General features: G+C 34.8%; 6 protein-coding genes across 6 annotated transcripts; 3 read left to right on the top strand and 3 right to left on the bottom strand.

The window, feature by feature from the left end:
• Positions 1-1,693: 1,693 nt before the first annotated feature.
• On the top strand, positions 1,694-14,353 carry LOC125808730 (uncharacterized). Its single transcript, XM_049488386.1, has 18 exons — positions 1,694-2,368; positions 2,949-3,059; positions 3,171-3,227; positions 3,344-3,420; positions 3,871-3,970; positions 5,007-5,080; positions 5,702-5,802; positions 5,892-5,995; positions 6,657-6,710; positions 6,810-6,865; positions 6,956-6,994; positions 7,991-8,129; positions 8,331-8,515; positions 8,905-8,972; positions 9,063-9,135; positions 10,137-10,198; positions 11,027-12,206; positions 13,645-14,353. Exons 1-18 carry the CDS (start codon positions 2,288-2,290, stop codon positions 13,895-13,897), a joined length of 2,814 nt encoding a protein of 937 aa, XP_049344343.1. The 5' UTR covers positions 1,694-2,287; the 3' UTR covers positions 13,898-14,353.
• A 2,196-nt stretch (positions 14,354-16,549) lies between these two features.
• On the top strand, positions 16,550-26,950 carry LOC125808740 (glutathione reductase, chloroplastic). The gene is made up of 17 exons (XM_049488400.1): positions 16,550-16,680; positions 17,630-17,780; positions 18,587-18,651; positions 18,902-18,971; positions 19,116-19,187; positions 19,668-19,871; positions 20,253-20,326; positions 20,409-20,492; positions 20,807-20,894; positions 21,333-21,414; positions 21,731-21,804; positions 23,207-23,314; positions 23,455-23,519; positions 24,788-24,901; positions 25,308-25,407; positions 26,309-26,362; positions 26,717-26,950. The coding sequence occupies exons 2-17, from the start codon at positions 17,640-17,642 to the stop codon at positions 26,807-26,809; spliced, it is 1,488 nt and encodes a 495-aa protein (XP_049344357.1). The 5' UTR covers positions 16,550-16,680; positions 17,630-17,639; the 3' UTR covers positions 26,810-26,950.
• Positions 26,951-27,431: 481 nt separating this feature from the next.
• Positions 27,432-31,526, bottom strand: LOC125808749 (protein disulfide isomerase pTAC5, chloroplastic). Its single transcript, XM_049488410.1, has 7 exons — positions 31,120-31,526; positions 30,092-30,328; positions 29,041-29,136; positions 28,817-28,939; positions 27,783-28,026; positions 27,639-27,676; positions 27,432-27,534 (listed from the first exon to the last, which is right to left on the bottom strand). Exons 1-7 carry the CDS (start codon positions 31,483-31,485, stop codon positions 27,433-27,435), a joined length of 1,206 nt encoding a protein of 401 aa, XP_049344367.1. The 5' UTR covers positions 31,486-31,526; the 3' UTR covers position 27,432.
• Positions 31,527-32,297: 771 nt separating this feature from the next.
• LOC125808760 (uncharacterized) lies at positions 32,298-43,578 on the bottom strand. The gene is made up of 11 exons (XM_049488418.1): positions 43,452-43,578; positions 43,279-43,365; positions 40,860-40,955; positions 40,704-40,779; positions 40,428-40,493; positions 40,230-40,309; positions 40,046-40,132; positions 39,809-39,946; positions 34,168-34,270; positions 33,701-33,909; positions 32,298-32,769 (listed from the first exon to the last, which is right to left on the bottom strand). The coding sequence occupies exons 1-11, from the start codon at positions 43,515-43,517 to the stop codon at positions 32,701-32,703; spliced, it is 1,077 nt and encodes a 358-aa protein (XP_049344375.1). The 5' UTR covers positions 43,518-43,578; the 3' UTR covers positions 32,298-32,700.
• Positions 43,579-54,281: 10,703 nt separating this feature from the next.
• On the top strand, positions 54,282-55,789 carry LOC125808697 (uncharacterized). Its single transcript, XM_049488353.1, has 3 exons — positions 54,282-55,002; positions 55,078-55,404; positions 55,755-55,789. Exons 1-3 carry the CDS (start codon positions 54,282-54,284, stop codon positions 55,787-55,789), a joined length of 1,083 nt encoding a protein of 360 aa, XP_049344310.1.
• Positions 55,790-65,779: 9,990 nt separating this feature from the next.
• LOC125808698 (glycine-rich cell wall structural protein-like) lies at positions 65,780-67,012 on the bottom strand. Its single transcript, XM_049488355.1, has one exon. The coding sequence runs from the start codon at positions 67,010-67,012 to the stop codon at positions 65,780-65,782; it is 1,233 nt and encodes a 410-aa protein (XP_049344312.1).
• Positions 67,013-71,273: the final 4,261 nt, after the last annotated feature.

Below are 71,273 nucleotides of genomic sequence, written 5' to 3' on the forward strand. Positions count from 1 at the left end.
TTAAAGTTTGCTAAGAGTAAGAGGTATGCTAGATTGTAGTCAAATAATATGAAATTGAAGGGTAATAAAAAGACAGAGATTAAAATTAGTATCGATAGTGATAAAATAAAATTGATCTACGGATGATTTTATATTCATAAAATTTGAGAAAAGATTATATTTTAAAAATTATGATGTAAGCAATACCAACATTAATTCAAAAATTAAAATTAATTTTAGTAATTATTGAAATTACAAAAAATGAGGGGGGGGGGGGGGGGGGGGGAAGATTATTATTTTTTCCATATGATTCATCTAAATAAAGGAAACAATTTAGATTTTTTAAGAAAAATATATAATTCTTTTCTAATTGATAAGTGTATTTTTTAAAAATTAATTATCTCTTCATTGTTCTCAATTATTAAAAAATAAGTATTCTAGAAAACAAATGAAGTTGTTTTATTAAAAAACATCGATTTGAATTCTAGAATCTTCTAGGCGACTTAATTATTCCTTATGTCAAATTACAATATGATTATTTCTTTAGTGAATAAAATAAGTTGTATTTTAGGTAGCTTGAAGACAACCTAAATTAATCACAATTTTTAACAATGAGTTCCACAGGTAAGAAATAATTTATCTATCTTAATTTAACTATTGATATTCAATTAGTTTGGTCGATTGATTAATTTTCTTACGAACTAAATTCAAAATTTATAAAATTTTTAATTTTTCTCTAATTATCACAACTGTTATTCTAGAAGATACCTTTCACACGGTATAACAAGAATATTTATTCCCTAGTTAGCTATTTTCACAACTTTTCATATGTGATTAATGACCTAAATTTAAACATGATGAATATTGACTCTATCTTTAATGATGCTAATTGAGCTTAAAAGAGGATATTAACTTGATCTTTTTCCTTTTTTTTTTTTTGCAAAATAAATGCAATAAATATGTGTTTAATAATTAATTAAATGATAGTTCACTTATCAATAATTATTTTGTATTCTATCTTCTTCAAATTTCACCAATTATATTAATATACATTGTCTTCATATTATATATATATTTATATATATATATATAATAATAATAATAGGAGTAGTAGTTTTTAATTATTATTTTTTATAGGTAACTTGACTTTAAATTATTTAGACCTTTCTAAAAAGTGATTTTATGGCCATCACAAAATCAACTTTTATAACCAATCGATATGGTGCAGTTGATAGACTGTTTCTCTCTTACCGACTTTTGGAGTTGAGTTTTAGAAATAGAAAAGTCATTGCTAGAAAATACTTTCTTTCAAATAAGATCATATACGACATAAATTTAAATTAATCTAATTTTATATGAGATACGAGTATAAGCTATCGAATTTTTAAAAAAAAAAAGACAGCTTCTCATATACATCACTTTCTTATACAACTAAAAATTCTGAATTCACCTTTCTTTTTCTGCAATCATCCCTTCTCTCCACTCTCTCTCTCTACACACACATCAACAAACGTGTAATAAGACCATTACATTACATTTTTTACATAACAAGAAGCCCCAAATTTATGTGTCTTTGATGATACACTTGGCAACTGTTTGATACAGTTGCAGAATTCCTGGTTTACAGGTGTTGGATCCTCTCAATACTCAACACCTTTTTCAACAAAAACCAGCCAAAAGGAGGAGGAGGAGGAGGAGGAGAGGGTATAGAAAAAGAATACGATAAACTCAAGAATCAAAACCCCCAAAAAGTATTCTTTGGTTATTTCTTTTGATAGTTTGTCAAAATTGGATTTTGGGTAAAAAAATCCAATCTTTATAATACCCAAGTTTTGGTTTTTGTGTTTGCACTGTTTGAGATTTGGGATCAAAGTGAATTTGATCAAAGTTTTGTAGTGTAGTAGTTGAAAGAGGAGATTGGTGGAAGAGTTGAACCCACCCTTTTTTTTTGGTGTTGCTTTTTGTGGGGTTAAGGCACTGTTTGGTGTTCTGCTGAAGAGAGAGACAATAGATTTTGGTGTTTTGTGTATGTGGGAATTTGGTAATTGGTTTTGAGATTCTTTTGATTGGAGAAAGATTGGATTTTGAGTGGTTAAAGGGTGGTAGAAGAATTGAACTAAAGGTTTTTTTTTCTGCTTTCTTGGGGTTAAGGCACTGTTTGGTGTTCTGCTAACGAGAGAGACAAGAGATTTTGGTGTTTTGTGTATACGGGGATTTGGTAAATGGTTTTGAGGGTCTTTTGATTGGAGAAAGATTGGATTTTGAGTGGTTAAAGGGGGTGGTGAGAGGTTTATAGAATTAGAATAAAATGGTGAGTGGTACTTTGTTTCATTATAGGAAGAGCTCATGGCCACCTGAGGAGTACATAACTAAAGCAACTTTGCAATTGGTAAGTTGTTGTCTTGATTGTTGTTATCTTACTACTTGAGTTCTGTTATTTTGTTTGTAATGAACTAAGTTTTGTTGTTTTATGCCATGGGGAAAATATATGGGACCAGTTGAATATGATTGTTGAATATTTGCTGACTTTCAAAAGCAAAAAGTCATACTTAAGAACAACAATAACGACATACCTGGTATGATCCCACAAATGAGGTCCGGAGATGGTATAGTGTACGCAGATTTTACCTCTATCTCAGAGAAGATAGAGAGGTTGTTTTCGATAGACCTTGGCTCAAAGAAAATGTTGTTAAGGATGTTTGAAGTTGTAATGAGCTGAATCATTTTTTCTTTCTAATGTCTTGATGTTGGCCCTGCAACTCTGCAAGCATAACTCCATTTTTCTCTCGTTTAGTTTCTGTTGTTTTTCAGAAGTTAGTGTTTTTTTTTTGGGTAGTTGTGGTGTCCACAAAGGATTGGAGAGGGGGAAGAAATCATCTAGTGCTTTTTGCCTCCACTGGGATATTTCACTTTTGTGATGTTCAATTCTTTTATAGTTTGTGATCTCTCTTGTATTTTGCTTGCTGCAGTTTGATTTTGATAGTGCTGCACCACCATCTCAAGCTTGGAGAAGGAAACTAAACAGCCGTGCTAGCAAGTTGAAAGAATTTAGTATCACATTCACAGAGGCAATAAAAATGGTAAGCAAGTCTTTGTTAGGCTTTTTAGCACCATTGTCAGATTGGAAAATTCTCCTCGATTTTGACTTGTTGCTTTGTCTTGTAATCTTTGTTTATTTTTTCATTTTTTAGGTTCGGCTTGGTATACGTCTATGGTCATATGTAAGGGAAGAAGCGTCCTATGGAAGGGTAACTTTCTCAATCTCATCTGATTTATGGTAACCACAAGAATATTTTTATGCTTAGAACTAGTTTTGTAAGTTAAGGGCTTTAAGCAAGGTCTTACCATTCTCTTACATGTGCAGAGAGCTCCAATTGATCCCTTTACGCGAGAACGCTGCAAACCATCAGCATCTCAAGGTGTTCCACTTGGAGGGATGGGGTAAGTGTATACGGGTCGTTTGGTAGTTGGTTAAGAGCTCAATTATTCATGTATTAAATCTTGCATAAGTAGTACTATGTTTGGTAGTATTCTTTTGCTATGTATAAAATTCAACACTCCTAATACAATGTTTGGTTTGTAATTTAGAAACCCGCATAACTAATACATGAATAAGTTATAAGGGAGTCTATGCATTATTTTTTGCAGGATAGAAGATGAAATAACTAATACATGAATGCATAACTGAATCCTGCATAAAATAATACATAGTTTTTTTTTTTGAAACTGGTAAGTTTGTATTCCCTCTAACTGATCTCTGTATTACTAACTAATACCTGCATAACGCTAACCAACTACCAAACGTCGTATAGACTAGTGAACAACTGCTCTTCTGCCATATTGGAATTCTTTTTATTGATCTGATGAGGTATCTAACCTATAACATCACAGGAGCGGCAGCATATCCAGAGGCTTTAGAGGCGAGTTTAAGCACTTTCAAATTCTTCCTGGAACATGTGAGACTTCTCCAATCATGTCCAATCAGTTCTCAGTAATGCTCATTCCTTCAACTCTATATTCTTTCAGTAAATATCTTTATTTGGATAATTTGATGCTGTTTTATGCTTTTTTCAAATGAGGAGCAATGAGTGTGAGCTCACGATGTGTGAGCTACAGTCATGCCACTTTTATCTTTTTCTTTTCATAGTAAACAATCAGAAACTCTGGATCTAAAATGAAGCATACTTATCATGCAACAAAAAATGTCATTTCTTCATAGGCTCTTTACATATGTATATCATGTTTTAGCCCTTGGGAATTGGTTCAATAGCAAAGTTACAAACATGGGATATGCAGTAGGCGTACTCCATTAGCTCAATGCCGGTAGAACCAAATCTTGTATTGAAGTGGAGAACGGTAGAGGGATGGAGCCATCATACACCATGTCTCAATTTTTAAAACAACATATTTCTTGGTTACAGGAAAAAAATATATAGTGTTTTGTGATCATTCTTTTGAAAGGATTTTTTTAACTCTTTTCATGAGTAGTCTTGAAAGTTAGTGTTAATACTCCCCTTCACCAAAATAACTTACTTCATTAGAAAAATCAGCCAAGAAAAGAGAATAAATGGGTTATCTAATGATAATAATTAAACAAGAAAGAGTCAGAAATGCCCTTAACATATTAGAAATGACTTTTAAAAGGCGTCCTTCCATCTATTGGATCCCACTTACCATTAACTTTAGTTTTAGGATTAAAAATGCCCGTCCTTAAACGGAATTAGGACATGCCATTGGTGGGTCTTTGAATTAACCAACTGACGTTAGTTTTCCGTTGCGGATTTGTGAGTTGGGTTGAGCCAATCCAGTTGGTTTTATAGAATGGGTATATGCATTTGATTGAGTTAACAGTTTTGTATCACGATAAGCTGTCAAGCATATAGTTATAACAAGGCTTGTGATTTGTTGCTTGGGAATACTGTTCTTGTGTTGAATGTGTGACTAAAGCAATTAAATTATCGTGATTCCTTGTCTTGGATATATGATGGTAATGCTCAGTTTATCATGATTCTTCTTTAATAATGCAGATTTTCATATCCCGGGATGGAGGAAACAAAAAGTATGCATCCGTTTTATCTCCAGGAGAACATGAAGGGCTAGGGTAAGGAACTAAGTTTCTGAAGAGTAATTTCAATTTCATGCCAACTGATAGTAGATTTCTTCTTTCATTATTATTATTATAAATTATTTATTTTTTTGGGGTGGAGGTGGGATGGGGTGGGGTGGAGTGGGGATGTTCCTTAACATCCATCTTCCTTCCATTTCTGATATATTTTCTTCATTTCTTGCATACATTAGCCACATCAGTAGATCCTTGGAATAAAAAAATAAAAAATGAATCTCCTGTCGAAATAAGAGAAAGTTCAATAGCTGATGGACAACCAACTTGCTGAAATTTGTCTCAAAAGAGCGAAAAAAAGAAAGAAAAAAGTCCCTTTGATGCCATCCTGTTACTACTCTTCATACACAACTTATTCAAAAATAACTGGCGGTATGCTTATGTTGAGTTCCAGCGGCTTTTGTGTTAATGCGTACAGGAGGTCTACTGTGTTGAAATGAGGTGTGAATTGATTTGTTTATGATGAAGTAAATGAGCTTCCTCTTGTTAAAATCATTTCAACACACCTCGACTTGATACCTGAATTCTATTTACATAAGAGAATAGAAAAAGAGGAGAAGGTAAAAAGTGAAGATTCTCATGTCTGTATTGTCCATCTTACAGGAAGGCTAGTGATCATGGTATATCATCATGGGGCTGGAATCTGAGTGGACAGCATTCTACATATCATGCACTCTTTCCTCGGGCTTGGACAGTATATGATGGCATGTACTTATTATCTGAAGTATTAATTTATCTTATATGTTGACTTGAGTTTCTATAGATGTCATTTAGATTTTTCTTTCATATTCAGGTGAACCAGATCCAGAACTGAAAGTTTCTTGTCGTCAAATATCACCGTTCATCCCACATGACTACAGCGAGAGCAGTCTTCCTACATCAGTTTTTGTTTACACTGTATGCATACTTGTTCTGCTATATGACCTTTCAAATTCTGCTTCTCGTTCTCTTAAACAATGTGATACTTTGATCTAATAAAGTAACTGTCATTTAATGAATTCATAACACAAATGTCATGACTTCCCTTTTCCCGGTAATATAATTCATACATCTATTGCATCATCTCAAATTGAAACACAATTGTAGTGCTAAATTCAACTTTGCAGCACGAGCTATCATCTATGAAGATCTTGTATTGTGGTGGAACCAGAAGTCATGTGAACGATTCACACAGATTTTCATTAAAAAATATGGTTCATGTGTATCAATATTTTTCTAAGTGCTGTTTTCACTTTTCATTTTTCAATGCTCAGATTTATAAAATCCATAATCATTATTTGTGTCTTCTTTATTCACCAGTTACTGTTTCTCTTTGCAAGAGAGTCAATTATGTTATTTAAGGAAAAGTGAACATATTTGTTCCTGTTTCTGGACATTTTTAGAATCCATAAAATTTAACATGCAGACATGCTCAACTCAATGCATAAAGTCGGAAGTCAATTGGAAATCAATGAAGTGATATTACCTAATATGATCAGCATTAAGCTCGATCCGAGGGACTTGATTAACGGCTCCTCTTGTGTGCTTATTAGCATCTTTTCTTTTGTCTCTTTGGCAGTTGGTGAACACTGGGAAGGAAAGAGCACAAGTTAGCCTTCTTTTTACATGGACGGTTAGTGGCTCCGCCCTTCTGATTGTTGCTATTGTGTCCCCTTTAGTAAAAGACTATGGAATTATTCAATATTCAGTCACAATAATTTGTTTTGTACAGAATTCAATTGGTGGTGTCTCACACCTATCAGGAGATCACGTGAACGAACCATTTATGTGAGTGTTAATCATTTAATCTCAATTATCTTCCATATACTTGTGGGTTTGCAATTGATTTCTAACTCTTCTTTATCTTCCTTTTGACAGAGGTGAAGATGGAGTCTCTGGCGTACTCCTACATCACAAGCAAGTCATCAAACCTTATTAGCTAGATATGACGGTTGGTTTGCAGATGTTCCTCGGTATTTTCAGTTTTGTAGTTGGTGAAAGTCGAGGAAAGGCTGTGACTGGATAAGTGAAAAAGAAAATTGTGTATCTGTAGAGGTCAACAGTTATAAACAACTTCCAGAGAGACACTAAATATGTCTTCCCTCTTGAATACTTACGTTTAGAGTAGTCAAGCAAACAAATAATCTAGCATTACATTGGAGAATATGTTCCATAGCACAGTCAAAGTATCTTTATATATCTGGGCTCTTAAGTCTTCAGTCTTTACTGTTCCCTTCTCTAGAACTGAATAGCTGCTGTTAAAACAGCAAGGAACAGACCTTAATCTTTTAGTCATTATAGTATAATCATCCATTATTTTTCTTTTTATGTACAAACTTTTGACGATTAGAAAATGTTATTAGTTTTGGATTAAACTATTTTCCTCTCACCATACGACATACGAGGGACTTCAAAGATTTCTCATTTGAACACTTTTAACGAGGCAGTCATCCACTGTGAGGCTTGAAGAACGTGACTTGAGCTACAAGCGGCAAGTGGATGTCTGTGTACAGTTTTATCAATAAATCCGTACCAGACTGAACTTTGAGTAGAGCAAAAGGTTAAAAGGACAAGCTTATATTTTCCTTCTGATTTTTGCAAGCTACTGCTTGAATTGCATATTATTGTACTAGTGTCATTTTCTGCCTTTCTACTTTTGACGTTCGGGAGTTGCTTTTAGATTGGGAGAAGACTAGATTTAAAATTCTAACATGTATTAACTGCTAGTAACAGTTATTGACCTTTCTTTGGAGCGTCCTTCTTGGGATAATGACATCCATGGTCACTACAAAAGGAAAATGTCTTTTATTCCATCATCATGGTTGAGGTTTTATTTTCTCTTTTGTGGACCCATATCTATGATTTGAAATTTTGAGTGTCATGCTGACAGATATGTTGTTGGCTGGACTACAGGACAAAAGAAAATCCTCCTGTTACTTTCGCTGTAGCTGCGTGCGAAACTCAGAATGTCAGTGTAACTGTTTTACCCTGTTTCGGCCTGACTGAGGGAAGCTGTGTAACAGCAAAGGATATGTGGGGTAAAATGGTGCAGGTAATTGCTTAAACTATGTACTGATAGTTAAGACTTTCTGGTGCATTATTTAACCTTGAATTGATGGTCCATTATCGTCCTTACTTTTTATCCGTCTGGAGACAAGTCCTGCATCAGTCCATATGGGGTAAAATTTCTGAAGCAGGAGTTCTGTTTGGGCATTAATACAATGTTCTCATGGCTACCTTATCTTTTTTTAAGGATGGGCACTTTGATCGAGAGAGCTTCAGCAAAGGACCAAGCATGCCATCATCACCTGGGGAGACACATTGTGCTGCTGTTTCTGCATCTGCATGGGTTGAACCACATGGAAAATGTACCGTGGCATTCTCTGTTGCTTGGTCATCTCCTCAAGTTAAATTCATGAAAGGAATGTCATACTATAGGTAAGATCTCATGCATGGGTTACTCTTTTTGGATGTTGGATGTACATTCGATTGTGGTCCCATATTGTTAAAATTTAGGTTCTTTGCGACTAATGCAATTTTACCTTTTGTCTAAGAACTTGATCATAAATGTGGTCAGTACAATGTTTACCTGTCACCTTATCCTAAAAAATGTAACAACATAAGGAGGTAAATAGGCAACAAGTAAAAAATCTCCATCCTCATTATATCAGGAGTTTGTCATATTTTAGAGTCAAGTTTGTCAAGCTATATAGTCAAATTTGTCAAGGTATTAAGTTTTCCTCGAAGTCCTATCTGTTAGAGGATGCTCGTCTTATTCTTTTTCTTTCTTTTATTTGTCTTCTCTTGGGTGTGGGGGTTTGCTACAGGCGGTACACAAGGTTTTATGGAACATCAGAAAGGGCTGCTGTAGATTTGGTTCATCATTCATTGACAAGTGAGTGTCTCCTGTTCTGCTTAGATTCCTGTTTGTTTTCTTAGTTGTACTTACTAATTGTTGGCATTACTATTCTTTTTCATTGATCAGATTATAAGTTATGGGAAGAAGAAATTGAGAAATGGCAAAATCCTATCCTTAATGATGATAAGCTACCGGAATGGTAAGTATTGATAGAGTTTTGCAATTGTGGTAATAGCATTATGCTTTTTTGTGTTAGTTATCATTATGAGCATGAGAATAATTTGAGAAAGGAAGGTTGACATAAAGTTAACACATACAACTTTTTGCAGTAAGATCTGTACGACTTACCAACACTTCCTACATCCAATTACGTATTGTGTTTACTACCAAGATTTTGTCACACAATATGTATCTACTTCTTCCTCTGTGTGTTCCTTCTTGTGGAAGGTTCAACTTCCCACATATCAGCTGTCCATGAAACAATTATATTGTGCGTAATTAAAGTCGTCCAACAACATTTTATGATTCACATATAAACTACAAAAGAGCATATTATGGTGACCATAATGTTAGTATTTGCTATTGATACATGCCATTTGTATGGTCAGACATGGAATGGGACAGATGAAGCATATTGAGGGAGAACCGATGCCTTTTTTTTTTCCTGAATGTGAAATGGACATATGATAACGATTTTGAATGTAGTTACTTTTTCCTCTTGGCATCCCATGCAGACTAACCGAAAGATAGGGCTCAACGGAAGAAAAAAAATGTAGGCAATACCAATTAGTTGAGAATATGTTTTAGTCATGTTAGTACATTTACTTCAAGTCCCAAGCTTATTAGGACTTCTTTAGCCTTTAGTATATAGGACATCTTCTAGTACTTCTTATTTTATTTGTATATTAGTGGCCTCAGATGAGTTTAAATGGAGAAACATTATTAGTGAGGATTTGTATAGCCGACACCTACTAGCTTGGCAGCGTAGTTGTTGTTCTCTTTCTTTTGTACTGTTCTTTCACTCTTTCTTCTAGCTGTTGGCTGCTTGTTTGTTTTTGGGCTATTCATGTCGCTGTTTTGCTTTGAACATTTTTGGGAGTTGTAGCTGAACATTTCTGTTGTATATGCTCTATTCACACAGCGGTCAAAATATGTATGTCTGATGCGAGTGTTGAGGTGTTACAACTCTGATATTTACAGGTACAAGTTTACGCTGTTCAACGAGCTGTATTTTCTGGTGGCTGGTGGGACAGTTTGGATTGGTATTCATCTTTTCATTCATTCTACACTTGCTATTGTCTTAAATTCTTGAATGAATCCTGAATTGTAAGTGCTATATTGAACCTTTCATTTTGCCACTTGAAACACCTATTGGATCCGAATGGATGATTGGGGTGTGATTCCTATCCAACACAGTTGATTAGAAGTTCTTGCGGGTTGAGGGAAGACATCTGATTGCTTCTGCTGTTCTCTTTTGTTATTCTGTTGAACCCCGAATGATATTATTCTATAAGTCTGCAGCATCATACTAAGTAGTTTGTGGGGCTTCAGGTGGAGTGGCGATGCGGTCCGAGTCTCTCAGAGTCTTACTTTCAGAGAGGATAAGGAATAATGATGTTAGAGATGTTTGTTCTTTCATGGATAATCGGTAGTTGTATCATAGCAGTTGACAGAATTTTGTGACATCTTCTTAGTCTCCTGTAAATGTTTTTTTGCTGTGTACTTCAATCCCTTCTCATAATGGGGTAACTGAAGTCTTAAGGATATACTTCGTTAAGTTAAAGTTTGCATGTTTACCTTGAGTAGAAAGTCCCCACAGCAGGTCTCTCTCTCTCTCTCTCTCTCTCTCTCTCTCTCAACTCTAGTCTGGCATATGCTGTCCTTAAAATGTCACAATGTTATTGTACTCAGCTGAATTCAGATATCTTGATAAAAGCTCTACCTGTGAGAGAGTTGGGTTTTATCAGTCATCTGTTGACCGACGTACTACCTGTTCAACATGTTGCTCTAGGAACAAAGAGTGGCTCGTTGTTCTTTTTAAATTCTTTAAATCATTGTGGTTGATTTTTCCTTTACTCTCACTTTTGTAGACTCTGGTGTTCCTTCTTCAGACTCAGTTAGTACCAGAACAGCGGGACCGGAAGTAACTAAAGTTAAATCTATTAAAAATGGTGTACAAGTGGAGCAGACTGCATGTAATGGTTATGGGGAAGACAACCAGTTGTCAAGTCCTGATAAGTTATCAGGGTCAAGTACTGACGGTGATGATGTGGGTAGGTTTCTATACTTGGAAGGCGTAGAATATGTCATGTGGTGTACATATGATGTGCACTTCTATGCCTCGTTTGCACTTCTTGCTTTATTTCCTAAAATTGAGCTCAGCATTCAGCGGGAATTTGCCAAAGCTGTCTTATGTGAAGATGGGAGAAAAGTGAAGTTTCTGGCAGAGGGTAATTGGGGAATACGGAAGCCCAGGGGGGCTATTCCTCATGATCTTGGAATGCATGATCCTTGGCACGAAATGAATGCCTATAACATACATGATACTAGTAAATGGAAGGACCTCAATCCAAAATTTGTGCTTCAGGTCTATAGGGACTTCGCTGCAACTGGAGATTTTTCCTTTGCTACAGAGGTCTGGCCTTCTGTATGCGCTGCAATGGAGTATATGGATCAGTTTGATCATGACAATGATTGTCTAATTGAAAATGATGGTTTCCCTGATCAAACATATGATACATGGACGGTTCATGGAATAAGTGCATACTGTGGTGGTTTATGGCTTGCTGCTCTTCAAGCTGCAGCTGCGATGGCCATGCACGTGGGCGACTATGCCTTTGCAGAAAAATACAAAGGCAAATTGATAAAAGCCAAGACAGTATACGAGGAAAAATTGTGGAACGGCTCATATTTTAACTATGACAGTGGTTCTAGTAGTAACAGTAAGTCAATCCAGGCTGATCAGCTAGCTGGTCAGTGGTATATGGCGTCTTCTGGCTTGCCTGATCTCTTTGATGGTGTAAAGATCAAGAGTGCTCTTCAAAAGATTTACGACTTCAATGTCATGAAAGTTCGTGGAGGCAGAATTGGTGCAGTAAATGGAATGCATCCAAATGGAAAGGTGGATGATACTTGCATGCAATCCCGTGAGATATGGACTGGTGTCACATATGGTGTGGCTGCCACCATGCTTCATGCTGGTATGGAGGAACAGGCATTCACTACAGCTGAAGGTATATTCACCGCAGGCTGGTCAGAGGATGGATACGGGTACGTCACTTATCATTTTTCCCTTGCATCATTTAGTGAACTTTGCTTTATAAATAGCTGGACGATATACAAGTAAAAATTTGGCAACTCCCTGAAAACAATCACGTTTGGTAAGATCCCTGTTTATCAACATGACAGCAGACTTGAACACCTAAATGTTTGAAGCATATGAGACACTGCTTCAAGAAGTGATTTTAAGTACTGTACATAATTTGCTTAAAGTGTAGCTAGAGCCTAGAGGACACACGGATAATTAGAAAGTTATCATATAAAACATATTTCATGATTTGGTAATGCATACCATGTTATTCTTGATATAGAACAGTATAATTTTCTTTTATGTATCCATAACATATCAAGTAATTTGTTACATAAACAGAAAAAACTATGTTGCATTGTATCCGATTTTGTGGAAATTACCGACACGATGAATATACCCTACTCCACCCTTCTAGTGCATGCACAGAGTTAGTCATTCAATGGAAAGATGTTCAAATCTCGGATACCTCTCCAACAAATTATATGGAGTGTGCCGTACCAAAAGTGCTTTCTTTAATTGATAGCATTGTATATTGAATCCAGCATCTGTCCACCACTGTCCCTTGAAGTCCAATAAAAAAATAGAGAGACCAAGAAGAGCAGAGACCATAAAATACAGGGGACTAGAAATGGAGCATACGCTTAAGAATTGAGTAGCAGCAAGCATTACCAAACAAGAAGTAAATACAAGAGAGCAGAGTTAGTAGAGCCCACAGGATTTGGGTTCAGTGGTGAGGAAGAAACGTAGGTGTGTAGGTAGAGCATCACGAGTTCGAAACATGCTCGGTGACTGAAGCCTGATATACAGGTGGGTGTGAGTAAAAGTGCGGGCCTATACGGCCTTGAGTTTCAAACCTGTTGGCCTACTGGATTGAGGCATCTAACTTGCAGGGTATTTCTTTTTAGGAAAGGGAGCAACATTAACTGAGCAGTATACATAAGTAAAGAAAGCTAGGCAGGAAATCTGACTTGTATATGCCCATTCTTCTTCTAGATCAATATTCGCATCAAATGACTTATTGTTGTTTTAGATTTAGAATTGAAGTTCCCTTATTTATTTCTTGCAATTGCTATAGCCCAACTTTATATACTAAGTAATGTTTTGCTTCCTGCATTTCTTTGTTGATGAATTGTTGGCCCTTCCATAAAAGACTTGAAAAGTTTAAAAACAAATAGGGACACGATCAATTGGTGTAGCACTGGACTCGCAGCATTTGGACACCCACATAATTCCTACATCCTGTTCATCCTATGAAGAGCACCATCATTTTCGACGCGTCTTTATTAGTCAAATAAAAGTGTGTCCCCCATGAATGGTGGAACTGTTATGTTGAAGATAGCAGTAGAATTTGTCTCCTTGGGTTTCTTCTGTGTCTTTATCTTTCCGTTTATCATGCAGATACTCATTTCAAACACCAGAAGGTTGGACCACTGATGGACATTTTCGATCTCTGATATATATGAGGCCTCTCTCAATTTGGGGCATGCAATGGGCGTTATCGATGCCTAAGACAATCCTTGATGCCCCTCAGGTCAATATAATGGACAGAATTCAAGTGAACCCCCACACACCTCAGGAGACAGGTGTCCGGAAAATAGTCAAAAAAGCAAAATGTTGTTTTAACAATTCTATCTTCAGCTGTTCTTGCTAAGAGCCAGTTCAGTTCATAGGTTTTAACCTTTTGTAGAAATTCATTCCTTTCTTCTGCGTCTAGGGGGGACAGCGAAAAATCGCTGCCTGGCTAATCCTTTAACACCAAAGGGCAATAAAGAGATCTGCAGTACTCAACTTGATAGAGATATAATGACGAAAGCTGGTATGAGAATTTGGTTCTTCATCGATGAGTTTCAACATCGTAACGTTATGTGTATATTACAAGATCCATGTAATATCTCGGTGCATTGCTATATAGGTGAAACTAAGTTCTTTATAATTTTGAGCTGAGACGGGTTTAAACGGAGCGGAGTCGACTTGCTTCGGGTATGCTATTAATATGGAACAAATGAAATATTTTCTGTTCATAGAGCACAATTTTGTTCTAATGAGTTCTCTGATTGTAGATAACAGACTTGCATACTTTTGAATGAATTTTCACATCATTTTTGTATTTGATACAACACTTATCCAACCGTGAAATTTCACTAAATGGGGTCTGGAGAGGATGAAGTATACGCAGATCAACATTTTTGAAAGACTCTTGGTCGAAGAAAATAATGAAGAAAGAACTGTTGGTACGAAAAGTAATGTAGAGCTTACAAATTTGAAATAATATTTGTAGCAAAATAGTGTGATAATCGAAATATAATATATTGTTACGATAGATAGCAAGACAAGACAACACTATTGTTTTCTTTCTCTCAAAAAATGTACAAATTAGTGGTATGAAAAGAGGAGTCGTGATGATATCATTTGCATCCGTATCGCTCTTCGTGGGTAGATTTCGCATCCAATCAAGTCTTTGACCAGATTACCAGTGGATGCTACAGTCGCTATCACTTTGGCTGCTGGATAGGTGTCTTTGTTAGGGGTGTGCAAAAACCGATTTAACCAATAAACCGAATCGAAAAAAACACTATTGGTTTATTGATATTGGGTTATTGGGCTATGGTTTTTAAACGGTTTTGCAAATTTTTTTATTGGGTTATTGGTTCGGTTTCCGATTTTATAATTTTTGTTAATGGTTAAACCGAAAACCCAATAAGACTATACTAAATTTACTAGTCTTATTGTTAATGGTTAAACGATTGTTACTTTCACACTTTTTCTTTTGAATGTGTCTAGTGTCTAAACTTGCAAGAAAAATGATTATTACTTTCATGCCAAATGCTGGAAAAATCATATGGTTTATTTGAAAATTTTCTTATCGTGTATATAATATATATGAGTATTTTCTTATTGGTTAAACCGAAAATCGAACTGTTAAGTACCATAAACCGATAAGAAATATGTTATTGGTTTGGTTATCGGTTTGAAGTATTTACAAACCAAAAACCGATAAACCAAACCAATAACACCTAAAATCGAACCGAACTGACCGATGCGCACCCCTAGTCTTCGCGGGGTGATTGAAAAAGAAAGGAATATTTCATTCTTTTACTACCTTCCATTCCACTATTTTGATCGAATTAATTGCTCTTCCGAATCATCTCATATTATGCGCAGAATAGATTTGATTGTCTATTTGGCAAATTTAGTAATGGTCTGTAACGATTTTGATAGTTGCGCCTAGTAAATGATGTTTGATTGATTTTTCTAATTATAAATATTATTATAAAATCGGAACTTACTATTAGGTTCTTTTTCATGATTTTCTTTGTTTATTATTGAGTTTGACGCACTTGAATCGAAGATCAACTTCTCTGCTTTTATGAGGTCATGATAATGTATGCATACACCCTATCATTCTCGAACTACGTCCCTTTCATTAGGTAGGGCAAATGACCATATTTATTGCAAAGTAGCAATCAAAATCAAACATTAAAACTTCTTCCTTTTAGAAAAAAAACAAACAAATTATTAGTTATGGTCCCCCTTCACCATTATCAATACTCCATAGTTTTATGATTGGTTAGTCCAACAATTATGAAAATGAATTTGGTCTTATTGTTGCTTTACATTAATTTTGGACCCCTCCAAAAAATAGGTTATTTGTCTTAAAACTATTTTCATTATATTATATTATATAGTCCATAAAGATTATTTATTTAGCTAATACATATGAACCTTCCTATCTTCTCTATTCTTTTTTGTTTCTTTCTATTTTATATTAGTATGACATGTTATAGATTCAACACAAGACAACTTTTATATGCATCAAACATGACGAACGGGAGATCGTCATATCATACCATCTTTTTTAATGGAAGGCCTTTTAAAATAATATAACAATAACATACTCGATAAAATTTCACAGTGTAATATAAAAAAAAATGTATTCCAACCTTGCACCCTACCTATAGTATATTAAATATAAAGTTAAGACTTGACTAATTTCATGGAATATCTATTGTGTTCCACCAGCAACATATATATAATTGTATTCATCAAGACTAAGACAAATGAGAAGAATGTACCTAATATTTGTTGTCTACGAAATACATCGAAATTATTTCAAATATTTTGAGTTTTTGTTTTTAAACTATTATGTAGGAAACTCGGGAACTTACATACATGATAATTAAAATATAAAATTCAAAAAAATCGAAATACTTTTCTATTTTCTTGACTAGTCACTCAAAAAAAAAAAAAAAAAACCGGAACTTGGGTTATTCCTGAGATGAACCGGTGGGTGCCGGTTCATTTTTGGTTTTATAAAACCGGGTTCTCATTTCTACACTAAATATATAGGAGCACTTGCAGTTAATTCTCCGTTGTCTACTCCGGCGATAGTCTACCGGCGGCGAGTGGAAGTTGTCTCTCTCACTATATCTACTGGTAATTTTATATTTTCAGCTTACTATGAAACTTTTTGAGGTTTTAATTTGAAAATCGTCGAACTATTTATTGAGGTTTACAGCCTTTAGTTGATTTTAAACCTGGAATTGATACTAATATTGAGCTTTGGGATTTTGATTTCGATCCGGCACCGGTGTGCTGTCGGTTGTTTTGATAGGTCATCGTGAAACCGGAGTTTTATTCATTTTGCGTGATTATATTTGATTTTGGGGCTGCTGCAAGAGAATTTATTTATGTTTTATTTAATAGTATTGTTATTGTGTGGAAATAAGCTGTATTCACTGATAGAGACCAAAATAAACTTTTTTTCTTTGACTAAGATTGTTTTAATAATATTTTTGAGAAAGATATGTTATTAATTTAACTATTTATTTTCAGTCAAAAATCAACCATAGTTATGTATGAACACTAAGGCATACACATCTCTCCATTGACCCACTCAAAAATCTTCATTTAGTTTTTTATAAACACTTTGTGCTATTCAGAAGTTTTCCAGACCAACTATCTCCTTAAGTTGAAAAGTGTTAACTTTGCTGAAAACTGTTTGCTTCAAACTCACTAAGGTATTCTAATATGTTAATCTTTCTATAGTTTGTTGCTAAGAATCTTGGTGTGATATAAGAACTAAAGGGTGGCAGAAAAGTATAAACAGATTTAGTATTGTTTTAAGGTGTTATTTTCTTGAGTAATTTACAGACGAGTTGCTTCCTTATCATTTTATAGGCATCTTTAATTTAATGGGTCGTTTCAAATATTGAGTTTTTTCAACTCCTTGTTTTGAAATGCTATGATAAACTTCTTTTGGTAGTTCCCATGTACTTATCACAAGAGTTCTCTTGTTTCCCCTTCTTCTTTCTGTTCATTTCTTTCCTGCTAAACTGTATATGAAAGTGGTGGTGATTTTCCTTTATGGGTGTTGTGCATACAGACTTGTAATCATGGCAAGGAAGATGCTAATTGATGGAGAGTTGAGCAAACCTGGTGAAGAAGAAGCGCACTATGACTTTGATTTATTTGTAATAGGTGCTGGAAGTGGTGGGGTTCGAGCTAGTCGGTTTTCAGCCCAATATGGAGCTAAGGTATATAGTACTTCTGCAATTTGTTTATGATTCAAATTATTTCAATTTAATGTGTCCCGCTGTTAGTTCGAAGCAATGGACTGGAGTTCTTGGGATCTTTCTGTTCAACTGTAGCTTTAAGGTCGCTTGAAAGGGATAAATTTCCATTAGTTTTGTTGATGGATATGACAAGTGAGATATGCAGCAAAGCTAGTAAAAGTTTGTTCCTGCTTTCATTTATTGGTCTTAGCGTCTTTGTGATTACATGAAGAGTGAATTTCCATTCACGTTGTTGAACAACATTGACAAGCTGGATAAGTACTGATGCCAAAATGTCTTGTCCTCTTATTTGTTGGTTGAGTTGGTCTCTTCTAGAATGGTTAGACTGGATAGTTAGTGTCCATTTTGTAAGTCATGATTATTCTATCCAGGTGGTATTTTAAGCTTTTCTTTGCGGAACTCATTTTAACAGAGCTTTAAAACTAGAATGATCTAGTCATGGACAGGTAGATGGTGAAACCATTATAATCAAATATTGATAAATATAGGATATAGCATCTTTAGAATCTTATTACATTCTGATGGCTTTATGTCCTGAGTACCATTAACTGAAGCAACATGCTTGGTTACAAATTTTGAGGTTTTTGTTTTCTCTCTTTCTCAATGGTTGCATTTCCTGCTGGGATATGTCATCACATTATGATGAAACATGTTTCTGTTGTTCCGTGACTTGTTCTTATCACTCTTATTTACTTATCTTCTATTAATCCTTGAATAAGAACCCATTCAATTTTCCTTTACACAATAATTTTATATTGATTTTGAAGGTTGCAATCTGTGAGCTTCCATTTGATCCTATCGGCTCTGAAGTTAGTGGGGGAGTTGGTGGAACGTGAGTTCATATTACTTCTCTTACAACCTTTTCAGTTGCAGACTAATTTAATGTTTATGGTTTCACTTGTGTTGGTTTATGACTACAATTGAAAATGGACTCTCTTGAAGTCCCATAACTTGTCAATAATAAAGATTGCTCTTCATTTAAAAACATATCATGTGGTAGAAACATTTTTGTATGTGCTTATACTATTTCAGTTTTATGCATATTAGATGACAGGAGCTCAATGTAAATCCTGTTTTTACAGGTGTGTTCTTCGTGGTTGTGTTCCTAAAAAGATTTTGGTGTATGGAGCAGCCTATGGGCCAGAATTGGAGGTGAAACTTTGCACCTACGAGATATTTTTGCTTACAGAACTATCTATTTCTATTGTTCCGCCATTACCTTAGTTTGAGAACACAACAGTAAAGTGTAATGGATACAAGTTATTTGGTCCTCTGATGCTTCTGGGTGACCTGCAGGATGCAAGGAATTATGGATGGGAAGTGAATGAGAAAGTCAATTTCAACTGGAAGAAGCTTTTGCATAAGAAGGTAGTTCAAACTTCTTTTAGAAATATAATTTTGTATGAGAGGGACTGAGCTGCCGCCGCCGCCAACATACCCAGTATATTCCCACAATTGGGGTCTGGGGAGGGTGGGTGTATGCAGACCTTACCGTTACCTTTAAACTGAGCCAGTACTCATCTAAGAATTCTATTCTATGACTTGTCATTTCTCTGAGGATGTACAATGGAAATAATTGTGGAGAGTTTGATCTCATATAGACAAGAAATTTTAAAAGTTCATTTTGATTGAAGCATCAACATCTTATGGAAAATGAAACACAGAGTATGATAGCTTTGATATGGTATTCACTGTCGGGCCTAATCTGTGGACACCCTCTCAAACTAATATATTCTACATGCAGAAACAGAAATGTCCACCTTTTCACTAGCCCCTGTGTTTTTCCTTTGAGTGACAATTTAAATTCGAAGAGACAAATTTTGCTAATGTTGTGTTTCAAACTTGCAGACTGAGGAGATTGTACGGTTAAATGGGATCTATAAGAGGCTACTTTCAAATGCAGGAGTTAAACTCTTTGAAGGTGAGGGAAGGGTGGTAGGTCCAAATGAAGTTGAGTTAATTCAACTGGATGGCACCAAGATAAGCTATTCGGCAAAGCACATTCTAATTGCAACTGGTAGTAGGGCTCATCGTCCAGACATTCCAGGACAGGTGAATCAGATTCAGCTAAAATTTCATAATTATTGCGACATGGTTAAATGGAGCTTAAATTTCGGTGGTTCTGCTTCCTGTCATGTTCATTACATCAATAAGAACTTGAATCTAGAATGTGTGTGGGATAACTTTTGTTGGATGTTTAACAATGTGATTGATGATCATCTTGTCCCCTTCCTGGGCACCTTTCTCCCTCGTTTCTCTTCCATTTGTTTCCTTTAGAAAGAGCCAATAGTTTCTCTTATATCTTTTCTCTTTGCTGATTGCATAATCTTGTTCCCTTCTTTTCCTTTGGTTTTCTTGTTGCGTCTCATTTTCTCTTCTCTATGTCGTTTACCTTTTTCTTTCTTAATTGTGTACCTTATGTTGTGCAAATAGGAGCTAGCCATAACTTCAGATGAAGCCTTGAGCTTGGAAGAGTTACCAAAGCGTGCTGTGATACTTGGTGGAGGGTATGTGCATATCCATATCTTCGTTTTCTTGAGTTCGTTTACACTGATGAATTAGGATGTGAACTAGTTTTTTTTACTACAGGTATATTGCTGTTGAGTTTGCTTCTATATGGCGAGGAATGGGTTCAACAGTGGATCTATGTTTCAGAAAGGAACTCCCACTGAGGTGAAAATGTGTCTTGTTATACATCATCTTTATTCTATTTTTCTAAAGAGGGGAAGTGGTTTCTTGTCGAAGTGAGACACTACAATTCACCGAAAATCGAGTAAAGAAGGTCTATTTTCCCAAGTAGTTAGTCAGTCAGACCAACTATTCTCTTCTCAAAGGAATAGAGAGTCTTTTCAGTAGTCTCCACTGCTGCAGTCGCTGCTCTAGAGTTGTGTAAATCAAAATTTAAAAGAGAGTTCTATTCTAGTGCTAGTGGTTATAAGTTTGTGACACCTCATGCGATGTTATAATATTACCAATTGAAATTGCAGAGGTTTTGATGATGAAATGCGAGCTGTAGTTGCAAGAAATCTAGAAGGCAGAGGAATCACTATGCATCCTTGCACGACATTGACTAAGGTACTTTATTTCCCATAGCTGTGTGGAGGCTGAACACTTGTTTTTTAGGTGTAGTTCCACAGAGGGAATTATTAATTTTTTTCCCCATTTACCTAAGGTTTTGGTCATCACCAATTACTGTTTGATATGACTGGAATCATTAAAAGAGAAATTAAATCATCTTCTTTATCCAGTTTGAAAGGGACTGGGGAGAATATGGTTTGGTTTGATTGGTTATTCTGCAATTTATCTTCAAATGGCACTACCTATCCTCTAGCTACACCCCTACCCTAAAGGAAAAAGTTGGTGTTGTCTATCCTCCTATGTTATGTTCTTCTACTCCTTTTACCCGAAGAAAACATAGTCTTACCATTGATCATCTTTGCTATGCCTATATTGCATATTTCGAGTAATTGCATCTACATATTTGCTACTTCTAACTGCAATTTAATATCTCAGCTTGAAAAAACAGAAGGTGGCATCAAAGTGCACACAGACCATGGTGAAGTGATATTGGCAGATGTTGTGCTCGTTGCAACTGGTAATTTTACATTATGTATATAGTCAATACTCAATAGAGAAACTGAAGTCAGGTTACTAAGTCTACTGGGTTGGGCAATTTATTTATTTTTGGCTGTCCAAGTATCTTCTCCTTAATTCTCATGAGTTAAACTTGCAGTCCAATACAACTGGAAGTTCCTCCTATTCTTCTCTCTATTGCCAATGTAGTGAACCATTTTCTAATTACTTGAGTGCTTTTGTGTCTCTTAACCAGCAACGCCCTTTCCCCCTCTTTTTTTTGAAATTCCCTATCTTTGTTTGAGTGGTCTTAAGAAGCTCAATACTATGTATTGCAGGTCGTCTCCCTAACACAAAAAGGTTGAATCTGGATGCTGTTGGTGTCGAGCTTGACAACATGAAAGCAGTGAAGGTTAGTAACAAGTGCTTTATCCTTTTATATGAGTTTCTTGATTTATCTTATTCATGAAAATTTTGGAGATGATGATTGTTGGTGCATTGTGGGTTTTCTTAGATGTGGCCCGCATCTTCTTTACAAATGTGATGCTGTATTGAGCTATAAATTTGAATGTGAATTTCCTTTTTGAAAATTTTAATGACGTAAGGTCATCTATTGAATGTATTATGATGAATGAGATCCGTTGAGGCAGTTGCAGGACTTTAGAGTTAACTGAATATAAAAATGTGAAGTGTCTAGTGTGGGTGGTTTATTAAGCTGGGTTACTTTAGATCTTGTATGTTAATATGCATCCCCTTCAGCCCGTCTGGCAGTCTACCACACACATTGAAGAGTCTAAAACAAAGGGAAAAGTTGCATTATGAGTCCTCAAATGCTCTTCCTTTTTTTCCAGTATATGAAATTCTAACTGTTGGCTTTCAATGCTAGTCAGTATGCATGGTTTATGTGGTTTCTTAATTTCTTGCTTCTAAATTGTTCTAATATTCAGTAATGCTACCAATTTCAAAAAAAATAAAATTGTTCTAATATTCAGTACTAACTTAAGTTAATGACAAATGCTTTTTCTTTTTGTTATCAAGAGCAATTATTTTCTATTCTCATTAAGGCTGTGGAATTTTTTTCAGTATCCAATCTGTATACTAAAAGAGACCTTACAGAAAAGAGAAAGGGAGTCGAGAACTTGCCCATAATGTGTTTTTTTTAGCAAATAACACCCAAACATCTAACAGGAATATTGTGGGTGCACCAAAAATTTACTAGAAATAGAAGGCATGCCCTCATCTATTCAAATCATTTTTCACACTTTTGAAGGCTCTCCTATTCCTTTCTCTCCAAGATACCTAAAGAGTTAATGGAGCTACATGCCTACATCCATGCTTTGCATCTTTTTTCTTTTGAGGGGTCAGTTGAACACCATATTCTTGACTAATTGCCCACTATATTTTGGTAGACTCAAGAGTGTCCACCCCAATGATTACCAACTTCAAAGTGTAGCAAAAAGTAATTGACGTCTTCAGCACGTTTTCACATGTATAAGAATGCACCCCCACCACTTCCAACCAAGTGAAAAAACATACCTTCCTTGGAGCTCTGTATAACTGTACTTGTTAAAATTGCGTAAATAATCAAACATCAATCGACCTATTATCCTTAGATCAGGAATACTCAGATAAGGAGGATATGATTTCGTTAATTTTCTTACTAGCATCAGCGTAATAAACATGCTTATGTGTCATTTTGTATTTAATATTGCCTTTTATTGATAACCTTGTTTAGCAAATTGCTGTAATTCCAAGCAACGTAAAGATTTTTCATGATGTTGTCTTGAGAGAGACCTCCCTAATGTTTGTTTCAGGTGGATGAGTACTCTCGCACCAATATACCCAGCATTTGGGCCATTGGTGATGTCACCAATCGAATGAATCTTACTCCTGTTGCTTTGATGGAAGGAACCTGTTTTGCGGTAACTTCTTCTTATGCTTGTTTACTGCCAATAGAATTATTTATTTGTCCTTAACTTGGATTGCTGGATTCACTATGGTTGCTTTTGTTGTCATCTCCTGAAAGATAATTGCCTACTTATGTTGTGCTTCATGTCTGCAGAAAACTGTTTTCGGTGGAAAGCCTACCAAGCCTGACTACTCACATATCCCATGTGCTGTGTTCTGGTACGTCTTTGATATACCTTCTTGATTGCTTATTTTCTTGTTATTGTGACCTATTTGTAACGCTTCATCCCAAATAGCTTGTCCTAGTCCTTAACGAACTGTAGGTCAGTTCCTAAATGTCATCCTTTATTAGTATAGTTTGAAACTAGTGGAATCAATTTGAGAAAGATCTCCCAATATATAGTTGTTTGGAGTTACCAAGTCTCTTTTAGGAAGTACAATTTTTACAACTGTCAATAAAGAGCTGACTTCTAGTGGAGAAAACATGACAACAAAGAAATTGATTACTTGAATTCTATCTCATAAGACAGCTGATGGAACCATTCTCCAGAGAAATTGGGACTTTTTGAGTTCAATCTCATAGAAAAGCCGATGTCATCATTTTGTGAAGTTTTTTAGGACAGCAGCAGAAGCGGGTACTTCTCGGAAATCAATTATGTTTAGACTGTCACACATTGGCTGAGGGAATAGCAGGTAGTTTTACAGATGATTTTGGAGAATACTCACTTCCTGAGCTAGTTTTGGGGGTTGAGTTAGGCCTAAGGTCCATTTTCTTGCTATCATAACTATATCAGATCAATCCCTGTTGTGTTTCCCAATGTTGGACCTCAAGTTATGTTATCCACATCCTAGATATCCAGTACAAAGCATTGATGGTGTTGGAGTGTCCCACTTGGATTGAGGATATGAACTGTCGTCTGGGGGTTGAGTTAGGCCTAAGGTCCATTTTCTTGCTATCATAACAATATCAGACCAATCCCTGTTGTGTTTCCCAATGCTGGACCCCAAGTTATGTTATCCACATCCTAGATATCCAGTACAAAGCATTGATGGTGTTGAAGTGTCCCACGTGGATCGAGTATATGAACTGTAGTCTCTTTATATCTTGGACGGTCCTTAACTCTTGAATTAGCTTTTGGAGTTGAGTTGGACCCAAGTTGATGTCAATTGATGAAAACTAGACAATGAAGTTGACGATTTTATGAAGTGTGGGGGTGAATTGCTTAAGTGATACCAAATTATCTAGAGAAGCAAATTGTCAATAAAAACCATTAGTGGCAGTTACTTTAGCTCAGTAGTGTGGATGGGTGCTTTTTTCTTTATCAGTTCTCATTTTCTTATCAAACTTCTGAAATTAATTGCTTTGATGTTGTGAAGTAAGCCCATACCTGGTAGAAAGTATTTCTTTGAGGTTAATCACATGATTAATATCTTGTTTGAAATTTTTGGTTGAAATGAATAACACGTAAATTATTTTTGCTGGACAGCATCCCGCCTCTCTCTGTTGTGGGGTTCAGCGAAGAACAGGCCACAGAGCAAGTAAATGGAGAAGTTTCAGTTTACACATCATCATTCAATCCAATGAAGAACACTATTTCTGGGTACCAACCAAATTACTTTTTGATTTGTTGTCAGTAGGTTGCCCCTAAATGTGTACCCAATAGTACAGCTAATTCTTCTTTACCTGGCTCGTAAATCAATTCACTGGCCCTCTATGATTCTTGTGTGTGCACGTAAGCTTAAGCTACAATGGAGGGGAGATTCTTCTTTTCTCTATCTTTTTATTTGTTCAAAATGTTTCCAATATCAGCATATTTGATGAGTACTGGATATTTGATGATTACTGATTTCTTGTATGTAGCATTCCTGTGATTGAACGACTGCGGTGTTTAATCTTGGAGTCATGTTATGTATTGATTCTTGAGCAGTTTTTCGTATTTACGAATTGATCACACCAATAAAAAGTAGAATTGTGGCAACTAATTCACAACATTCATACTGTAACAGACGAACAGAGAAGTCAGTAATGAAGCTTCTTGTTGATGCCCAGACGGATAAAGTTTTAGGGGCATCCATGTGCGGTCCAGATGCACCTGAAATCATGCAGGCATGTATTTTCTGCTTTAGCGCTGTGTATAATTTGCTTGTACACTTGCCTTTTCTATGTTTGTGTTAATTTTAACCTTTTATATTGCCTCTTCATGAGTGCTATAATGAGATTCTCAACTGTGAATAATTTGAGTATTATGCCATGTAGTTGGTGCATCTGAGTCTTAATGGCAGATTATGACTGCTCCAACTAATTTTCAGCATCTTTGAGGGTGGCATCCTTTTTGTTGCATAATAATGTTTAACAGCCTCCATCATTAAGCGTCTCTCAAGCAATGTCTCTCCTGAAATCCAATTTCCATTTTAAGTTTCATTATTCACACGTCTTTACTGAATGCCTTATTTCAATTTTGGACATTGTGTATCACTGCCTTTGTCATCTTTGTAGTCAATTTCATTTTATATGCATTTCGTGTAAGACTTCATTCTCCTCCGCATCCTTCTTGTCCCATAGGTATGATAATCCTCACCCTTGAAACCCCCCTACTCAGGAGTCCCAACAATGGTTTTCCCAACTTTGCTTCCTGACACCAACCTCTAGAACCTCATGGTTACAGGTGGTAGGCCCTTAATATTAGATTATCCCTCACTTGACATCATTCTTCCCTGCATTTTTACTTCCCAGCACGCACAATTTTAGCTATGCTTAGCTACCCTTCCTCCAGTTATTGTCCCCCAAAAGGGAACATAAAATCTCCAGCGTTTTTTCTCCCCAAATTTAATTTGAGTAAACAAAATAATGAATCGAGTAACAATAATAATGTCTTCTTCCTGGATGACAGATTAGCTTTAAAATTTTCATTCTTAGTGCCCCTCGTGAATTTCTTCCTTCTACCATCATTCTAAGGTTTCTACATCATGATCATGATTGATAAAATTTCTTCGTTCCTCCAACACAGGGCATTGCCGTTGCACTTAAGTGTGGAGCAACCAAGGAGCAGTTTGACAGTACAGTAAGTCTTACGTTACTTTTACAATTTCTTCCTAAAATGCCAAGTACTAAGAGAATTGCAGTAAGACGAAACAGAGTGAATACTTGATTTCATAGATTCCGTCCACGGATAAATTTGGGATATGCTTTTGTGAATAGTATTTGTTACATTTTCCAAAAAAAAAAAGAAAGAAAGAAAACCTACTCCATAGAATGATTACCCTATAGGCTGAATCCTCAACTCCTCATCACTAAAGAATGGTGACATAGAAGATCTTATAGTGAGTTGATTCTTGTTTTTGGTTTTCTGCTTTCTCTAACCAAGATATATGTATATATATCGTATTTCATTTATTTTCCTTATTTATTACCCCAGGTGGGAATACATCCTTCTGCCGCAGAAGAGTTTGTGACCATGCGTTCAGAGTCGAGGCGCATTTCTTCGAACAAACCAAAGACAAACCTCTGAGGAACCAAAGATGTGAAAAAACTATACTACCACATTAAAAAAAGGGTGATTTCATGAGGAAAAAAAGAACACCTACATTCAGTATTTACAACCCCTCTTCATAGTATTAGCTACATGGTGCGATTTGTTTTTGTGGTTTTGGTACGGACCAACAGGGAAATGTTGGCAATAGTAATATCTGCATGTTGAATAAAAAGTAGCTTGGGTCGTTTGATAATTGTGCTAGCAGCAAGCTTCAAGCAGTGATTTAGTTTTGATATTGTACTCCCCAATCTGAGTTGAGTGGCTTTCGGAAATAGTCTCTCTACCTCCACGAGGTAGGGTACACTTTACCCTCAACAGGTCCTAGTTGTGAGAATGTTGTTATTGTACTTGCCTTTTCAATTTGTTTGTCTTAGTTTTACTCGACACGGAATAGAAGATTTTTCAATCATAAAGATATGTTTGATGTACCAAAATGTACTTCAAACGTAACATAATCTACAGCTTTAGCATCGGTATAATCTTCGATACTCATGAAAATAATTTTTTATCGTCTTTGTGAACTTTTGTTTCAAATTTTCACGTATACAATTTACCTCCGGTCTATCTATCTTCAAAGGTGAAGAATCAAAAGTAGAAAACTAAGCTTGCATTATCTTTTTGCCTTGACAAACATCACAAGTTATGAATCCATGGCCTTCACAATAAGGACACTTCATTCCTTCATCTATCCATTCCATAAACTGTAACACATTCCAATATAAGTTTCTCAACCAAATACTTGAAGAATTATATATTGCTATTAAAAAAGTACAGATATGGTAAAAAGCTTTCAGAGTCCTCTAACCTGTTCCTCAATGTTTGGTTCACCAGTCCCATCACATTCTGCAAAAAACACATTTACCCTCAATGTTTGACAATAATCCTTCATGTTCTTCAATACTTAGTACTAATTAAGATGCAACGACAACAGAAGAGACAGAATATATACCCATGCATAATACGCGACCCTCTCCACGACAAGTAATACACTTCGTGGTGGTACTTCCACTAGTAGTCTCTGCTGGTTTCTTACTTGCAGAAAGTCTGGAAGGTTCTTCCCATCGGTTCTCTCCGAGGAGAAAGACTCGATGATGTGAAACCTCAGTTTCAGATACACCATCTTCTTTGACAATTGTCTGCTGAACTTCCTCTATTTCCATGATAGATGCAATTGGTGCACCATTTGCACTAGTCTGAGGTGGAAAGAACAACATCAGATTATAGTAAACTAAACTAATCGAGATTACTTATGTTTTATCTAGGATGAATCTGAATTACAACTGACATTGGAAACCCACACTAATGATATCATTGTAATGAAAGTGTTCCAAATTTAATACTTGTGGTCAGTGCCTCAGCCATTTCAAAACTTCATGGTACACCCCAAATGTCCTTAAATTAGCAGACACTTTGTTAGCAGGAGAGATTCACTATCAAGTATAATACACGTCCAAATTTTCATAACCAACTTTTGGTATGGGCAATGTCAATGGCATTACAATTAACTACAGTGGGGGAAAAACGAGGTTCAACCGGTCCCAAATAATGGTTAATTCCATGCAGATATTATTTGTCAAAGGCAACTAATGGGTCTGTTTTATTACCTTCCTTGATAGAAAAATGCATAACTTAAGTCATAAAGACATTTTTTATGACCATGCAACTACTGAAATTTCATTTTTCCTATTCCTTGATTTATATCATATTAGGAGTTTGTAATACGTATCTCTTTCCAAAATTCTCTATGAATGACATATCAAGAAACAATGGTGAAACAGTCTCATGGAAGAAAGCACTCATACAAGACCAGATAGGGCCACAGCTTCTATTCTGGAATGATGTCAGATAAACCTCTTCACTCAAAGTTTTTTTGTTAAAAGAAAAACAGCAAAGGTAAACCAAACATCTGCTATGAGTAACAGGTTCAAGTTCGAAATTTGTAGGGAGAGCAAGATATCAGTATTGACAAAAGGGATAACACACCTTAGCTTCAGTTCCATCTGGTTGTTTGGGATTTTCCTTCACTCCGTCAATATTTTGTACCATATATAATTTTTCAAGAAGTTCAGAAGTCATAATGCCATCTTCTCGTAAATCAGATGAAGCCTGCTCAGATGGATAAGAGAGAAATATGAATCATCTGTATTTAACCCACAGCCAAGCAAAATATAATTTGAGACTTTCCTGTTTACAAAATGCAAACAAACCTGCCAAGTTTTCACAGCACGCTCAGTCCCACTAGAGAAGCTAGAGAATTCCATATCTTCCTCACCACAATAAAAGCCCAATTTTAACAATTGTTCCTGAAAAGGGAAAATGGAATTAAGAGATGTATTTAAGTAGAAGTATAAAGACCCAAAAAAGAGAGAAAACTGCAAAAGTAAAAAAGCAAATCCAGAACTAATCAATGCAAATGAACCATTACATAAGTGCTTATGTGATCCAACACAATCCAAGTTTCCGGCAAGTGCATAAGTTCACAACACACAGGGATAAAGGAAGTCTGAATTTACATAGTTTTCTGTTATCAATAATTATTCAGCTAAGAAGAAAAACACGAGTACGAAAACGTGACTCCAAAACAGGAGTAAGGTATTCCGTGCCACATTCATGATACCTCAGTAAAATTAGCTTGATTGACCAAAATACTGGAGCAAGAGAGCTATAACATTACCAATAAGGGAAGTGACCGTCATATAATATTAAACTCTTTGGTGCTGATGTATACTTGGGACAATAACACTTTTGATGCTTCAAGCTATCTACTAACTAAGCTCATTTTATCCTCATAATATCCTGGGTACTCTTGGACTACTTGGTGACAATGGTACAAGGACTACCAGTCTGTTCATGTTGGAAGGAAACTTGTCACGTGAAGATCACGTGACAGACAAGCTCTGCTGACGGAAGAATAAATTGCAAGTATAGAGTAAATGAACAATTGGGTTCAAATTTACAGGTCGACCCATAATAGGTTTTCAGCAGCTGTACCAAGAACAATTTCTTGCAAATCTCTTATCAAAATTCATTACTCTGTTTCCACGTAGTTTTCATTACTTCCAGATTCTCAGCGAGTTCTTTTAAGATCACATTTTATTTTGGTACTGTCTTTAAATTGAAAACTTCATCAAGTTATGTCATGCATCTGGTATACGTCAAAATACAAAATAGAAAGCAAAGAATCAATCAAACAAGTAGGAGAGTTGATTTAACCAAGTTAATGTGATAAAAAGACATGGTGACTCTAAGTTAGCAGACCTGCAGCAGTCGAACTTCATCTCCTTCAGATCCCTTTTTCAAAGTCCGCTTCTTCTTGGCTTTGTTACCCTCTCCTTCTGACTCTTTAGGAGCTTCCCTGATCACCTTCTCTTGTTGTGGTGCTTCCTTGACAACAACCTCATTTTGCTTTGCTGCTTCTAAAACTAATGGCAACGCAATCGATCCAGTTTCTGCAATCACAGTTACATTCTTTCCCCCCTCCCCCTCCTTCAGCAGCTAGAAAACCAAAAAAGAAACATAAACATAAAAATAAGGTTTTCATGTATGCACTAGTTATAGAACTGTTTAAAAACTTCTAGTACCAATTTACCAAAAAAGAAAAAGCTTACCGATGAATAGAATTTTTTATTTTTATTTGTGTTTGTTTTCCTTAAATTCTCAAAGCAAAAGTAACAAATTTACCAGCATCTGTGAATCAAGCAAACAAATCAAAAGCAAATTACCTAAAGATAATCATTTACTAATCTCAGAAACTCATGAACTTGTAAAACTTTAATTTAAAGAAAGGGAAACATTTTCCAAGTTGAATTTCTAAAAGTATATAAGAGAAGAATATCAAAAGCCTCGAAAGCATAAATTTTGATACGAATGAGGTGAATTCAGTAAACATGATCACACGTTCAAAGAGTATACTTAGCAATTTAGGCATTCACATTTTAATCAAACAATGATAGACTAGTGAGCCTACTCCTTTCCGACTCCGAACTACGAAAAACAATCACTTTTCCAGTGTTGTTGTTGCTACTAGAAGCCCTTATTATTGTCAGTTAAAACCAAAAATTCAGCTCAATACTGAATAATCAATTCAACTGAAGCTCAAACTACAATTAGGAAAACCGATTAACAAGAAACTAAACTAAATCAGGCGTAATAATCCAAATCAAATTATACACAAATTTGATGATTTCACTTCATTTCCATTTTTAGGGTATTTAGTTAGTACGCACAAGTCAATCAACAATTTGTTCTTCCCAAATTCAAATAGATCCGTCATCCATATACCGCACCTGCAATAACTTAGCAATATTAGCTACCGTCTCCGTTACAGAAGTAGCTTCTGGAAGAAGCGAATCCCTATTACTCTCAAGCTCCTTAACACGAAGCTGTAACTCCCGAATTTGAACCAACAAAGCTTCTCGCTCCGCTTCCCACCTTCTCTCTTCTCTTAACCACCGTTGCTCCTCCCTCAACCACCGCTGCTCCTCCCTTAACCACCGCGACTCCTCCCGTTCCGGCGAACCACTGTAGCAAACGTGAGATACAGAGAAGGATGCCGAGGAGTTTTTTAGAGAGAAGAATTTAGGTGTGTAAGTGTTGTTGTTATGGAGATTTGAGGTGAAGATATGGAAACTCAGTGGTAGTGAAGACGCCATGGATGTGAAAACTGTTAACAGATTTTTTTTTTGTTCAGTTTTAACGGTTTTTTTATTTATTTATATGAAAAAACTAATTAGAGATATTTTTATCTGGCGGGAAGCTAAACAGTGTATTATGCTGTAATGCCCTGATTTATTTCAAATTATATGTCGTGTTTCTTCATTATGTGTTCAATCCTGGCTCATCAGTGTGGATAATCGCCCTTCAAATAAAAAAAATATTGATTGTGATGTTCGGGTCAGCTTTTGTACACCTCGATTAATTCCACCTCCCACAAATAACGAGTACCAGGTAACTCTCTCCGTCAAAGCTACGACAAATGGAAAGGAAGTTCCCCTCGATTAATTCCACCTCCCACAAATAGACAAATGGAAAGAAAGTTCACCTCAATTAATTCCACCTCCCACAACTAACGGGTACCAGGTAACTCTCTCCGTCAAAGCTACGACAAATGGAAAGAAAATTCTGCAGGGTCCATTCAGGGGTGGCGCTCCTAACAGAATTTTCTCCATACCCAGAACTCGAATCCGAGACCTCTGATTAGGGTGAAACACTCCTACCAGTTCACCACAACCCATGTTGGTATTAAGTACTTAAGTTGCCTTAGTAGAAGCATGTTTGCTTGAAATTCAAGTACATATGATCGAAGATCAAATCATTTTTGCCTGAACTTCAACGACTTAAACATCAAACATCTTATCTAAAAGTCTAAACTTATTCTGAAGCGAGTAAACACACAAGAATTTTAAAAAGACGGGTATAAGTTAAATATCGGTGTTCAAAATATTGCAATGCACCAGAATCCAGATGATCCAAATTCGAAATCTTATTCATCGACAAAAATATTGAAGTAGACGATATTCCATTGTTCAAGTTTTGGAATACAACAAATATAAAGAGCATAATACCAGAATCTAAATGAATACACAAAAGCAAAAACACAATCTGTTTCCTCAACCCCTTTTTCACTTCAACAGTTCCTCCTCATTTGCTTCCATGAATAATTACCCATATATTTGCTACAATACAAACAGCTAGTGTCGTGAAAACCCCCGGAAGGCAAAACCAGCTTTATTACAGCTATAAGTTGATCTTTGGCAATGGCAATATAATTTAAACAACAGGAAATGAGAGAGAATCACAATTGTACAATATCATGGGCAGATTGCACCATTGATGTCCTGACGTTTAATGCATGCAGCATTAGAATTCTAATCAAGCTTCACGTTAGAATAGAGAAGGGTGTCCCTTGTAAGTGGCATGTTGAGGAGAAAGTAGATCTGCATTCATTTAGAGATGCAATGAGTTGCAGAAAAACAATGTACAAGGAAAACGAGAAGACCACATGATAACATGTTATAGATGAGCGCTAAAAATAAAAAAATGTAATCATCACCACCTACAAATAACGTCTGAGATTGAAGATAATCTATGACAAAGGAAACTATACATATGCTTTCTAAGAAAAAGGAAACTCTTGGTGCAATTATTCAGAACCTACAGGACTTGGAAGTCCATCTAAAGCAACAGTAAATGCTTGAGAAACTTATTCACTTTTGCATTTCCACGTGTATGACAACACTTATAGTGGCCGTGCTACAACTTTTATTGTTTACACCCTGTCTGCTTTCTCTTCTGCTAATACTGTTGTTCTATATTTATTCATCAGCTTAGTCAGAGGAGTCACCGTGTAACTACCTAATGGGGTGCAATGAGAATCACTAGTCTAGTTCCAAACTTCCAATTGTCAAAAGCTAAAACTAGAGCACTATTTTCTCAACTAATGGAGAAAAGGCCACTGCCGTCCCCAAGTCAAGCCTGGCTCTACTGCTGAAAACCTCAGTGCCTCATTATAGCTCCTGAGAAACTTCAGTACCTTATTATAGCTCCCGAGAGGTCCAAAGGTTGGAGGAGAAGAACTCAACAATCACTTCAACCCTATTCGGGGTGGATTTGACTAAAAAGAATTTTAAGCCCATCTAAATGAAGTGCACTTTTTTCTTTGATGAAGTAGATATCATAGAAAACAACCTAGAAATATCTATATTTCTGTTCTAAAGCTATCAGCCTGGTCCATCTGTAAGTGTCATGTATTCTTAGATTGCTATACTTAAAGTTAATCCCATGCATGGTCAGCTATAACAAATGTGCAACAGTTCTTTCAATTCTGAAAATTGAAGCATTGAAATGTATTTGGTCAGCAAAACTTACTCCTAATAGAGTGGCAATTATAAGCAAGAGTCCTGTAATCCATGCAACAGTTCGTCTAACCAATATAATTTCTTCAATAACTGTTGAATTGGGTGAAGTTTGTGTTTCCTCCAGCCAGCGGGCAGATGGTTGAGAAGTGAAAACGACGTCAAATAATGGCTCTGCTACTGAAGGTGTTTCATTGCAGACAATGACTCCAACAATTTGACCTGCATGAGTAATACCGAGTTGAATTTAACATAAATAAGAAAGGAAGAAACAAAGGAACACATTCTTCTCTTAATTACTGCACATATTTTTTTTCCATTTAAGAAGTTCAAGTGCTTTCATGAAATGCAACCCCAGTTTCAAGAATACACTAGATGGGTAAATTCAACTCTTGTTACATAACCAAATGCAGATTCAGAGATCACTGAAGCTGCTAAAAGTTGTATCAAAATTGTCACAATCAGAGAACAAAATCCAACCTTTATAGGCTTCAGTTAAGGAATCAAACATCTTCGACATCACAATACTGAACAATTTAGCTCCTTCCACAACACTTTCTGCTCCATACTGCTCTTTGAGAGCCTACAAAAATCAAAGGACTAATTGAGCTGGTATGGCCTGTATAACATGTTTCATGTTCGCCTCTTGTATGTATCTTAAGTGAGGTCAAACATTTCCAATTACCACCAATGTAGGAAAAGAATTTTCCTTTTCCAGACAAATGACAGACATAAAAGACATTAATGATCATCTGGAACTGCATGGAACATATCCAACTTACTGAAAACATGACCCTAGAAAGGAAGGTTTGGAGGTCAAGGATTAGGGTAGAAGGTTAGTAGGTAGCCGAGTGTTGTAGCACTTTTGTATGGGAGAATCAGGGGACTAGTCTCTCCTTATTATTAGTATTACGATCTAGTACTTGCATAGTAACATTTACTTTGTTTTTATTTATTTGTTACTTGTTTCATTGTTTGTGTTCATCTTGCCATTTTGTTGCCATTAATTTTTCTTAGCCTGTTTTGGTCATGGGTTCTTCAATTCTCACTATTACTTGTTACTTCATTTGCTCTATTTATCTTGCTATTTTGTTGTCGTTATTTTCCTTTCTATCATCTTTTATCTACACTTCTTTTGAGCCGGGGGTCTACGCAAAACAACCTCTCTACCCCACAAAGGTAGGAGTAAGGTCTGTGCACATCCTACCTTTTCCATATCCTACTTGTGGAATCTTTTTTTGCGATAAGGGTATAACTTTATAATCAGAAAACTCATTTGGGGTAAAGGAAAAACTATATCATGTATGCACTTAAGAATCTAGGTCTGCAAAATAGGTGCTTACTGTCAAAATGGCTATGGAGGTTTGGTAACGAGGGGCAGGCTCTGTGGAAGGATGCTATTGTTAGCAAGTATGGACAAACTGATTCATGGACATCCAACACTGTGACCAGCACCTATGGGGTCTCAGTTTGGAGGTCTATCAGAAATTTGTGGCCAAAACTAGCGAGGAACATATGCTACAAGGTGGTTGAGGGGACTAGGATCCTTTTTTGGAAAGACAAGTGGATAGGACAGAACTCCCTCATGGAGGACTTTGCAGATTTGTACTCTTTTTGCGACAACCCTGGAGCATCTATTGCTGAGATGTGGTCTCAGCAAGGGTGGAATATAACCCTTAGGAGGCTCTTAAAGGACTGGGAGGTGGATAGAGTAGCCAATTTGCTGCAAAGGTTGGAAGATTTTCCGGGACTCAACACTAATCCTGATGCAATCAGATGGAAACATGATAGGGATGGGGAATTTTCTGTTGGAAGAATGTACAAAAGAGACCTGGCAACACACCCGGGGGGCATTTTTGGACCTTGGAAACAAATTTGGAAATCCAACACCCCAACCAAGATAAAGTGTTTCACATGGTCAGTGTGCAGAAGAGCATGTCTGACTCAGGAGAGACTGAAAAAAAGAGGATTTCAGATTGTTTTTTTTTTTTTTTTTTTTTGAGAATGGTAAAGTTGTATTCATCAGCAATGAGGGTATGCTGGCAACCAAACAAAAAAATTCCAAGGCGAAGTAGTCATGATTACAAATAGCCTAGGAAATCTACTAACTGATTTACATCATCTATACCCTCTTCTTTACACCAAAAATATAGAGTATTAATGCAGTTTTCTTTAACTTTCTGCATTGGGTTAGTAATATTCTTAAAGCACCTATTGTTTCTTTCCTTCCAAATTGACCACCATATGCAAGATGGAACTAGATTCCACCATTTTTTCTGTGTTTTACTTCCCCCTCTTCTCATCCAACAGTTTAATAGGTCAGCAGTATGCTCAGGCACCACCCAAGGATCTTGAATAATGCTTTGAAACAGATACCATATCTGGGCAGTCACTCTACAGTGAAGGAACAAATGATTGTTTGTTTCCTCCTTCTCATGGCAAAAGAAGCACCTAGAAACAATCTGAAATCCTCTTTTTTTTAGTCTCTCCTGAGTCAGACATGCTCTTCTGCACACTAACCATGTGAAACACTTTATCTTGGTTGGGGTGTTGGATTTCCAGATTTGTTTCCAAGGTCCAGCAATCTCCCCCGGCTGTGTTGCCAGGTCTCTTTTGTACATTCTTCCAACAGAGAATTCCCCATCCCTATCATGTTTCCATCTGATTGCATCAGGATTAGTGTTGAGTCCCGGAAAATCTTCCAACCTCTGCAGTAAATTGGCTACTCTATCCACCTCCCAGTCATTTAAGAGCCTCCTAAGGGTTATATTCCACCCTTGTTGAGACCACATCTCAGCAATAGATGCTCCAGGGTTGTCACAAAAAGAGTACAAATCTGCAAAGTCCTCCATGAGGGAGTTCTGTCCTATCCACTTGTCTTTCCAAAAAAGGATCCTAGTCCCCTCACCCACCTTGTAGCATATGTTCCTCGTTAGTTTTGGCCACAAATTTCTGATAGACCTCCAAACTGAGACCCCATAGGTGCTGGTCACAGTGTTGGATGTCCATGAATCAGTTTGTCCATACTTGCTAACAATAACATCCTTCCACAGAGCTTGCCCCTCTTTACCAAACCTCCATAGCCATTTTGACAGTAAACACCTATTTTGCAGACCTAGATTCTTAATGCCAAGACCTCCTGATTTCTTGCTTAGTTGGGCAGTTTGCCATTTGACCAAGTGAATGCCCTTTCCTTCCTTGTTGCCCAGCCAAAGAAAATCTCTCCTTAGTTTATCCAATCTGTCTTCCACCTTAGCAGGTAGGGGGAAGAGAGACATAACGTAAGTAGGGAGAGCATCTAAGACAGAATTGATCATTGTTATTCTTCCTCCCAGAGATAGGTATTGTGTCTTCCAGGTGGCTAATTTTTTCTCAGTCTTCTCCACAATTCCATCCCATATTTCTAATTCTTTGTGGTTGTTACCCAATGGCATCCCTAGATATGTAGTTGGGAGATTTTCCATCTTACAACTCAAAATATTTGCTAAACACTGGATGTTAGCTACGTCCTTGACTTGAAACATGCTGCTTTTTCTCCAGTTCACAGAAAGCCCTGACACTGCCTCAAAGATTACTAATATTATTCTGATGAAACACACCTGCTCAGCCTTGGCCTCACAGAAGATCACAGTATCATCTGCATACAGTAATTGGCAAATTTGTAGATCTTCCCCAGCTTGGTTACCCACTTTGAACCCTTTTAACCATTTCTTCTGAGTGGCCACCCTTATCATACTATTGAGTCCTTCCATAGCTAGAATAAAGAGGAAAGGAGAGAGAGGATCACCCTGCCTCAACCCCCTTTCTGAGGGAAAAAAACCAGCAGGTTCTCCATTAATCAATATAGAGAACCTGACAGTTTTAATGCAAAATCCTATCCACTTCAGCCATTTCTCTCCAAACCCCATTTGTCTCAGGATGTTAATAAGGAAATCCCAGTTCATATGATCATAGGCTTTCTCAATATCAAGCTTACACATGATTCCTGGGATTTCACCTTTAATCCTTGAATCTACACATTCACTAGCTATTAGAGCTGCATCTAGGATCTGTCTGCCCTGTATGAAGGCCATTTGATGTTTGTTGACTAGCTTGCTGATTACTTTTTTCACTCTTTCTGCCAGAAGCTTGGCAAAAATTTTATAGACTCCACCAATAAGACTTATTGGTCTAAAGTCTCTAAGTTCAGTTGCCCCTGGCTTCTTTGGAATAAGGGCCACATAGGTGGCATTGAGGCTCCTCTCAAACTCTTGTCTTTCGTGAAAGTGGTTTACTGCATTCATAAAATCAAACTTAAGCACCTCCCAAAAACTCTGAAAAAAACACATGGGGAAGCCATCAGGGCCAGGTGCCTTGTCACTGGCACATGACTTGATGCACTTCAAAACTTCAGCCTCCTCAAAGTGAGTTTGCAACCAATCTCTTTCTTCCTCAGTAATAGTTTCCAAGCCTTGCAACTTAAATTCCGGTCTCCACTGTTCAGTCTCTGTGTACAACTTTTGATAAAAGTTGATGATTTCTCCTTTAATATCTTCTGGATCTGAGATAGAGTTTCCTTCCACGACCAAAGTGTCAATAGAATTAAATCTTTTGTGAGCTGTTGCAACCCTATGGAAAAATTTTGTGTTTTTATCACCTTTTTTAAGCCATTGTATTCGAGATCTTTGTCTCCACGCTATTTCTTCTTGTTTGGCAACCTCCTCAAATTCCATGGCTAGATGAACCTTTTGGAGTAGTTCATCCTCTAAGAGTAATCTCAGCTCCTGCGTCTTTTCCATCTCTGCTAACTGTTGGAGGATTTCCTCCTTTTTACGTTTCCAATCATTTCTATGTGTCATTCTCCATTCTTTCAATTTTTGCTTCAACATCTTTAGTTTAACAGCTAAGATGTAAGAACCTGTGCCATTTATATTGAAAGACAACCACCATTCCTTAATCTTATCAGCAAAACCGTCCACCCTCAGCCACCATTGCTCAAATTTGAAATAGGACTTATTCAAATTCAGTTCCCCACAATCAAGCATGATGGGGTTATGATCAGAACCTATTCTGGGCAGCAAGTTCTGTTTGATCCGAGTGAAAGATTCATCCCATTGAGATGAATATAAAAACCTATCAATTCTGGAAGCTGAGCTATGGCCATCTCCTCTTCTCCAAGTGAAGGATCCCCCCAAAAGCGGGGGGTCCACGAATTCCATCGCATTTATCCATTCCGTGAACTCCTGCATGTCCCCTGTTATTCTGTGTCCTTCTGATCTTTCATTTGGGTACCTTGTGACATTAAAGTCACCACAAGATATCCACGGGCCACTGCATACCTCCTTGATGATGCTCAACTCTTGCCACAACTCTCTTCTAGACACAGTATCACAGGAAGCATACACTGCACTAAGGAACCAAGTAAGAACTTGGTTGATGCCATCAAATTTTATTGTTAGACTCTGGTTGGTAGTTGACACGACTTCCCCTCTCCAATATCTCTTGTCCCACATTACAACTATCCCCCCACTTCTACCCGTTGCATTCAGATGACACTCCCCCATCCACCTGTTCTGCCACAACTGCCTAAAAACATGAGTTTCCTTTTCTTCTAGGTGCTTCTTTTGCCATGAGAAGGAGGAAACAAACAATCATTTGTTCCTTCACTGTAGAGTGACTTCCCAGATATGGTATATGTTTCAAAGCATTATTCAAGATCCTTGGGTGGTGCTTGAGCATACTGCTGACCTACTAAACTGTTGGATGAGAAGAGGGGGAGTAAAACACAGAAAAAATGGTGGAATCTAGTTCCATCTTGCATATGGTGGTCAATTTGGAAGGAAAGAAACAATAGGTGCTTTAAGAATATTACTAACCCAATGCAGAAAGTTAAAGAAAACTGCATTAATACTCTATATTTTTGGTGTAAAGAAGAGGGTATATATGAAGTAGATCAGTTAGTAGATTTCCTAGGCTCTTTGTAATCATGACTACTTGGCCTTTGAATTTTTATTTTTTTGTTTGGTTGCCAGCATACCCTCATTGCTGATGAATACAACTTACCATTCTCAAAAAAAAAAGAGCTCAATTTGGGGTAAAGGAGAAACTATTTCTCGAAGTAAATTCAGGATTCAAATGTAACCTTAAGGCCATCAAATTTTCCAGAAATTAGCTCAGATGGATGGTGCACAGCTCCAGATAAATCTTGGTGCGTCTCCATTGCTCTTTGAATCTTATGGGTGAGTGAAACAAGACTTGTTACAAACCCCCTATCTGCTTCCTGTGCCGCAAGTAAAAAAAGATAAATCAATAAAGGCCTAATAGGAAAGAACACCACAAAAAGAAGTCATAGTATAGGTTGTTAAGCCTAAAAAAGTACCTTTGACAATTGAAATTTCAAATTAGCGTCATCCTCCAAGGGGACTGTCAGCTCTCCATTCACATATGAACCGCTCAACCATGATGCCTGCTTACAAATATCAATCCTCTCATGAGTTGTATGACCTTGAAGTTATTCAATGTGAAAAGATAATCATGCAATGCAACTGATAACAGACGCTCACAAATTCACTTAGTTCTTTGTCTGAATATTCAGCATCAGTTTTTGGTTCATCCAATGAAAAAAGAGAAACTTTATCTGCATCTGCATACATGACAAATTAATTAGACATAAACCAATCTAATTCTCCTTTTTTACAAGTAATTAACATATCAATCTAGTAAAACACCTTACAACATGTATAAGAGTAAAAGACAACTACCTGGAAGTTGAATGTCAGCTCTATTTTCACTTACTACATTGCTTCTAAGGGCCTCAAAAGAAACACCTATTACAACAAATGGGCATCAATAAGCACAATCTTATATAATCACCAGATAGAAGCTTAATAGACAAAAAAGGCACACTAGAATGTCCAATAAGTATGTTATTTATCTTAAATACACAAACACGCGCGCGCTCACACAGGAGTGAGAGAGAGAAAGAGAAACTCGGTATGTTAATCTACTGTACTATATATTTATTCCAGCTTGCATACCTTCGGCTCCTGTAACTTCTAGGATGAGGACAGAACCCGGCCTATCAAACGGATTTGGTACAAGTACCTCATTCAACTGCAACCAATGGATATTTGATAATGTATATTTCGCTTTAAAGTCAAAACATTAGCTAATAAATGATTCATCTTTCCTACCTTCGATGAACTAGCAGAGGAAAGAGTAGCAGGAGGTGCAAAACCAAGCAAGACTGATACAGTAGCACCAACTTCGGAAAGAGACAAGGAACTTATCTGTGTCCAAAAGACAATTATGCAGTTAGTCAATTAAAAATAATTAGACTATGGTGGTATGGAAAAAATGGATGTCGAACAAACAAAATATCTAGAGGAACTTGAAATGTCATATTGTCGAGTTGTCTGGCGACTCAGATTATTAGAAACTACGGAGGCAATGTCTTACTGTGTAGATAATAATACCTATTCCAAGAGTCTGAACATAATAATTGCAATGAAATATTAAAATATTAGTTAGAGAGGCTGGTTTATTTTTTATGACTGTGGAGTCCAGGCTAGCTTTAGCGCACCTCGACTAATTCCATGTGATACCTGCCACCTCCCACCAACACTAACATGTACCAGGTAACTCTGTCCACCAAGGCTAGGACTTATGGGAAGAATCACCTAGTGTTTTTTTGTCTCCAATGGGAATTGAACCTGAGAGTTGAGACCTCATGGTTCTCAACTACTTCATTGACCACTAGAGGCCACACCCTTGGGTGTGTTAGAGAGCCTGTTTTTTTGGGTGTATTTGATGTTCATGTGTCAAAGTGAACCTCAGAACAATGTAGAAGCGGTATACATTTCTATTGGTGACCACGGTTTGAATCTTGGAGGCAGCCTCTCCAATGAGGTAAGGCTGTCTATAATCGCCTTCCCCATTGCCCTCCTAGGCAGGAGCCTTCTGGTATTGGAGTCCGTGTACTTGATCTCAATTTGTCTTCTAATACATCATTACACAGAAACTTTATAATGTGATTACGCTATCTTAAAAGCCTTGATGGTATTGGAGTCCGTGTACTTGATCTCAATTTGTCTTCTAATACATCATTACACAGAAACTTTATAATGTGATTACGCTATCTTAAAAGCCTTGAGTGTCTTCATGTATATTTATAGCTGGATACTCCTAAAATTATACTCAAGAGTCAAAATTACTAGCTTATGCAAGTATACCCAAACACAAACAATGGACAATGCTAGAATAGTGGATCTTTAAGGTTAGTCCACTCAAGTGCTCTATTAGCTCTCAATATTAATTCATTTAATTTGAGCTAACACATGTTACCCACCAGGTGAATATTATGAATATATGGTTGTGCATGCAGAAAACAATCTGTTGAAGGAGGGTAACCTTCATGATCCTTCTTAGGGAACACGTTAATCATTGCTGAAGACATAAAATCTTGAGCAGAATCATCCATTTTATCTCAACCATTTACTGACAAATCTTCACTGGATGTTAATGCTGTTTTAGGATCAGCCAGCCACGGCCCATGTAATTTCAGGTAAGCAAGTTAGAATAAGCCAGAGGAAACAACTAAATCAATCACTGATCCAGTACTTTTAGGTAAGTTGACTTGCGAGTAGCAATCAACCAACCAATCAACTACGCCTCAATTCCAAAATAGTTGGAACCGACTATTTGAACCATCTAAATCGTTTTGCTCTATTCAAGCTAATACTAAATAATTTGTCTTAAAATCAAACACACAAGACACACACACTTATATTCAACTATACCTCAATCCCAAACTAGTTGACTGGCAATATCTTTCAACATTTAGTTCCAAATCAGAAATTGAAGTTGCTAAGCTTTCTATCACATATCTACTATCAAATCACTTCAATTCCAAGATAGTTGGTACCAATCATGTAAACCATTCTGCTCTATTTGAGCTAATACTAAATAATTTGTCTTAAAATCAAACACACACACACAGGTATATTCAACTACACCTCAATCTCAAACTAGTTGACTTGCAATATCGCTCAACATTTAGCTCCAAATCAGTAACCGAACTTGCTAAGCTTTCATTTCACATATCTACAATCAAAATCACCTCTTTCATCCTAATACAACAACCCCACGTTCCCAAATGGTCATTACACTGTTCTTAAGCTCCCCAATCTTAAACTAGTTGACTCACGATATCATTTGACATTTCGCTCCAAATCAGTAACCGAAATTTCTAAGCTTTCTACTCACATATGTACTATCAAAATCACATCTTTAATTCAAATTACAACAACCCCACGTTCCCAAATGGTCATTATATTGTTCTTAAGCTCCCCAATCTCAAACTAGTTGACTTGCAATATCTTTGGCATTTAGCTCCAAACCAGTAATGGCAGTTGCTAAGCTTTCAATTCACATATCTACTATCAAGTTCACATCTTTAATCCTAATTACAACAACCCCACGTTCCCAAATCCCAAATGGTCATTATATTGTTCTAAAGCTCCCCAATATCGATATTCAACAACTAATCAATCACAACAGAACAAAAAATCTTACAATTGAAGAAACACCCAGATGGTTAAAAAGTCGAAATACCTTAGAAGAAGCATCGGAAGAAGGAGAACGGAAGTAACGGTGAGATGGGTTATCTAGAAAATATACTGAAGAGGTTCCATCAGCAACCTGGATCAAATTTCAAGATTCAAACATCAAATTCACAAATTTACAATACAATCGATCCAGTAACCAAAAAAAATATTAAAAAATACCTTAGAATGCAGGAAGAGTGATAGAAGTAATAGAAAGGTGAATTTGTAAGAAGATTTTGGATCCATTGTAGAAAGAGAGAGGGAGAAAGATGGGAGTTTGAATCTGATCTATGTGGTTTTGGGAAGAAGAAATTGAGATTGAAGAAGGAGATTCATAAACTTTAAAAACGACAACGTTTGAAAAGGTGTAAAATTGTACTAAAGGCCCTTAACCTTTTTCTAATGGACCACTTTTCCCCCTCAGGTTTTGCACTACTGTACTTTTAGTTCAAGACTCAAATCAACATGGAAACCCAATTATTTTAATTTGATTGTCTTTTCATTTTTTTTAAAAAAAAATCATTCCGGCAACGATAATATGCTTCTTAATGTTTACATCAAATAAATGAATGCAAGGCATATGTATATCACTTAATCATGAATAAATGATATATATAAATATTTGATTTGATATAAATACTAGAAGGGTAGAAGACTAGTAGGAGCAGAGTGTTGTTTTGTCGTACGTAGGTCTAGTGTATGTTGTAGAACTAGTCGTACTCTGTAGTTTTTTTCATATGTTGTATATTGAATGTCGATCATTTATGCTTTCTTTCATTACTTTTTTTTCTGTTACTCCAGCTAGATGTGCTTGAATCGAGAGTCTTTTGAAAACAACATCTCTATTTCTACGAGATAATGATAAAGTCGGCATACACTTTACCCTCTCAGATCCTGAATTTCACTGAGTATATAATTATTACAGACGTGAGAAACTATTAACTGAAAAAAGAATTAGTATTAAACTATTAATTACTTTATTATGTTATCTCCATTTTTATGCAGCTTTAGAGGTACATTGGCGTAGTGTCCTTTACCTTTAGATTTGGTGAGATTAAAATGAACTTTATCATAGTAAGTTTTTTATACATTTGGTCGTTCAACCAACAATTATTACCATTTTTAGTCAATATTAAAAATATATACATTGATTATATAAAATATGTATATTTTTTTGTATATCACAAATAATATATATAAGAAATATATATATTCGACTAGTTCATGTAGGCCCAAAACCCAAATATAAGATAGGGCCCTAACGTGAGTAGCCCATTATAGAAGCCCATGATTGTGCTTTCTTGAATTTTGAGTGTTTTGATAAACTAATGGAAACATCTAAGGATAATAAGATCTCACATATAGCAAACACAAAAATCATATTTGTATGCTATAACTATATTTTACATAATTGCATTCCATAGCAAACATAAATATATACATTTCTCTATACATATACAAAAGAAAGCAGTTGTATAATTTCGCTATACATATACAAAAGAAAACAGTTGTATAATCTGCTTTGATATACATATACAAAAGATCAATTGTATAATTTGTGTTTGTATAAAGCGAAAAAGAGAGAAAGACAAAAGAAATCTGGGCAGGGGAAGATCGTATTTGTATAATCATAAGTGTATAGGATGAAAATATATGCATTTGTATTTGTCTATACAATTTTCTCTCGATTTATACAAACACAAACACAATGTATATATTTGTGTTTGTATAAAGTGAGAGAGGCGAGTGAGCGAGCGAGATCTAGGAGAGTGGCGAGCGAGATCTGGGAGAGGGGAGAGAGGGGAACGAAAATATATGTATATACAATTTTCTCTCGCTTTATACAAACACAAACGCATTTTATACATTTGTGTTTTTGTATAAAGTGAGAGAGACGAGTGAGTGAGCGAGATCTGGGAGAGGGGAACGAAAATATATGTATATATACAATTTTCTCTCGCTTTATACAAACACAAACACATTTTATACATTTGCATTTGTATAAAAAGCGAGAGAGACGAAGGAGAGAACGAGAGTGGCGAGCGAGATTCACCAGGAGAGAGGTGAAATAGCAACAGTTTGCTATGGAGTACAATTAAATCAAACTATATTTATAGCATTTAATTTGAATTAATAGTTTGCTATTATATACAATTTTCCCTAATAAGATTTACTTGAGCTTAATTAAACCAATGAATATATATTTATCGAGTGCGAATAAATATTTGTCAACATAAATAAAAGTGTTGGTTTTTATATACCTTCGTATCTATTTTTCTTTTCGAGTAAAAAATAATTTTGTATCACATGAATATTTGCTCTTATATATGTGTGAAGAATATAATTAAAAAGATAAAAGAAAATGGTTCTTTTTACTTAAACCATTTGGTATCATGATAATATTGATTCGATTAATCCAAATTCGTGTGTGTGGGTTTTAGAAAAGGGGAAAACACTTTTAATTAGCAAGTTTTTTTTTTTTCATAACTTAAACTCAATATCTATAACTAGCTAAAAGCGGAAGAATCACATTAATCCCACCATCAAATGGTGGGTTCTCCTTGTAATTTTATGATCACTTGAAACAAAGAAAAGAGTACATTGGAGACTCAACATCAATCAATGATACTTATTGAGTATATTTGGGTAGTCTGGTGCATTAAAACTTTCGCTATGCACAGAGTTAAAGATTCAACCACACCTATATATTGTACGCAACTTTATTTTGCATTTTTGTCAAAGATTGTTTTCAAGACTTGAACCCATAATGAACTTTAAATTTCGAATACACTTATCTTTTGCTCCCACTTTGTATAGATTATATTTATTTATCAATTATTGCATTATATTATACATCTAGAATAAAGTTGATGCATCTTTTTCAGACATGCGTACATGAATTTCACAAACAAAAAGACAAAAGGATGTTTTGCATGGCCAGTAAAAAAGTTTGACTAATATAGTTTGATTTTCTATCTAATTCTTATTATATTATTATGACTTGGTCATATAATTACTACTTGGTTAATATATTCTTAAATTTTGATGTAAACAAAAAAAATAGTTATTTCATCATCGAATTAGAGAGAAATTATTATGATGTGACTACAATTTAATCCTTTCACCTTAGAAAACAATCTATGAACAAGCTTGGTTGTGTTTCGATCGAATAAATTAAATACACTTGTGGTTCAATATTAATCAATTATCACACTTATAATTAGGCTCACGTTTATAACTTTTTATCAAACTAAAACATTTAAAATGCAAATAATATTAAATGTTTAGGTTTTTAGGTTTAGGTTTGACAAAGCACAAAATTGAACATATAATCCTATTACTCCCTCCATTTCAAATTAATTGAATTATTGAGGTGTTTTACACCCTTTAAGAAAAGAAGATTAAGACATACACTATGCATAACTTTTCATTTTTACCCTTATTAATTATTGTCAAATTTATGATTAAAGTAATTTCAATACTGACTAATGAAGGATAAAATTGGAAGAACATTCTAAAAGTAGTCTTGAAAATTGAACAATTAAGTTAATTTATTCTAAAAGTAGTCTTGAAAATTGAACAATTAAGTTAATTTGAAAAATGAAAAATGTTTCAACAATTCAATTAATTTGAAATGGAGACCAATTCAACAATGATATAAAAATAAAGATGTGATTTTGTGAAGAAATATATAGAGTCAAAAAGACAAAACTAAAAAAGTAGTTTAGATATGAATCTTTTCTTGTGGAAATTAAATTCCATGTTTTGACATAGCATAATTAATGTTAGTTTGTATTATATACTAAACTTAGTTGAGTATATAAGAAGGCTTCTAATTAAGTCTTTGTCAAACTACTGTATATATTGAAGACTTGAGTGCCTCTATTAGCAGACAAGAAGGCGCAATATGTGCTTTCTATGTTTGTTTCTAGACTTGATGAGGTTCTAAAAAGTTGTTGGTTGAGATCGTGAAATTATCGCTCGAAAAAGTAAGAAATAAATTCTTGTCTGGTCAGAAGACGTGTGAATCAAATCTACATTTGAATTGAATTTTGTCGAATTCATAAATAGAATTATAGTTACATCCATGATGATCATATTAGATCAAATTCAAGAAGAACTAATTAAAATTTATGTCCTTTAATTTTGGTTATATATAGATAAGTAGATATTTAAACTCGTATAAATTTGAAGAAGTAGACACACGCGTCTAAAATATGTATGTGTGTGTCTTACATAGTATAACTCAAACTAATTCGAGTGTATCTCACACGAAATGACATGTAGGACGTGTGTGTCTACTTGTTCAACTTTATACAAACTTATAAATGTCTACTTAGACATACTAAAATTGAAGAACATAAATATTAGCTAAATCCAAGTGAAAGACATGTTTATTATTGCCCAGAGGAAAACTAGAAATTGCTAAATCAATATTCAAAGTTCAAAATAATATCAAACAGTAAGGAATTTTAGTGGTTTAACAATTAATTAAGAGTTCGATTATCCACCTCGTAATCCTCAACCTTCTCCCTTATATAATAAAAAAATTAATTGAAAAAAATATATATCAAAAGTCTCTAATAACACTTGACACTTTGGAACGCGGCATGTCACGTGTACGTATGGTATCATGCCACATGTCCATGGGAGCTAACATAATATATATTTGTATTTTATCATAATTATTTTCAAATCATGTCCTATTTTCGAATAGTTCAGGAGTATATTTAATTCATTTCCCGACTAAAAATAAATTATAATAAAGTTTTTAAAAAATCACAAAATATTAAATTACAATAATAACCTTAACGTACAAGTTTGCATGTGTTTATACTGTTAAAAAATAATAATTCAGTGGGGGACCTAATGCATACAATCAAGGCAACAATTACAGAAAGCAATGGAGACTTTGCTTTTGTTTTTTTGTTAGCAACTTTTAATTTTATAATCCCAAAAAATGTAATTATTATTTTAATATTAAAAGGTGATAAGACATTTAAATCATCTGTAATTTTCAATAGATTTGCATGAGTCAAAATTGAGAAATTTCTTATGCAAAAGTCCAAGCTACAAAAAGCCCCACACCATTTTTTTTTCTATTGATCTAACATCACCCTCTTTTTATTGACATTTACTTTAATTTCCAAAACTTATCATATTAGATAAGTTGATTTTTTTGTCCCCTTATAAATATGGTTCGGAATCAAGATATCTCGGGATTATAATTATCTTATGATTTACATGAAAAAATAAATCAGCTACAAAAAAGTATTGAGGAGAGGCTATTAGACACCATATGGCGTGCAACTTCATATTACTGAGAACATAACTCTAGATAGGAAAAAGTGGAGGTCACGTATTAGGGTAGAAGGTTAGTAGAGATAGAGTGTTATCTTGTCTTGCGAAGTTGTAGGTCTATTAGTGCCTATTGTCGTAGTAGTCGTACTATTATATAGTTATTGCCATATATTGTTTATTGTATTTTTGTTACCACACTAATTTATTGTTGTTATTGTTTCTTTCTTGTAAACTTTGCACTGCTTTTCTTATTAATTGTTATGCTTCCGTCATTGTTTTCTTTTTCTTTACTTGAGTTTGATACACTTGAGCTGAGAGTCTCTCAAAAACAACATGTCTATTTATACGAGATAGTTATTATAAGGCCTATGTACACTCTATCTTCTCTAGGCCCACTTGATCAAATTTTACTCAATATTTTGTTGTTGTAAGTTAAAGTAACTTTGGCACTTTTATAAATAGTAGTGATAGCTATATATTTTCTATAGTGGAGAATTATGGAGATTGAGAGATTAGTGACATTGTGAGTGATTTATTTTTCAAAATAGATGTATTATATTTCGTGTAGAAAGACATTTACGCTATTTTAATTCTTTTTTATATTTATGGAAAGCTATATGGTTTGTTAATAGCCATTGCACAAAAAAAGGAGAAATTTTTTTTAGTGCTATTATGATGGAGCTGTTAATAGTAATTCCATAGTAGAGATAGAGTGTACGCGATGTTACTCTTATTTTTTGAATAGAGAAATTATTTTCAATAAATTTTTAGCTTAAAAAGAAGAGATGCAACACGAAAAATTCTTAGAAGGCCACCCCATCATCCTAGTATTAGTACTTTTGTCTAACACACTTAACTTTATAGCTCTAATGGAATACAAGTATTAATGTTAGTACGATCATATCAATGTTAGTGTATAAAAGTTAAACTCATAACTTCTTCATGAGTATAAGTTTAGTGTGCTGACGGTGAAATATTTACATAATCAGATTATTTAAAAGATAATCACAAATAATTTAATTTAATTTAATAGGTTATTTACTATTTATTAAAAATTAATTATCAATAATTGACATAAGTTTTTATATATATTAACTAAAAATAATTAATCCATTTGACTATTTATGTAAAAATTCCATTATTCCGATAATATATATAAACTTATGTGGATGTATATAACTTAAATCCTTCCATTAATTTCATCCTCACATATATGAGAATTGACTTGGCTTTTCTTCAAAGGAGGTCACATGTATGAAAACTTGGCCTTATTATTATTATTTTTTCCATTCACAAAGAGGGGTTATCTTTTGTAAAATTAGATAAACAAGAAGGGCAACATGGGAATTAAAATGAAAGAGAATATCATACTTTACAAGATTTCCCATATTTATATGCATCTCCTTTTTGTAAATACTCTTCTTTATAAGTCATATAACATTTATTGTTTGTTGAAAATTGAGAAAAACTTCTTCTCTTAGTATAGATTATTAAAAAAAATTCTCTTCTATATTTAGTTTGTAAAATTTCTTATATTATTAGTGGTTCCATTTGGTTCATGGATATTGATCTCCCTAGGGTTATTGGGGGTGGTTATTATTATTATTCTCGATTAATATTATTCAACTATTTCTTTCTTCATGGCAAAAACAACTCAATCCAAAACTCTTTTTTATCTTCTTCTCTTCATTTGGCTACTCATGAATATTTTTCCATCTAGTGGAAAATTGGTCACCATGCAAGTCCATCACAAACAATCAACTCCTACTGATACTGATATTGACACGACCATGACCACGACCACAACCATGACCACGACTACAGTTAGTACCGGTGGGACCGGTACGCCGAGTCGAAAATATTATGGAGAGGCTCTTCATGAGGTTCCTAGTGGTGCAAATCCGGAGTCCAACAAATGAAAAATTAATTGCATCTTATTGAGCAATTTGGTATTATTAATATTATAATAATTATGATTATGATTTTCTTTTTTCTTCTTTGTTTTATCACAAAAAAAAATGTTAGTATGCTATACATGGGAAATTATTAGTTTGTTCTCTTATGTTTCTATTATATGGTATTAATGTTTTTTAATAAATAAAAGTGGATTGTATATATTCCCCCTTGATGTTGTTAATGTTCATGATGAAATCTTATTAAAATATTTGAATGATCATCTGGTTATATATTTGAATAATTTTTTGGTTAGTTTTTCAATACCCTACTCAACATTTTTGGAAAATAGACAATTTAAGGGTTTTTCAAATTTGTGATCTAATCGAAATTGAAATTTTAAAAAGAGTTATGAACGAAAAGGAATAATCATTATTGATGAAGAACATGTGAAACCCTTCTGTTTCAATAGAGGTATGAGTAACGAATGAATTTTCAGATTTGAAAAATTCGATTTGACCACTTTTTTACTAAAATCTTTTTTCAACTTACCGAATTTCAACTCTTTTTTTCAAAGTGAAATACATCCTCAAAAACATAACTCTAACTTTTAAATACTTTCTTTTTTTTTAGTTGATTTTTAAAATTTAAATGTAGATGTGAACACAAAGGATGTTTGATGAAAATTCATGTCTTGTGATTCTTGAATTATATTTTTTAATGCAGTGATTCAGAGATAAAAAAGTTGGAGACACCCATAAAATACAGTTGTGTCAGATTTTCTTTGCTACAGATCATGTTTTTTTATATAATTTTTTTTTTTATTAAAAATAATGTTACATTTGAGTTTTGTCTGTGTCTTGTCAAAAAAGTGGCCCATGTACAAAAAAGTAGCTGCCTATGATAAGAGAAAAAAGTTTAATGAGTTGATATGATTCCATAATTATTATTAATTATAATATATAGTGTGAATTAAAATCATGGGTGGTTTTGTCTATTTGTATGAAGCTTGATTAATATTTTAAGATGTATTTTTAATTATATTGACATGAGAAAGATTATAATTCATAATATATTTCGTATAGTTTTCAAACATCTAAATTTAAAATTTAAATATTGAATTAATCTAATTCAAAGTAACTCCAATGATTAATCAAATTGACTTTTGTGAAGCAAAATGTGACAAGTAAAAGTGAAAATGAAATATATTCTACTGAATATTTTTTTGTTAGTTGAGTTACGTTTCAAGTGAGTGGTAGCCTAGACACCATAACATATGAATTTAAATTTGATGAGTTCAATTTTTAATATCACTAAGCATTACATCTTCGATATGATAAATAAGTTTAGAGTTTAATTTCTTAAATTTTAAATTTTATGAGTTTAATTTTTAAGATTAATACAACTGATCACTAATTACATATATATATATATATATATATATATATATTTTATTTTATTTTTTTAATTTTTTTTTTACATAATTTAAAGCACACATTCATCATATAAACTTTAGAAGATTTTGCATAATTGAATTAAGTTGTCTTTAATATATTTTGTTTGATTTGTGAATGTCCTTTATAATAAAGATTTTAAATAGTCTAAAAGAACTATTTAATTATATATGTGTACTTAATTTAGTACCTTAATCTTGAAGATATATATATTGACTTAATTTTATACATATCCAAAAAAAAAAAAAAAACTACTGTAACCTTTTTTTTCAAAATTTCATGTTTGATTTGGTCTTTGTGAGGTCCCAATAATGGATGTTCCATCTACATCAAACTGAACATTTACTATGGTATTTTTACAAGACAAATAGAAGCTGCCAAAATGTAGCCTGGAAAAACAGCATTATTTTTTAAATTAGAAATGTTATTTTTTGTTTTCCGTGTGATGTTTGGTATCTGTATTAAGGATCGATTAAATTTGAATTAATTTGGTTGAAATATTATATATTAGAGGTAAAACACTCTTACCAAAGGCTATTGAGGTCTAGGGCCCGATTGAAGACGAGATCCATCTTTAGTTAAGAATAAAAAAGTAATATTTATCACTCCATGATATATGTGTTCGATCCCTATATATGTATTATATTGTATTAGCTTGTTGATACATGTGGGTAAACAAGCAAGAGGGGGAAAATATCAGGGTCGACTAGAGGATCAAGTCATCAAACCTTGGGTTTTCGAGTCCTAAAATTTTTGGGGGTCCAATTTCCTTTGATTTGGTGTTTGATGGGAATCTGTATTGAATTTTGAGATATGCCAAGTCGATTAAAGTAGAAAATACTTTTTAATAAGATTTTCTTTTACTCTCAAAGTCAAAATCTCTAGTTAAAAAATGGTGAAACTTAATTTTAATCTATAATTTGGTTCTTTTAAAAAATATGAAGCAAAAATATAAAATACACCGTTAAAATTAAAAAATACTATTCCTACTTTAGGAGTTAATGCAAAAAGAAATAACCAAAATATTAGGAGGAATTAATGATGTTTTCTATTTTGTGAGCAAAAAAGATTTTAGAATCTTCCAAAAAATACAATATTTTGTCCCAATTTTTGGCCCCATTTGACAATTCACGATGACCAAGAAGTAGCTCGTATTCACTTTTTATTTTTATTTTTAAAAAAGGTGAAAAAATAAAAAATGGGGATGGGAGAAGAAGGCACGAAGATGGGATATCGAACTCTCATTAATAAAATAAAAATTCATATAGTAAATCAACTGAGCTATCAAGATTTTCTAGTAGCTTGTATTCTCATATTTTCAATTTTACACTTCTTTCAACATGGTTATATGTAAATACTCCTTTTGTGCTATTTTAACGGTCACTAAAATAATATTTTAAGAATTACCAACAGATAAATTTTATAATTAAACATCAAAAATCGTTGTTAATCCATTTAATAGTAAATTATCAAAAAAAAAAATATGTTAGTTACCAACTATTTGGCGAATATCAATGAATTCTAATATTTTCTTATTGTAGTTATGGATATCTGAATAATCTTTTTCTTATTTCTGTATTTCTTTTCCATGACGACTAAGAACATGCAATTCAAAATTTTCACTTTGAATTTTGGACCTTAACATCCTGCTACTCATGATGTTTCACGATCAATATTGGAAATGAAAGGAGAAGTGATGGAACGTGCAAAACCACATATTGAATTACTCCATTGCGGCACAAAATCGATGATGCCGAGTCGGCTCATATGCTGCTAGCTATGTCCTAGTTGACCCCCCCTCCCCTGACACATTGGAGGTTCCATATTATGTCATCATAAACACCGGACTAAAGGACAACTGGGCAACTCTGATGAGATTACAATTAGTTTCAATTAGTTTGTAATTAGTTTAATTCATCACATTTAGCTTTAAAGTCCATAGAATTAGTTGAGTTCACAAAATCAATTGGTTAAGTTTGTTATTGTGTCAGAACAAGTTGGTTAGTTGAACAATGTGTATATATATACACAATACCCTGTATTGTTTATTTTCAGTTTTTGATTCTCAATAATATCTTTCCACTTTCTCTCTCTCTGAATATTCTCTCATGAGCTTCAAACCTCCATCAATGGAGGAAGCCTGATGTTTTCTAGTCTATGCTGTTGATTTTGTCATGGTATCAGAGCATAGGGGATGATTCCTACTTTTCGCATCCACATTGTTTCGTGAGTATTGCGTATCCTTCGATTCTCAGTTCGATTTCACGACTATGATTTAGGGATTTTGTGATTTTTTGTTCCCCTGCTATTTGTTCTTCTTTCTCTTCTCGGATTATTTCCAATTACTCTCCAATCTTCATCCATGGGAGATGCACCTGCTGTTCCTGCTCAATTGGATTTCGGTAGTCCACTCTACTTGCATCCTTCTGAGAATGCAAGTTCAACATTATTACTAGTTGTTTTTGACGGAACTGGGTACAGATCTTGGAGACGAGCTGTTCTCAGGGCTCTATCTGTTAAAAGTAAGACTGGTTTCATCACTGGCAAAGTTGTTAAGCCGGCTTCTACAGATCCTTCTTTCATGCAATGGGAGAGGTGTGATGATATGGTGACTTCATGGATCCTTAACAATGCCAAGGAACTCTGGGATGAACTGGAAGATAGATATGACCAGACTAATGGTTGTAAACTCTATCAGTTGCAAAAGGAGATCAATGATCTTGTACAAGGGACTTTGGATGTCACTGGTTATTACACGAAGATGAAGAAATTATGGGAGGAAATGAGCACTCTTGATGTTCACTCTCAATGTAGTTGTGTGTGTGTTTGTGGTGGTAAAGCCAAAATGCACCAAGCTGAACAGGATAGGAGACTGGTGCATTTTTTGATGGGCTTGAATGAAATGTACACTGTTGTGAGAGGAAGCATCCTCATGATGTCTACATTGCCTAGCATGGCACAAGCTTTTGCCATATTATCACAAGAGGAAAGACAAAGGGAAGTCAGGCCTCACAATCACACTATTTTGGAATCCACTTCATTGAATGCCTCTGTTTCATCTAATGTTGCTGCAGGATCCAAAGGTTTTAGGACCAGCTACACCTCCTCAAAATGAGGTGCTAGCAGCTCCAATCCCAACACCAACACTGTTTTCAGAGGCAACTCCAGAACTAGTAACAAATCAAATTTATTTTGTGACTTTTGCAAACGTACTGGACATATCAAGGATAGGTGTTATAAGCTTCATGGTTACCCATCCAATTCTAGACCTTTCAAAGGAAGAAGCTCAGGGTCTGCAGCAAATGTGTACAGTTCTGAGGAAGACATGAACCGAAATGAGGTACTTGATGAGTCAATGAAGCAAATGCCAGTGAATCTGTCCAAAGGCCAATATGAGCAGCTACTCAATCTCCTAGGATCTCTGCAGGCTGGAAATGGGACTGATGGCTCAGGAGATATGCTTAGTGGAGCAGTGAACCTAGCAGGTATATTGGCTTGTTATTCTTCAATTACTGAGATAGGTAATTTGTCATGTAAATGTGCTAGATTAGTTGCTAATTCTTGGATCATAGATTCAGGAGCATCACATCACATGACTTACACCAAAAATGCCCTCACTAACCTCAGGACACTACCTTATCCCTCCTTGATCACCTTACCAAATGGATACAAGGTCAAAGTAACTGAAATTGGTGATGTTTGTTTGAGTTCAACTTTAACTCTGTACAAAGTTTTATTCATACCTAGTTTCAAATTCAACTTAATTACAGTTCATTGTTTGGCACTCCAGCTCAAAGGAACAGTCAGTTTTGACAGCTTTTCTTGTCTATTGCAGGGCCCTTCTCTGAAGAGCCCTCTGGCACTTGGTAGAGCTAGGAATGGACTGTACTTTTTCTGTCCAAAATGCCACAGCTGTGGACCAACTTCTGGTGGTTTATCTCATGTCATTTGTTGTTCTACTGATTGTTTTTCCAATTACCAGCATGTTCCTTCTTCAGTTCAAAATAAACAAGTCTTAACTGGGACTGAATGTCAAACTTCAGCACCAACTAATGTAAAATGTTCTCATGTTTTCAATAAAGAAGTTTGTACTGTTGGTTTTCCTTCAAGGTCTGTTAATAGTTTTTCTTCTTTTGCTGTTAATTCTGTTCATACTCATGCTCAAGGTAGTGAATTCTTGTGGCATACTAGACTAGGACATGTGCCTTTTGTAAAGATGAGAGGTATCTCTACCATACCAATACATTTTTCAAACAAACAGCCTTTTACTTGTGCCATATGCCCTATGGCTAGACAAACCAGAATGCCCTTCCCTGACAGCACTACCACAACCACCAAGGTATTTGAACTACTTCACATTGACCTATGGGGACCATATCATGTGCCCACTCATGATGGTTATCATTACTTCCTCACTATGGTAGATGATCATAGCAGGTCTACTTGGACATAATTACTTAGGTGTAAAAGCAATGCATTACAAACCGTAAAAGCTTTTGTAACTCTCATAGAAACTCAATTCCAAACTAAACTTAAAGCCATCAGATCTGATAATGGCTTGGAGTTCACAAATGCAGAAGCAACTTGTTTTTTCCAAGAAAAAGGTATCATACACCAAAAATCCTGCCCTTATACACCTCAACATAATGGTGTAGTAGAAAGGAAACATAAATATCTTCTTGAAACAGCAAGGACACTCTTGTTCCAATCAAAATTACCCGTAAGATATTGGGGAGAATGTGTCCTCACTGCTACATATCTCATCAATAGACTGCCCACAAAGTTGTTACATAACAAATCCCCATATGAGTTACTGTATCAAAAAAGGCCAACCTATTCCCACCTTAGAAGCTTTGGATGCCTTTGTTTTCCAACCACCTTGAAAAGCCACAAGGATAAATTTGAACCAAGAACCACACCACACATTTTTGTTGGCTATCCCTACAATACAAAAGGTTACAAGGTCCTAGACTTGGCTACCAAAAGAATTCATGTATCTAGGGATGTTCTTTTTCATGAAACTATTTTTCCTTTTGTTACTGCTCCTGTTTGTTGACACCTAATTTTGTCCCTCCACAATATAAATTAATCATCAAGCTTCTTCAATTTCTAGCGATTTAAAATAATTAGTTTTATAATTCAAAAATAAAATAAAATAAACATAGTTTGCAAGTTATTCTAAATATTTTTGTCACTATATATATATATATATGCTTTATATAGTTATGTATATAATTAAGGCATTTTATGAGTATTCAAAAATCATCTCGAAAAGATTTTATATTTTAAATACTTTATTAGTAAGGGTCAAAATTTTGAATTAATGAATTTTATGAAATTCAAAATACTTTCAAGTTATTTTTAGAGTAATTTTATCATTTTTAATAATTTTAAATAATAAATATGTATATTTTACAATTACGTTATTTTATAAATATTTGAAAATCATCACAAAGATTTTACATTTTTAGTTAAATATTTTATTAGTTTACTTTAAGTTATAGTTATAATTTCAAGTTAATTAGTTTGTAATTAATTATTTTATAATAGAAGTAATTATTATATTTCGTTAAGATTAAGAAGCTCGTTAATTAAATAATATTAATTCGTCTAAATTAAACTCAATATGTTTATCTCTTAAAGATCTAACCCCTTTTCTTATTTGGGCCAACTTTCAGCTGCCCACTTTTGCATTTTCCAGCCCACTTCCTGCAACCCAAAAAATAACAATACAAAACAACCCAAAACAATACCAAATAACCCAATAAAATAATACATACAACAACATACACCAAACCGACCCTATCCCCTTTACCTTCCATTTCCACGTTATCAAACAGGCAGCCACGCAGTAAGCAGGGCAGCAATACACAACAGCTCCCAAACGTTCCCAAATGGAGTGAAAAATACGAAACAGTACACGGAAAGCATTCACAGCGTCAATGGCGCGTGATCTTCTTCCTCTGTCCCGTGCTGCTCTTGTACAGTGCTTTCGGTAGAAGCAGACCTGCAATTTCACGTTGCTGCCCTAACCGGATTTCGTGGGATTTGGTTGAAATATTGCACAAACCAGCCTTTTTCTTGGTCCTTTGAGAAGTTTTGAATTTAGGAATGGAAAGGGGAATTACGATTTTGCCATGTTCCTATCCGTTCTTCATCCAAATCCGAACCCGATTTTTTTCCTATAAATACATCTTTTCTTGTCATTTTTTAGGAGTTTTTTTTGGGTTGAAAACTTTTAGAGAAAAAGGGTATTGAAAAGCAATTAGCAGCAATATATATATAGAAATACGTTTCAAAGAAAACGAGAGGAGGCACTTATTTTTCTTTAGTGTTTGGGTTGATATTTCCGCTCAAGCATCTTTCTTGTTGTTTGTGTTCGATTCCTAACGCGGTGAAGGTGTCGTTCTGCTCGTTGTTATTCAGCTTGCTGCACTCTGAATAGGTAACATTCTCATTCTTACTTCTTGTTCTCCCTTTGCAAATAGTGTGTGTTGCTTCGTTACTGCCCGAATGACTACCTTCTTTGGATTTTCATGTGCTTCTTAATATGGCTTGAACATTAAAATGTCATATCCTCTGTCTACTGCTAGAGTATTATGTATCAAGGTGCATTTTATTTAGTCTTCCGTAAATTTCTTCTATCATAGTCTTATTTGTAGTTATCCTTAATCTTTGGTTACCGACTGATTTGATTCTTTTTTCATGTTATTACCTAAATGTCTCCTGGATCTGATGCGATAAATGGTATTTAGTGTAATTTCATGTTCATTCCGATGGCTTAGCTTTCTCGGTTTATCGAATCTCTTTGTTGCCTCCCTACCTTGAGTGACATGTTGGAGCCATATCTATGCCTTCGCTTTGCTTGTTTGTTTTGATCCAACTTCGCCGTTGAGTTTTAAGTATAAGATTATGTTAACAATTCGGATTTTCTTGACTACTTCTGGTGCATTTCGAATTCAACTGCGCTATTTCCGACTAGTGAAGCATGGGTTCATTTGTCCTCTTCATTCACTCGTTAAGAATCTATCCATTATGCTTGTTTCATCTCATACTCCTTCTAGTTTGTGTCTTTCTTCTTTTGAAACTTGACTTTGATTAGATCGAAATTTATAAGACTTCCATTGCCTTTAAGTACTATGATGCCTCTCATATTTATTTGTGGTTGGTTGGTCTCATTTTAGTCATTCTCAGATTCATCTACTTATTATGAATATTCTTCTTTTCATATCGTATAAGTAAATGTTTTCCAATAAATGATCAATTTAGCTCTAAATTGTCTTTACGTTTAAATATGGTTATATCTCATTGATCTAAATATGTCACCTTTATGTCAAAAAGTATTATTTCTTACTTCATTATTGTCACCTGAGGCATATAAGCTCTATTTAAATTTGTCTTCTTAAACTTGTACGCCAATATTGTTTTGTTGGACTTCATCATAAACCATTTTGTCTTCTTTCTCTTTTTTAATTCATAGGTGTTTATCAATATTTAAGTGTAGTAAGACACTGGCCATTTGGGGAACGTTGGGATTTGGCATTTTAAATGTTCAATTTTCTTAATTGATTTAGTCGTTGCAAGTTAGACGCTAATATTTCTTTCTTTCACCTTGTCATGTGATGCCAACTTGGGTCACTTGGACTCAAGTTTCCCCTTGTGCATTTCGGACGGGCCATAAAGGTCCCAATATTCCTCTCTTCTCTCGAGTCAGCCCCCATGTCGAATTGTGAAACTGGTGTACAGGTTGAAGACGGTATATAGGGGGGCTGAAAATTGAATTTTCAGACAACAGAAAGTTAAAAAAAAAAAAAAAAAGGGACTGATATACCCTCTGTATACACTGATATACAATCGGAAAATACAGATTACAGGTCAAAAACGCAGGAATACAGGTCTGGAGTGAAATACAGGTGTTTGAAAGCAAGAAATACATGAAAAGGGCTGATATACATGCCGATATACACTGATATACATCAGTTGTATACCAAAAAGGGGAATTGTGTTAAACTCCAAAGATACCAACGAAATTGGCCCAAAAGGGGGCCCGAATTCAACTTCTCTCCGTTATTCTTAAATTATTTAATTATAATTATTTATTGTTTGTTGTTATTAACTCTAACTTTAGAATTGTTAATTAACTTAATCGAATTCCCTAAAAGGCGAACTATTTCTCTGTGTTGTTTTATTTTTTTTACAAATCTCATTTTATCAACTCTCGTACTTTCATTTATAATCTCTAGTCAAAAACTTTTTTTGTAGTTTAAAATAGTTTTTTTTCATAAACCAAAAAATGACTCAAATAGAAACCAACTAATTTAGTTTCGTTAAAATTCTTATTACTTGTCGCTAATTCAAATATTTCAATTAAGGTCCCATTTTTTTTTCTAAAAATAAATAAATCGCTCTTTGTTTAACTATTTTCTCAAAGTTAATCTAATAGTGTAAATAAATAAATAAATACTTAGTTATTTTCTCAAAAAGGTTAGTCAATTAATTCAAAAATGATTTTTCATACTTTAATTTATTAAATTGGGTTAATTTATTTTAAAATGAACTAAATAAATTCTAATTAGTCTAGTTTTATTAATTTTCTAATTACTTGCACCTTAATTCAGATATTTTCATTTTAGGTCTCTTCCTCTAAAAAGATAGAATAAAAATGGTTCATTCCTTAGTTATTTTTCAAACTTAATCGAATAGTGTAAATTATTATATATTTTTATGTTAAATTATTTTTTCTAAAAATAGTCAAATATATTTTAGTCAAGTCGCAGGTCAACCGCATGTTAGCGGGGACTTCGAATGCTTAAACCCTTCTCGAAGTGTAAATTGAACCTCGAACCTTCTTTGATATTTTCAAATGATTTTTTCTGTTTAAATCTCTGAAAATTATAAGTTTTCTTAATTTCTTTAAAAATTAAGTGGCGACTCTTTTCTAAGTATTTTTCTCAAATTGTTTTATACTTAGAATATTTCAAAAAGTGATTTTTCTGAATACAATAAAATTACGGCACAACACTGTCAATTCAAGTTTTAATTCTGTCATAAATTCACTTGTCCATCATTTTGATAAATTGCCCAGTGTACCTGGTACAAATAATACTTTTGTTCATGATGAAGTGTTGAATTGTCATGCATCACTAAGAGTTACTCATGATCATGTGTCCACTAATAATAATGATACTGAAATTACACTGAATCCATGTACATAGCCTGAAATTGCTCCCACACTCTCACATAGTGCTGCTCCACAAGAACCTAGAAGGACAACCAGGTCCATTCACACCCCCTCCTACCTAAAAGAATACAACTACACCTTGCCTAAACTGCATCCTTCCACTTCTAACACTGATACCTCTGCTCCACTACATTCCCTTACCTCATTTATGTCTAATCATGACTATGTCTGTTTAACCTCCCTATGTCCCAAGAGTCAGCAACTAGTTCATACCATTTCACATGACAGTGAACCTTCCTCTTATGAAGAAGCAATCCTAAACCCTGCATGGCAAATGGCAATGACACAAGAATTTGATGCTTTGTATGCAAATGACACATGGGAACTGGTCCCTTTGCCTAAAGGCAAGCATGCCATTAGGTGCAGATGGGTGTATAAAATTAAATACAAGGCAGATGGAAGTATAGAGAGATTCAAGGCAATATTGGTAGTGAAAGGGTACACACAGCAGGCTGGCATAGACTACAATGAGACCTTTTCACCTGTAGTGAAAATGACTACTGTAAGGACTCTTATTTCCTTAGCTGTTAAGAAAGGTTGGAACTTGTATCAGTTAGATGTTAATAATGCCTTCCTTCATGGTGACTTGAATGAGGAGGTCTTCATGACATTGCCACAAGGACTTGCAATAGATGGTAAAGACATGGTTTGCAGATTGAAGAAGTCATTGTATGGGTTGAAACAAGCTAGCAGGCAGTGATATGACAAATTAGCTAGCAACCTCTGCTCAAAGGGGTACACTCATTCAAACGGTGACTATTCACTGTTTTATAAGAAAAAAGGGTGCTCACTAATATATGTTGCTGTATATGTTGACGATATCATCTTGACTGGGACTGACTTTGAGGAAATTGCCTCTTTGAAGGCTTTCTTGCATGATCAGTTTAGAATAAAGGACTTGGGGAAACTACATTTTTTTCTGGGATTGGAAATACTATATAGACTTGATGGTGTCCTCATTTCACAAAGAAAGTTTACTCTTGACCTCCTGAAGGAGTTCGATTTACTTGACTGCAAGACCACTACTTCACTACTTGATCCTGTTGAGAAACTAAAAGCCACAGAAGGCACGTTATTTATTGGATCCTACTCACTATCAAAAGTTGGTCGACAAGCTCAATTTTCTCTCCAACACAAGAATGGATATAGCATATAGTGTCCAGCACCTCAGCCAGTTCATGTAGTCACCCAGAGACCTTATTTGAAGGCTGCTTACCATGTTCTAAGATATCTCAAACAAGATCCTACTTTAGGAGTTTTTGTTTCCACTAAACCTGACCTCACTGTCAATGCTTTTTGTGATTCCGATTGGGCTACTTGTCCTGATTCAAGGAAGTCAGTTAGTGGTTACCTGGTCCTCATGGGTGATAGTCTCATTAGTTGGAAGTCCAAGAAACAAGCCACAGTCTCTTTATCTTCTGCAGAAGCTGAGTACAGAGTTGTGAGACAAGTAGTGGGTGAATTGGTATGGCTTGAAAGGTTGCTTGATGAGATGACAGTGCAATGTTCCTTGCCTATACCTGTTTTCTGTGATAGTCAGGCAGCAGTCCACATAGCTAAGAACCCAGTTTTTCATGAGAGAACTAAGCACATAGAGGTCGACTGTCACTTTGTCAGAACCAAGCTCCAACAAGGCCTGATCACACTTCGACACATTCCTACAGGCTCTCAATTGGCAGATGTTTTCACCAAAGCCTTAACTGGTGTTAAGCATGCTACACTTTTGGGCAAGTTCTCTGTGTTTAGCTCACCTCCAACTTGAGTGGGGGTGATGAGATTACAATTAGTTTGTAATTAGTTTAATTCATCACATTTAGCTTTAGAGTTCATAGAATTAGTTGAGTTCACAAAATCAGTTGGTTAAGTTTGTTATTGTGTCAGAACAAGTTGGTTAGTTGAACAATGTGTATATATATACACAATACCCTGTATTGTTTATTTTCAGTTTTTGATTCTCAATAATATCTTTCCACTTTCTCTCTCTCTGAATATTCTCTCGTGAGCTTCAAACCTCCATCAATGGAGGAAGCCTGATGTTTTCCAGCCTATGCTGTTGATTTTGTCAAACTCAAGCAAACCACCTTACCTTATTTCAACATATGGATAGAAGGGAGAAGTTTGTGAAGATAAATTTATTATCTATATCTCCGATCGAATGAATGGAGGACCGACCAATAATTTGGATTTTCATGAGCGTTGATGAATTTTAAAGTGCCTGTCAAGGACGCTAACGCATATGCCGAGATGATCATCACCACATTTATCCGCACTCGTCGTTTACCTCAAATAACTAAATGCAAAACATCTATGAACAATGAACTTCTTCTAGTAATACTGAATTAGTCATCATTGTTTTGTTCCTGAGCAGTGCGCATGCATTCATGCATATATGCATTATTAATATACGAACAACACTAGTATATATACTTATTAAATCGAATTTGAATTATATATACTTAAAAATTTTACAATTTTAAGTATACCAAGAAGATAAATAGCCAAATATATCTATGAGGGTGGACGAAATATTAAATTACTCATTTCGTAGGTTTTTAAATGTTATTAATAGAAGATATTAATTATATTGCAACAATATGGCAAAAAGAATAAAGTATATATAATTTTGAAAAGCTCTTCAATAAAGTTTACGTACATATTAGATCTAAAAAAAATGTTGGTTATGTTATACTAATGTACTTTTTGCTTTTTAACATGTTGAGTTATTATATTAAAATTACACTTTAATAGTGTAATTCTTGAGACGATCAGTGACGCAGTCAGAAATTTGTTAAAGATGTCCAAGATTATAATATTATATGCGTGAAATAATTTTTGACTGATATATTTACAATTTTTTATATACATAATATAATTTTGTGATGAAGACTATATGTGATCATGCCACTGGTTGCAATTTATTTGCTGTAATAAGGTGTTATCACGCTCAAAACTCATTCTAAAAGGATAAATGATCATGAGTAAACTTTCGTATCACCAAAAATATCATTTTAAATCAATTTTCTAAGGTATAATATATATTTTGGATTTTTATATAGACTAACAAAGAATAAATAACAAGAATAATAAAGTTATTTAGTAAATGAAATAATTTTCTTTAGATATTAAGAGGCCTAGGATAATGATTTTCCCAATTATCAAAATAAATTGTTGATGTGTAACTATAATCTCGTTAAACTATTCAAAACTTTCACTTCGAGTTTTGGACCTTAACATTCTGCTACTCATGGTGTTTCATGGTCAATATTGAAAATGAACGTGTGGAACCACACATTGGATTACTCAAGTGCGGCAAGAAGCCGTTGATGCCAAGTCGGCTCCTATATGCTGCTAGTTATGTCTTACTTGGTCCCTATCCCCGACATGTTGGAGGTTCCATAACACGTCATGAGCATCAGACTAAGAGGCGGTTGAGCAACTCAAGTGAACCGCCTTACTTTATTCCAACATATATAGGGACAAAAGGGAGAAGATTGTGAAGATTGTCTTGTTATCTATACCTTAAATTGGATGAATGGAGGACCGATCGATTCAGATTTTCATGAGCATTGGTGGGTTCTAGAGTGCCTATCAAGGATGCTAACCCATAGGAGTAAAAAGATGTCTGAAATTAGATATGTTGATGTGTTTTGATTGTTATTTAGTCCTCTGTTTCTACTTTCAGGAAATCGAAAGGAGGGAGAACTCTATTTATAATCCTTTAGCATACTTGATGCATTTACATTTTGAGAAAACTATGGCTCAACTAGAAGTCAATTTTTGTAAAAGATTGGACATGTCCAATCTTGAAACTTTTGAAGAGGATAGGCATTTCATAACATGTGTTTTGTTATTGATTATTAATATACGAGGTAGGGATCATGCCTAACCCCCCGCCGATCTAAAGGTGGATTAAAATAAAACTAAAAAACTAAATGTGTGCAAAACATGTATTTTTCATACACATATTTATCACTCATTATAATCATGAATAATTAATGATGATGGTATGTATAATAAACTTCTTCTAGGAATACTGAATTAGTCATCATTTTCTGTTCCTGAGCATGTTACCAATTTATCATGCATATATGCATCACTAATATTCGAACAACACTAGTATATATACTTACTAAATAGGATTTGAATTATATATATTGATAGTCTAATTATTATTTTTATCTCATCAGGTCTATTTATTTGTTTGTCGAAGTACTAGTATGTTATGAAAAATTACATTTTCGAACTAGCTAGTCTACTTAAGTATTGATGAACACGGAGTTATCATATATTTATATTATTAAGGGGAGATTGATAAAGACCAATAATTGAGATACGTACAAACTTGAGAATAGAACTATATTTATTAATGATGACAAGATGGGCAAAAGCTTTTGCTTTAACTCAACAACAACAAAAGAAGAATATATGTATGATAGATATATATGAACTTGTTTAGTTACTAGGAATACCAAATTTCAACAAGTTTTTCAAAGAATAACAACTAATAAAGGTGATTAACCACTTGATATAAGAGCACCTAGGGCACTTCTAAGAGTAAATAGGAGAGCATTACTACCCCTTGCTTATTATTGCATGCAAGAAGAGTGAAACTTTGTTAATCAATGAAGACCACCACCAATGCCGCCACTGCCACCACCACCAAAGCCACCGCCACCACCAACTCCACCTCCAATACCAGCACCAGCACCAGCACCAAATCCTCCACCTGCTCCAAAACCTCCTCCTGCACCTCCACCACCACCTCCTCCTCCTCCTCCACCACCACCACCACCACTACCACCTCCAACACCTCCACCTGCACCAAAACCACCTCCTACACCACCACCTGCTCCACCACCAATTCCACCACCTCCTCCGGCTCCTCCTCCAATGCCACCACCAGCACCTCCTCCAATTCCACCACCTCCTCCGGCTCCTCCTCCAATGCCTCCACCAGCTCCACCACCAGCACCTCCTCCGACTCCTCCACCAGCACCTCCTCCGGCTCCTCCTCCAATGCCTCCACCCCCTCCAGCTCCTCCTCCAATGCCTCCACCCCCTCCGGCTCCTCCTCCAATACCTCCACCTGCTCCACCACCAGCACCTCCTCCAATGCCACCACCAGCTCCACCTCCAACACCTCCTCCTAGACCACCACCACCTCCAAGACCACCACCTGCACCACCTCCTAAGCCACCACCAGCTCCTCCACCAAGACCACCACCTGCACCACCTCCTAAGCCACCACCAGCTCCTCCACCAAGACCACCACCTGCACCACCTCCTAAGCCACCACCAGCACCTCCACCAAGACCACCTCCTCCGCCTAGACCACCACCTGCACCACCTCCTAAGCCACCACCAGCACCACCACCAAGACCACCTCCTCCGCCTAGACCACCACCAGCACCACCACCAAGACCACCTCCTCCGCCTAGACCACCACCTGCACCACCACCAAGACCACCTCCTCCGCCTAGACCACCACCTGCACCACCACCAAGACCACCTCCTCCGCCTAGACCACCACCAGCTCCTCCTCCAAGACCACCACCAGCACCACCACCAAGACCACCTCCTCCACCTAGACCACCACCAGCTCCTCCTCCAAGACCACCTCCACCACCCGCACCTCCACCTAGACCACCACCAGCTCCTCCACCAACACCAAGACCTGCACCATGTTTAAACCCACCAAAACGATCACCAAAACGACGATGCTTAAATAGAAACTTTTCATCATCTTCAACTCCCCTCGTAACATCATCACCAAACACCACATAACTTTCCACAACAAACACAAACAAGAGAATTAAAACCCCAACACTACGACCAGATAATAAACAACCCATAATTATATATATGACTCCAACTCTTAAACCCTATATAACAAAAGAGAACACTACTAATAATATCCAAGGCATGCAAGAATGTTTACAATATGATCCTATTATATAGTGCAAGAAAATCACATGGTAGGTCCACTTAATAATTACAACTTAGAACTGAACTCAACTGTCACCTTCTAATGAAGTAAATGCTTGTGCTCTCTAATTGGGCAGAAGATTTAATTCTTGCAACTGCCCCTCTCCCCCGCACACAAACACAAGCATTTACTTCATTACTGCCTTTTAATTTCGTTCTGGGAAATTTGACTTTTACGGTATCTCTGTCATTTATATAGATAGTACTCAAATCCTCTGATTCATATTAAGTGAATTATTGGTATGATCGATCATCTTTTATGAAAAATATTTTATGGTACATGAATAAAGTGTTACTATTTAGTACTATTTTTTTTTTGATTATTTTTAAACTATTCTTGTAGAAAATGTGACGTAGTTAAAAACCTTATTAAATAAAAGATAAATACAAAAGTCCTGATAATTTTCTTGAATTTTGAATAGTTCACTTATTTTGAACTATATATATATAAAAAAACTCAACAATTCACTGAATATGGATCAGAGGGAGTTTAATTTTTCACCGAAGCTGCCCTTGACGTGAACCTTGATATACATTGTAAAATACAACTTTTTTTAGCAAATTGACATGAGGAAAGTTGCAATTTATAGTTTTTTCGTATAGTTTTTCGATATCTAAATTTTTAACTATAAAATATTAAGTTGAACTAATCCAAATAAAACTAATTAAATTAACTTTCGAAAAGCAAAATATGTCAACAAATTTGGGATGAAGAGAATACTTTTTCCTGAATGCATGATTATTTATAATTTCTTATACTGTGTAATGTATAATAAGTTAAACTCAAATATCATACGTGCAAAAACTTAAAATCTTACTCAAAATATTAGGTTAATTTACGCAAATATCTTTTTTTCAGCCACCTTTATGTAATATTTCAAAAACTATGCAAAATATAGCTCTAATTGGGACTAACGATTAACGAAACATCAAATCGTCTACTAATATCCTAAAAGTAAAAAAAGATGATCATTTACTAGAGAGTGATAACCGACGAATCCGCGTCTTTTTAAATAATTAGTTGACTTGTGTACTAATTATTATATTAAATCAAAAGTAGAAGACTTTTTCTTTTATGTATAGTGATGTTATCTTGTGGGTTGGGCTCTGTATGCCATTAATGGTGAAATTTAATCAACTTCCTGCCAACAGTTTATGCTTTCTCTTTCTGAGTACAGATGTAGATAGCTATTTGTTTGAAAAAATCTTTGGTCTAAAAGTATTCATGGCCTTTATGAACCATGACTTTTGTTCCTATCACCTCTTTTTATGTAGGTAGTACTAATACTAATATTGTTGTTATCAGTTTGTGCATGTCTCGACTAATCTGTCACGTGGTTAATGTCTCTTTATATAGGTACTATCACATGGATTGAGTAATTCTGTCATCAAGGTTCAGATTGATGAAATGAATTATTCATGTACGTTTGATATGCGATAATATTGTTTTTATCTATTTGTGTACGTCTCGACAAATTTATCATATGGTTATATATTGTGTCTGTATATATGTAAGTAGTCCATATGAATTGAGTAACTATGTCATCAAGGTTTAGATTGATGAAAGAATATATTTAGGAATCGTTTGATACACGGGATGAAATATGTAAGCTTGTGATTTTCTATAAATGTATTTTATCATACCTTTTATATGGGATATTATAATCTCACTATTTTAGTTCAATTTTGTGATTAGCTAATATCTCAAATAGAATATAGGATAAAACTAATCTCAAATTTTATCCTAAAATGTCTATTATCCTTATCTCACATACCAAATGACTCCATAAGTAATTGTTACGTGGCATTTTGTAGTATATTTGGGTCAATTTACGTGTGTATCTTGACTAGTCTACCAGATACTTGCTATAGATGTATATCGGATAACTTTATCACCAAGTTTTTAGATAGATGGAAATAATTCATCCAGTGTACATGTGAAATCTATATGAAATTTCAATTACTAGCAGAAACACACTTCTCGAAATTTCTGACTGCTCGTCAGATATGAAATAGTTTTCGCATATTTTTATATGTATCTTAATTAATTCATCGAGTGTTGTGATATCTTCCACAATATACGTATCAAGTAACTCTATCAAAAAATTTAGATTGATGAAAATCATTTAAAATTTAATTGTTGTATCTACATATATTTTCAACATTATATTTCCCAAAATTTCACTCTTAACACGCTTGCTTTTTAATTTTCACAAAAATAAAATTTAAGTAACAATCAAATGGGTCGGCATGCATCAGTCTATTTAATGAAGTGTTACTAGTAATTAACTATTTGTGCAGTTTAAATTTATTGAGCTGAGATGATATTTAATTCTGAAGTATTATAACAGGAAGATAATTAAATAGCCAAATCTATCTCTGAGGATGGACAAAATATTAAATTACTCATTTCGTAGGTTTTTAAATGTTTTATTAATAGAAGATATTAATTATATTGCAACAATATGGCAAAAAGAATGAAGTATATATAATTTTGAAAAGCTCTTCAATGAATTTTACGTACATATTAGATCTAAAAAAAGAATGTTGGTTATGTTATACTCATGTACTTTTAAAAATGTTTGAGTCATTATATTAAAATTACACTTTAATAGTGTAATTGTTGAGATCAGGGACATAGCTAGAAATTTTGTCGAGGATGTCCAAGATTTAATATATATATATATATGAAAAATATTATACATAATATAATTTTTTAACGAAAGGTGTCTAATTGACCACCTGGTCTATATGTGGCTATGCCACTGGTTGCAATTTTATTTGTTGTAATAAGTTGTTATCACACTCAAAACTCATTCTAAAAGGATAAATGATCATGAGTAAACTTTGGTATTACCAAAAATATCAATTTAAATCAATTTTCCGAGGTATAATATATATTTTGGATTTATATTAGACTATCAAAGAATAAATAACAAGAATAATAAAGTTATTAAGTAAATGAATTAATTTTCTTTAGATATTAAGAGGCCTAGGATAATGATTTTCCCAATTATCAAAATAAATCGTTAATGTGTCACTATAATCTCGTTAAACTATTCTATATCAATTATGAATTATTTTTTACCACAAATTGTAATGTAATTAAATAATGTGGTGGATGGTGACATAAACAAGAAGAAATAATGAATAAATAGATGCAAATCTAAGTGAATCATAGGTTTAGGTAATGTGCTGGTTATATTAATCTTACTTAGGTATTTTTTTTAATGCACTTCGATTAATTCATCAGATATTTATTTTTCTTTTATTAGTAAAGATAGAAAGTTATTTCTAATCATAAAAACTAGATGGATTAGGGAGAACTTATGTATTATCGCTCTCTTTTTCTAAAGTTTTATTTTTTGACTTGTGGGAAACAACAAACTCATAGAGTGTGGTAAGATGGTATTAGCATACCATTTTAATAATGAGTTAATTTTGAGATTATGTTAGATTTAAGACCCATTTTCGTAATATAATTAAGCCAAACCGATCTTTATTATATTCTTGGTTTACCCAACTTTTGCTCCAAATATTATGGTATACACTCGTCAAATTAAAGAAACAAAAGCCCATTTCATTTTAAGGACCACTCTCATAGGCCAATATAACGAACAAACAATAACATACAAGTGAAATCTTACAAGTGGGATCTAAAGAGGATAGAGTATATGCATACCTATCACTACTTCGTGGAGGTAGAGAGATTGTTTCGAAAGATCCTCGACAAAAGCCAATATAACCTTGTATGTCAAAACCTTCTTGTTTTATTCTAAATTGCCCAACCAACCTATTCTTATAGTATTAATCATGTAAAATTAGCTCCATGATAATAATCATGACATTGTTAATGAAAAATAGTTATTATTATGGAATTTCACAAATTTACAAGTGATATCCATGATTTAACCAGGTAAGTTTCATCCGTGAAATTAGAAACTTCGTGAAATTTGTTATTTTTCTATTATAGAAACTAAAAAAATGGTTATTTGGGATTTATACTCTCTACGAGTTACTCTAAGGGGTCATTTGGTATGCAAATTAAACGATTATAAAATTATAATCCCTGGATTGATGGAATAAAATAATTTCAAGTTAAATGGGATAAAATGGAATATGCCAAGA

The sequence above is a fragment of the Solanum verrucosum genome, unplaced genomic scaffold, assembly GCF_900185275.1.
Source record: "Solanum verrucosum unplaced genomic scaffold, falcon-dt-bn FXZP01000218.1, whole genome shotgun sequence".
NCBI classification, from domain to species: domain Eukaryota; kingdom Viridiplantae; phylum Streptophyta; class Magnoliopsida; order Solanales; family Solanaceae; genus Solanum; species Solanum verrucosum.

Excerpts from the sequence above, each read along its gene's own strand:
- LOC125808749 (XM_049488410.1), bottom strand. The coding sequence starts at position 31,485 with ATGGCGTCTTCACTACCACTGAGTTTCCATATCTTCACCTCAAATCTC. Across the intron at positions 28,027-28,816 it reads CAGATGGAACTGAAGCTAAG|ACTAGTGCAAATGGTGCACC; the intron begins GTGTGTTATCCC and ends TTTCCACCTCAG. Across the intron at positions 27,535-27,638 it reads AACCAAACATTGAGGAACAG|TTTATGGAATGGATAGATGA; the intron begins GTTAGAGGACTC and ends AATGTGTTACAG.
- LOC125808698 (XM_049488355.1), bottom strand. The coding sequence starts at position 67,012 with ATGGGTTGTTTATTATCTGGTCGTAGTGTTGGGGTTTTAATTCTCTTG.
- LOC125808697 (XM_049488353.1), top strand. The coding sequence starts at position 54,282 with ATGGGAGATGCACCTGCTGTTCCTGCTCAATTGGATTTCGGTAGTCCA. Across the intron at positions 55,003-55,077 it reads TGTTGCTGCAGGATCCAAAG|GCAACTCCAGAACTAGTAAC; the intron begins GTTTTAGGACCA and ends CTGTTTTCAGAG. Across the intron at positions 55,405-55,754 it reads TGGAGCAGTGAACCTAGCAG|GGCCCTTCTCTGAAGAGCCC; the intron begins GTATATTGGCTT and ends TGTCTATTGCAG.
- LOC125808730 (XM_049488386.1), top strand. The coding sequence starts at position 2,288 with ATGGTGAGTGGTACTTTGTTTCATTATAGGAAGAGCTCATGGCCACCT. Across the intron at positions 2,369-2,948 it reads CTAAAGCAACTTTGCAATTG|TTTGATTTTGATAGTGCTGC; the intron begins GTAAGTTGTTGT and ends TGCTTGCTGCAG. Across the intron at positions 9,136-10,136 it reads GATGATAAGCTACCGGAATG|GTACAAGTTTACGCTGTTCA; the intron begins GTAAGTATTGAT and ends TGATATTTACAG.
- LOC125808760 (XM_049488418.1), bottom strand. The coding sequence starts at position 43,517 with ATGGATCCAAAATCTTCTTACAAATTCACCTTTCTATTACTTCTATCA. Across the intron at positions 43,366-43,451 it reads CACTCTTCCTGCATTCTAAG|GTTGCTGATGGAACCTCTTC; the intron begins GTATTTTTTAAT and ends AATTTGATCCAG. Across the intron at positions 40,956-43,278 it reads CTTCCGATGCTTCTTCTAAG|ATAAGTTCCTTGTCTCTTTC; the intron begins GTATTTCGACTT and ends TTTTGGACACAG.
- LOC125808740 (XM_049488400.1), top strand. The coding sequence starts at position 17,640 with ATGGCAAGGAAGATGCTAATTGATGGAGAGTTGAGCAAACCTGGTGAA. Across the intron at positions 20,327-20,408 it reads GCTGTGATACTTGGTGGAGG|GTATATTGCTGTTGAGTTTG; the intron begins GTATGTGCATAT and ends TTTTTACTACAG. Across the intron at positions 21,805-23,206 it reads ACAACATGAAAGCAGTGAAG|GTGGATGAGTACTCTCGCAC; the intron begins GTTAGTAACAAG and ends TGTTTGTTTCAG.